Genomic DNA, 60,948 nt, shown 5'->3' on the forward strand with positions numbered 1-60,948 from the left:
TTGCAACAGGACCATATTTGGAATAAGTATCCCAATATTTGAATGCAACATGTGATTGGAGTTTATCTGTTGTCATGTTTTGAATAAATATTCAGAAAACTCATTATTTCGGATATCCCCCTCTTCTCACTTCTTCCCAAATGAGGTGGAGCTAGGCAGTTTGGACACTGCTCTAGCTGTCCTTCATGTTTTCAAAAGCCCTAGGCCCTGGAGCTGAGCTTAGCACAGCTCGTTTCTGAGCCATCCGGGAGTCCGGATCATGAAGGGCCAGCCCCGGCCAGCAGCCAGCCCTGCTCCACACACCAGCCCGGGGTGTCCCTGTCCCTGTCCCTGTCCCTGTCCCTGTCCCTGTCCCTGTCCCTGAGGTGTGGTTACTCTGCTGGGTTGCAGCTCCTCCTCTCTGAAGGCCCTCACTAGGTGGGTGACACTAGAGGGTGTCACCTCACTAGGTGACAACACAGAAGATTTCCAGTGGCACTAACAAGGGACCATGGCATGCTCCGTCCCAAAGGAGAGGGAGGCAGAGCATCCTGCCTCTGCCTGCCTGTGGTTCACAGACAGATTTTCTCTGCAAAGGGTCAGTGCCAGTCCTACGAGCTCTCAGGGACAAGAGGAAACACTGGCATCCTTTTATCCTTTGAGTTCTAATAACGTCAAGTGCAAGAGGCCGCTAGCACCACCAGCCTTGATCAGGTGAAGCATAAAAACTTGTCAAAAATCCTTTGAGAAGGACGTAACAAAACCAGAGGATCAAGTCAACTACAAAGATCTCTTTACACCCAAAGCAGTGTTGTTAAATGATTGCACTCCTAAGAAATTCAATCCTGTTACTGTCTGGAGGATGCACAGGCTGGTCTGCACCAGAACTGTGGATTATGTTATTATGGCAAAAACCTGCTTAAAGGCAGTCTCTGGGTAACAGAGCTTGCACACCCTGTGGTGCATCCCCAAGAGCCAGGTAATGTGTTAATGTAAAGCTTTATTGGTGCTGCAGCCAGTGAAGTGGTCTGGGGCTCTGCAGAGCAAGTGAGTCGGTGACAGGGTTCTGGGTGACAGTGCTGCTCCAGGAGTGCTTTACCCAGGTCTGCTGCTGAGGTTTGTTCTAGCCCATACAAACAGCTGATTAATGCACTGGTACCTCATTAGGACAATGTGGATTTGATCAGAGTTTATACCCAAGGTTATCTTTGCTGGGAAATGCAGTGTTGCAAAGTAGCGTTTCCAGTAACATTCTCTTTATTTTCCCTTTCACTCTTACTCTTACTAGATCAGATTTTGGCAGAGAACATTTTGCTTAATTCCATTTACTTCTAAAAACATGAGCTCTGCAATTAATTTCATCTTTCTATTGTCTCAGAAATGTTGGTCAACAGGGAGAATAATTCTGGACTGGATTTCTGATGTGCGGATTTCTGGGTACGGCACCAAACCGTGCTGCCAGCTGACTCCCAGGCATGGGATGCATTAGGGAGGAAATGAAATCTCGGGGCATGGCACGTGGAAATGCAGGATGTCTGCCTTGCACGTTTGCACAAGCAGCAGCACACATGTGCAGTGCTCAGTGCCAAGGCTGTCACACAAACATTCACACCCTGGACACGGGGTGTGCTCAGGGAGCCCTGGGGCTCCGGGTACTGTGGCACCACCAGCCCCTGGCTCACACCCAGCTCACACCAGCACGGCCCTGCTGACCTGTTTCTTCCTGCATGTTCTGGGCTTCACACAGATGGGCCCCAGGGTGCTCTGAGTTCTTGGGGCTGATGGAAATGCCATGTCTCCAAATCCAAATTAATTAGGAAGCACAAGCTATGGATGAATAAGCATTTCATAACCTTCTGTCATGCAGGGAGCCTGCAGGAGCATGGAGGGGGACAGGACAAGGGGGAATGGCTTCACACTGTCTGAAAGTAGATTTAGATTAGGTATTAGGAGGAAAGTTCTGACTGTGGAGCTGGTGAAATCCTGGCACAGAGAAGTTGTGGCTGCCTCTGGATCCCTGGAAGTGCTCAAGGCCAGGTTGGACAGGCTCGGAACAACCTCATCTAGCAGGAGATGGAAGTGGATGATCGTTAAAGCCCCTTTCAAACCAAGCCTTTCTGTGATGCTGTGATTCCGTGATTCTCCATCCTCCTTTCTGCTGGCTGCATGGCTACACCTCCACTTGCTTTGTGACTGAGAACACTGGGCTGCAGAAATCTGTCACTCCCTTCTCCCAAATGCCACTGGTCTTGTTCCAGATTCCCACTTCCTCCCATGCAGAGGACACAGCAGACAGGACACAGGTCCCCACTTGCCAGAGAGCACTCAGTCTGTGCTTGGTCTCTTGATTGCTCTGTGTGCGGGGGGGGGTCATATGGAGCATTCATCCTTCATGGGTTATAGACCCATTCAAATGCTCCATTTACACAATTTCTTAACACTTAACTGCCCTTTTCTGAAACTTCACATCTCAGAAGCAGCACTATGAAGAGGGAAGAAGCCAGGGTGGACAGAAAGAATTGTGTCCCTGCTCTGTTCCTTTGCAATCTCCACTGAAAAGGTGCTCTGGTACATCTCCTTCATTCGTGAGGTCCTGCACGGTGACTCAGCCCCTGCAGGTTCAAGCTGCTCCTAAACACGGTGCTCATTTACTCGGAGCAGCTAACGCAGAACAGCGGGTTGAATTTGTTGACACATTTCAGAGAGATCTCACTGATTAATGTGCTGAATCTCAAACACAGGCTAAGACCATGAAATCCCTAACAGGGGTTTAGATCAGAGATAGCATAATAATACACAGAACTCTTGGAAACATTTTCAAACCATGTAATGTCTATATTCTTAGTGTTCCTGACAGTGCTAATGGAACCAGAAAGTTGACAAGATCTCCTCTGTATTCAATTCCCTGATTGCTTTTAAACCCCTTTTCGTGTAGACACGGTTCTTCCAGCATCACTTAAATCTTTCAGGCCTATAGGATCTGGGATCTCAAACTTGGCGAGCCAGAGTCACTTCTTCCCTTTCCGTGACCAGGGATGAGAGGCTGCAAAGGCTGCCCACGAGGAGATGCCCTTCCAAAAGTCAGGGAGGGATCAGCTTTACTGGTGGAAAGGAAGATGAAACAGGCCAAAAGGAGGATGTGGGCTTCGTTTCTCATCTTCTGTGTCTCTGTCCTGCTTGTCTGCAGCGTGGGGAGAGGAATGATGAAACGCTGTTTGAGTGTTCAAGGCAGGTCAGGGAATGCTTATCACTGTGCCTCATCCCACAAGGAAAGGCATATGAGAGCAGACCATGCAGTGATTCATTAAAAAGCTCTGCTTCCCCCTGTCAGAGCCTTACATGGTATATGGCTCACTCCTGCTGCCTTAATCCTTTGAAGATGCTGGGTCAGTTTTTCCTGTTCATCTGGCTTTAGCTGCACGTGCTCTCTGCGCATGGAACCGCCAAAGTTTCCTGGGCTCTCCAAAGGGGCAAAAGCAAGGCTTTAATTTATCTGATATGCGTTTCATTCTTTATTTGCAAATGGAGTAACAAAGGTGGAAACGGGGTCCCTGCCTTTTCCCATCAAGCCCCACATGTGCCCGTGCCATGGTGTTTACTCCCTTGAGGACTCACGGCAGGCAGCTCTGGGATTTCATGCTGCAACAGTCAGGAATATTTTCTCTGGGTTTTGAGGCAGTGAGGGGGAAGGTTCCCGAACCCCCCTCCGAGTTCTGGCGCCGGTGCAGTTGAATGAACTGAAAAAGGGCCCTTCCCAGCAAGGGCTGTGCGTGCACTCACAATGGCATGTGTTCTCTGGAAGGGAGAAGCCCCTATCCAAACCCCACACGCAGCTGGCTCCAGACCGTACTTCACCTTCACCTGAGTCGACGTTAGGTCTCCACTCTCACTGATGTTATCTGCTTTACTTCGCTCCTTCCTGCCCTCGGGCGGTGCTCGCCTTTGCCGGTACGGGGCGGAGAGCCGCGGGCAGGGAAGCAGAGCGCGATGGCTCCGGCGGCGCAGACACTCGGGAGCAGCCTCCAGAGGGAGATGCCAGCCTGGCTCCGGCCGGAGCAGCTTCCCTGAGCGGAGCTCCTCTCCCCAGCTGTGCCCTGGCTCGCTGTTGCCACCACGGAGCGCGGTGAGGCGTCCCCAGCACCAGAGCCAGGCACGGAGCTTGGGGCAGCCGTGCCCGAGTCCCGGAGGGAGCGGGGACCAAGGCTGGATCCAGCTGCTCCCGGAGCCAGCCCAGCAGCTCCCGGCGAGGGCAGGCTGCCCACAACAGGGGCACTGAGGAGAGCTCACTGCCCCAGCACACCGCGCCTGGCAGAGCCCGGAGGGTCCTTGCAGCTCACTGGGTACCGAGGCGGAGCTCTCTCGGTGGTGCTGGGGTCAGGGAGGCTCTGGCACCGACTGTACCTGCGTTTGCCTCGCTCACCTTCCCAGCCTTCCCCCAGCCCCACCGGCACCTGCAGGCTGGCGGGGAGCGGGCTGGAAACCTGCTCGCAGCTCCAGGGAACCTGACCCTGCCAGCAGCGCTCTGTGTGTCGTGTCCCATCATGTGTGGGACAGCCAGCGGGTCCAGCCCCACGGCCTGCCCCAGGACAGGCTCAGCCCCACCACCTCTGAGAGCCTCAGCACCTCATCTCCACCCCAGAAGCACTCATGGAAAGTGGAAGGGGTGAAATAGAGCAGCAGGTGTGGTCAGCATGTTCAGGGATACCTTAGAAGCAGTTTGCATCAACCCGAAGCAGATAAATAACAGATCGTCTGGAGCCAAAGGAGGAAAACCAGTCCACGAGCTCTGAGGTTGCACTGCCTGTAGCCCTCCAGGAGCAGCAATTGGTCTTTTGCAGGCTTCTGGCTCCCTTTCCCTGCCTAGTTTTCCCACAAGTTCTCTGCCACTTTCCTGCTAAAGCCTCTGGTTTATGCCAAACCTCATGTCTGCTGCAGTGTATTAACAGCCAGTGATTGGGGCTTTGACTCCTCAGGTGGTGAGTTCTCTGCATTATTGTCAGAGAACATTGTGGTTTCAATTTTTTCCAGTCTTAGGAAATTTTGGGGCCTGCAGAGAATGGAAACTAAATTTGCTAGACCAAATCATTCTGGTTTTTTTTCCTAGCAGAATAAGCACCACACAAAATACACCAGTGACAGTCTCCAAGCTATGTGCATGGGTTCAGCAGCACATCACATTGGGGAACAGACTTAGAGCAGGACTTGGACCTCAGCTTCTTCCTGAAGCTCTGAATGCCCTGTAAGACATTGCCCCATGCATTCAACACAGCAATAATTAATACAATTTACAAAACATTGGGTCCTGGGAGCACTACTGGTGCTGCTGTGGTGATGGTGTCAGCCACAACAGGAGAGACCTTGGCAGAAATAACACTTCTGATTAGATGAATGGGATTGCATCTTAGTTTTAGCTGTTTTGGAGTGCCGGGAATTGGCTGTGACATCCCAGCATGAATCATGCCCTCAGGAAGTGCGTTCTGCTCCAGACTGGGAGTTCAGCAGCTGGGAACCACAGGGAAGACTGAAGAGAAAGTCTGACCCAAGTCGCAGTGAAAGGGGCAAATGCAATGCCAGGATGTCTCAGGATGGCTCCTGCATGACAGGGAGAAACTGATGGCAGGAGCTCTGGAGAGACCATGCCTGGAAAAGTTCATGGTTGCCTGCTTCAAGAGAGACACATTCATTGCTCTCTGGACATAACTCTGGGGTAAATTCCAGGGATTAAGAAGATCTGTTCTTGACTCTTTAAGCTAAAGATCTTTGCTGGCAGAAGAACAAATGGGAATAAACTGGTTGTTATGAATTCAATCTGAAAATGAGGAAATACAGTCTGAAGGTCAGGAGTGAGATACAGGAATAGCCTTACCTACAAACAGTGGAGGTAAATCAAATCCCTTCACAATGGAGACAACTGCCCAGAGAATAAGAGCGCATTGCTGTGTGTAGGGGCAGGTCCAGATTGGTGATCCCTTATTTGCAGAAGCAGACCCGTGTCTGGCTCATCTGAGCACAGAGGATTACCAGGCCCACAGAACTGAGGGCAGCTGAAGCAAAGGCTCTGGTTATCAGCCCTTCCTCTGAAATGGTGTGTTTATTTTGCTCAGTTTTTCGTCTCCCAGCACACACTGAAGTCCAGTTTTTTCCAAACCAGGAGTTCCTGGGTGCAGAGAAGAGGCAGCATGCAGACAGAGGGACAGACTTTGCTAAATCCTCGCATTTAAGCTCTCTGTGCCTCAAAAACACCAAATGGTCTCTCAGACGTTATCCCAAACCAATTTCTGTATCACAGAGTCACACAAGGGTCCTTCTCAGGGCAGACATGCATGTGTGCCACATGCAGCTCCTGCAGCTGGTCATCCTGGGCATCCCCTGGGCAGCCCAGCTATGCACAGCCCCAGGGAATCTGAGCTTCACTTCCAGGTGAGGAGAAGCTGTGCAGAGGGCTCAGTAACAGGCTCAGTAATGGGTAGAGACAAGCACGAGCCACATGGGAACTCAATAAATGCTCCTTATCACACATCTGGAGCAGAGAAGAGGCAGGAGCATGCAGAGATGTGAGGGGAGGGGAAGAAGGATGTGCTTGCGACACATCAGTGCAGGGTAGTGACAGCTTCTCATGCTGAGGAGCTTTTAACCCCCCTCTCCTGGTGAGACCCAGCAAATCTCTTCACACAAGCACTTGGCAAGGGAGAGCTCAGAGACCCCACAGCCAGGAATCAAGCTGCTCCCCCAGAGCTCTGCCAATGTGCCCTTGTTCACAAGCAAAGAGTTGAAACCACGATCCCTCGACTTGGCTGTTTGCTCGTGTTCACATCGTGTGGCTGATAGCTTAAATCATCTGCCATTGTTTCTGCTCCCTGACTGGATGGCTTTTAAACAGGACACCCAAAAATACACTCTGGTTAGGCTTTTCAGATGAATATTCACTTGGGATGGAATTTGCATGTTTCTGCCTCGCAAACACTTGCCCCAGCAAGGAACAGCCATGCACGTGCTCACCAGGAACCTCAGCACTCCCAGAAATCCCAGCTAGCTGGACACCAAGCCATGCTGAGCACACATCTTGGCAAAGCTCCTCTCTTTACTGTGTGACTGGCTCCGGGGGGTGCTGAACAACTGCTCTGAGCACCAGGGGGGTGAAGCACTCTCCAAAATCTGACCTGGTTTATTTATGAGCTTTGTGATGTCTTCTGCACATCTCCCCATGGGTGAAGTGTGGCTGTGAGCTCTGTGCTGGAGCTGCTGCCATGACAACTCATGTCACTGTACTGTCACAGACTGCCCAAGTCCCCTGCCACTGCCTCCACACCTCTTTCCTCTGGGCTGCCAAGCACAGGTGGAAATCATGGATTTAGTCGAGCATTCACAGTCATGACTGTCATATTTCTGCATGTCCAGCCCTTGGCTGGGCCCAGGGTGCAGAGCACACAGGAGGAGCACAATGCTGGCTGCACCAGCACCTGCAGTGAGCAGTGCCCCACCTCATCCTCCTCAAGGGCTGGAGGGAGCCAAAAGGCCATGGGTGGAAGGTGAAGTCTTGGGGCAGTGACACAGCAAAGCATGTGCCGGGGGCCCTGCTCTTCTTACCACCCATCATCTTCATTTGGGAACATACCAGTCTGTCTTTCCAGAGGCCTTCAGGGAGCAGGAGTTTGTCCTTGCTGCAGCCCTCTGGGTCCTTGCAGGGAGAACAGGGCAGACACCTTTACATAAGCTCAAATTGGTGATAACTCCTGCTTGCCTGGCAGGTGGTCAGTGGTGTGCTGATGGACCAGGCATGGCACAGAGGTCCTCTCCATGAAGGACAAGGAAGCAGAGCAGTGTCAACCTCAGGCATGCTGACTTTCCAGGGAAGTGCTGTATGAGTTCCTGGGAATGGCTGTGGAACATCCTCCAGACAGGCTCTGCTCAAAGGGTGGAGTGGCTGCCAGGAAACACAGAGACAGAGTAGACATGGCTGGAAAGGAAGCCACAAACACCTCCAACAGCGTACCTGATGCCTGGAAAGGCTGACCTGGAACAGAGACTAGACAGAGCAAAAGGGATAAAATAGATATTTATTGAGAGGATCCACCTTGGGCAGTGCCAGAGCCTGGCCAGAGCTACAGACAAATCAAATCCAAGGTGGATCCTGGTCACGAGTCTTTACACTTTTATAAGTTTTAAAAGTGTACATCTAAATCTTGGAGTCAATTATCCAACCACAGCCCCAGGCTGTGGGGTCTCAGCCCCCTGGCTTGCCCCCCTTTCCCTTGCCCTTGTTTCTGCTTTTTGGGTACCAGTTGTCCTTGTTTCTCCAGCTGGGAAGGGATTGCTTTGTCACTGCCCTATGAAGAGAACTTGCTAACACCTAATATGAAGTTTGAGAGTTACACACTAAGCAGCAGAGATTCTGAAAAATATAAAAACTAAAACCCAAGGCATCTAACCTAGGGACAAGAAACCCATCTCAGCATCTTCCTAGAGCACGATGGAGAGCCTGACCACCAACCTTCACTGGTGGATGTCTCCAAATTCAGAATTTGACCTTGAGATGGGTTTGAGTGGTGAGTGAGGAGGGCAGGTAAGCACAGAGCCCTTGGCTGCCTGAGCCCCACCATGGGTGCAGCTGTGTGAGGGTCACTGCACTTGACAGCTGCTTGTCCATTCTCTCCTGATGGCCTGGCAGCAGCAGGCACTCACACATCTGGGGATCAGGACTGTGGGCTGAGGCAGCTGCTGGGGTTTACCCCAGCCCACCCCGCTGCCTGTGCGTGAAGCTGCCTGCACACAGGGACAGTATGTGCAAACCCGTGCCAGCTGAACCTCCCAGGGCTCTAGGGATAGAGGGAAGCTGCCCTTTAGCAGGAGCTACAGGAGCAGGTGTGTCTGGGCTGCCTCTGCCAGCATGGGATGTCCCAGGCAGCTGCTGCACAGAGAGGCTGAAAGAGGGGCTGTGGGTCCCCACTTGAGTCACTGTGTCATTTCACTTGACACTCTGGGCTGACTCTGGGCACTGCCCACTTCCACAGCCCAAACACTGCTCAGGGGATCAGCAAACCCTGCCTGTGTTTGAAATCTGCTGAGGCAGGTTTCACTTGCCAGAAGATTCAGGGCAGACTTTGTATCCTCAGTAATACTGTGGGGGCATTCAGGCAGGAGATTCCATATCCCTGACACATCCACCTGATGAGGTGGATCCCTTGACAGAGCTGGCTGAGCACCAAATCTTGGAAACTCGAGGGAAGAGTTTGTAGCAGAGCAGTGCCAGGTCACAGTGGTTGGATTTTTACTGGAGCTAGAAGACAGATCCAGTTCTGCTGTCAAATCACTTCTGAAGGGGATTCAATCATCTCTTTCTTAAAAGATGATCTTCCCTGATAAGAGGGAAGGTCCCAAGGACTTTTGATTCCCCACAAGAGGAGCTGACCCATCTCAGTGCAGGAGAGGGCTCACAGCCAAGAGCCTGGAGCAGGGCTAACTTTGAAGGACAGGGTCAAGGCCCCGTCCCTTGCCACAGCCTTTCCTGCTGCTGCTGTGTGTCAGTGAGAGAAGGAGATCCAAATGGATGGGCTGAAGATGAGCCCTACATCATGGGACTCCCAGTATGGTGTCAATCCTTCAAGAGCTTCTGGTTCTCCACCTAGAAAACTCCCTGAGATGGCATCATGAGCAGATGGCAGCTGAGAATGTGACGTGAATCCCAGAAAATCAGGGCAACATAAATATTTGTGATATTAGAAATAACTACAAAAACACAGACCAGTAGAAGACATGATCAGAATTGTAATAAGAAATGTGTTCCAGAGCTGCCAGGGTGCCTTAGCTTGCTTGGGCAGTTGGCATCTTGGCCTCTTTCAGAGATGGAGGAGGGACAATGGGAAATGAAGATGTCTGAGTAACTGTGCCCATCCCTTTCTGAACATCCCTTCCTTATTTCTTGTCTCATATAAAGGGTTTCCTTTGAAGAGAAAATCTGAGGGAGAGACCTCCCAGCAGGTCTCAGTGGGCCAAGGGCACCTTGTTTGCAATGTCTGCTGATTTCCACTCTGTCTCACATTGAACTTCCTGGCTTTATTTGAAATAATTTTGTTTTGAAAGGTCCCTTTCCTTCATGGGCTCCTTATGAAGAAAAGGGCAGCTTGGCACCTCTGTTTCAAAGCTCTGAAAGAGCCCCATCACAGAGGCTGCAGACTGAAACTTTCTTGAAATACAGCATACAATGGCATCTATACACTGAGAATGACATAACTAGTGGTGAAACAAGAAAACTGATCTGTAATTTCACCTGGACAGGCTCGAGAAATGCCAGTGGGAATCTCAGGTGGTTTAACAAGACCAAGTGCAAGGTGCTATATGTAGATGGAGGCAACCCAGGTTTGGGATGAGCAGAGGGAGCAGCTCTGGGAGAAGGATTTGGGGGTAGTCTAGGTGAGAGCTGGGACCCAGAAACTCTCCCTGCCCTGGGCTGAGCCCCAGCATGGGCAGCAGGGGAGGGGAGGGGTATTCTACCCCTGTGCTAGGTGAGACCCCACCTGTAGAGCTGCCCCAGCCCTGGGCCAGCAGAGGAGGGACCTGGAGCTGATGGAGAGATCCAGAGAAAGCTCCAGGATGAGCAAAGGATGGAGCAGCTCTGCTAGGAAGAAAGGCTGGGACAGCTGCGATTTGCTGGGGGGAAAGAAAATTAAGTTTCAGGATAACCTAACTGAGGCTTTCCAGTCTCTGAAGGGAGCTACAAGAAAAACAGAGAAACTTTACAAGGGCCTGCAGCAACAAGACATGGGTGGAATGGCCTTAAGCTGAAACAAAGGAGATTTAGATTGGATATCAGGAAGAAATATTTTTCTGTGAGGGTGGTGAGGCCCTGGCACAGGTGCCCAGAGAAGCTGTGGCTACTCCATCACTAGAAATGTCCAAGGCCAGTTTGGACAGGGCTTGGAGCAACCTGAGCTAGTGGAAGGTGTCCTTGCCATGGCATGGGGCTTGCAATGAGATGATCTTTGAGGTCCCTTCTAACCCAAACCATTCCATGACTATATGACATTCACCCCTTCAGGCTGCCACCACACACTGTTTATGTGGCCTGGGCAGGTGTGTGCTCCAGGTTTTGGAATGGATTGTCACTTTGTCCCTATGCTGGTATCAGGAGTTGCTCACAGCACTGTTGGGAAGCTGACCTACAGAGGTGCAGGTGCTCTGCAAACACATTCCCAGCCTTTTCACAGCAGCAAAAGGACCACAGGAAGATCTACAAGAACCATTAACACTAGTCCTGGTTTTAGCTAAAATCTCCTGTCTCTGTTTTTTCCTTGGACTTCTAAACATTGTTCCATGTCTCTCTCATTTCTGAACTATTTGCATTGCATTACGCTTTATTTAATTGCTCCATGTACAATTTGTCATCAAAATACTTTTAATCAATTGGTTTGGGAGGGGTGAGTTCCTTGGATTCCTCTCCACTCCAGCTCATATCAAGATGCAGACACTGTCACAATCCTACAAAACCAAACCTCTCTCTTTTCTCCCAGGCTTTAACCCTGATTTTTTCTTGGTCATTTGGTGTGCAGCCAAGAAGGGGTGGGAACTGTCCACCACTGCAACCCAGAGTGGCAATACAGTTTTGAGCTTGTTGAAGGCAGTCATATTCAGCAGCAAGCTGAGAATCAGAGTTCTGGGTATTGTTCAGGTGGTTTAAAGAACTTTTCATCAAGCCTCACTGCTGCCTTCCCACTGCCGCAGAACTGCCTGCTGCTGGACAACATCAGTCTGCACAGACTCTGCAGTGTATTCCAGCCCTGGCATGCAGGATGGGAGCCTGCAGGTACTGGAGGTAGAATCGTGTGGATGTATGCAGGATCTGGAGACAGGACAGCCAAAGGGATTGGCTGTCCAGGACACGGAGGTGGGACTGAGGCAGCAGCCAGCAAGGGGAGGGGTGGTGGGACATGCCTGACATCTTGTGTTCCCAGAGTTTGCTGCCTCCAGGAATGAACGAGTGGCTGGTCCCAGCACATCTGATGCTTGTCCCTTGGGTCAGTATGGCAGTGGAGAAAACACCCAGTAAATCTGCTGAGTGACCCCAATGCTGACTGACCCCTCTTCTGACTGACCCCACTGCTGACTGACCCCTCTTCTGACTGACCCCTCTTCTGACTGACCCCATTGCTGACTGACCCCACTGCTGATTGACCCCACTGCTGACTGACCCCATTGCTGACTGACCCAATGCTGACTGACCCCTCTTCTGACTGACCCCACTGCTGACTGACCCCTCTTCTGACTGACCCCACTGCTGACTGACCCCACTACTGACTGACCCAATGCTGACTGACCCCACTGCTGATTGACCCCACTGCTGACTGACCCCTCTTCTGACTGACCCCACTGCTGACTGACCCCACTGCTGATTGACCCCATTGCTGACTGACCCCTTTTCTGACTGACCCCATTGCTGACTGACCCCATTGCTGACTCTCTCCAAGTTGAAATGTCTTGTCCCCCCAGCCAGCCATCCTCCCCGCACAGCTCAGATGTCACTTCAGAGATGTTAGTGAGTGTAATTGAGGGTATCTCCACCTCTTTAGCCAGTGGTTTTCCTCTGGACAAAACCAGTTCCTTTCTGTAGGACCCATGGTGTTGCAGTGAGGTGACATCAGGTTCCCCTGCGAGCACAGCTCTGTTTGCTCACAGAACACACCAGGACTGGGACCCTGCCATTTCCACTGCCCCTTCTCCTTGGCCCCATACACCATCCAGGAGGAGCATATTTGCTCCTGTTGAGTTTTTCAGCATCCAGTTTAAAGACTCTTTCATTTTTCCTCATCATTCTCCCTAGAGATTCACTTAGCACATTCTTTAGGTGGCATTTTTGTCACTTGCTTACACCTTTGAATACACACACACAAACATACTCAAATCAGAGTTAGTAATAAATAAAACTATTCCTTTCAAAACAGAAACTCGTTCTTGTCAAGATTCCCATCTATAAATACCTCTGAGAAGGACAAGAAAGTTTAGTTTGGCATGAAAATGTGGGTACCATGAGGAATGCCATTTTTCAGTGCTACCAGAAGGGGCCCTGCAGTAGATGCATGCCGCGGATACAAACGTCCTGCCCGGAATACGTGCCTCTCTTGTGCCTGGCTGTGCACTCTGACCTATAGGTTGGGCATGCCTGGGAAGCAAAAGTCTGCAGAAAGCTGCAGGGAGCTCCAGGCAGTCTGACTGGACAGGCAGAAGTTCACGAATTCCAAAAAAATTACTTCTACAATGAGGTAACAAGAATAGGAGTCAGACCATGACAAGGGACACCCCCACCCAGAGGAATTTAACATCTCAGTAAAGCCCATGTGGGAGAGGAAGCAGGCCAAGAAGTGACTTGCTGGAGAGGGACTTCCCTGAGCTGCCGGGTGACAAAGGCAGGTTCCCTGAGCATCTGTGCCAGCCACTGCTCTTTCTCCTCGAGTATTCTCCAACCTGAGGTGCCCCCACGGCTCCCAGAAGCCCCCTACACATCTGCAATGACACATGTTGCTCTTGGCTGCTTTTTGATCTGCCCTCCAGCAGCCCTTGCCTTCTCCACGGGACCTTGCACCACTGCTGGAAGAACCAACTCTGCAGGCACTGATCCATCCCTTCCCACAGCACATCCCACCCCTCAGACCCCACTGCTCACCAGCCCTGCTCCCACACTCTGCAGGCGTGTAGGACCGGGCTGGAGGGCTCAGGACACGGCTGGCTGCTATGGCTGTGTTTGTGAAGTGCAAGTGCCTGTCTGACTGGCTGATAGAACTTCCACAGGCACCTGGATACCCCCAAATGAGTGTGTTCTCAGTAACACGGCAGGAGTTCACCGGCTGCCCTGATGCCGGTGTGTCTCTGGCACACCTCAGGGGGCAGAAAGCAGAGTGCAAAGGACTCGCTCATCCCCTGCACCCCAGACACTTAACTGGGGTCTGTGGTAGTAGAGCAGCCCCTCCTCCCCCTTATCACCTCTTGGGAAGAACCCCATCCGTGGTGGCAGCTGGGGCTGCTGATAGTGAGGTCCTTAGGTCAGGCAGTTTCTGAATAAAGCCCCCTATCTTAACTCAAAATCCTTTCCCATTCTGGGTTGTGAAGCCATGTCTGGAGAGTCTGAGCACTCTGGGCGGGAGACACATTTGGCTAATCTCTGGCTGTGGCTGGCTGCTCAGAGCACAGCTGACACCTGTCAAAGTGATAGGAGAGGTGGCTTCCCAAAGAGCCCTGTCCTCCAAATCCTGCGAGGATCACGGCAAGTAGGAGCCAGCACCCCTTAGCCCTTATCTCCCAGCTCTGCTGAGAGGAACCTGAGGTGTGTGAAGGCAGCTTTATCTCCCTAAGTGACAAAGTTACTCCAATAAATAAGCTACCGGGCTGGGGAAGGTCCCAGCCGTGTTTCTGGGACATGTTTTGAATGACCCCAGCTCACCGCTGAGCTGGGAGGAGCTGATGGAGGAGTGGTGTGTGCTGCCAGTGCACTCCTTCCTCACACCCACAGAGCACACCAGGAGCAGGGCACAGAGCCAAAGAACCCGTTGGAGGGAAGGATGACACAGGCTCATCCAGAAGCTGTCACAAAGATGTTTGTCAGGAAGATGAGCCTGGAGATGTCACCAAGAAAACTCTCACATATTTCCTTTTGGGTCAAATCCTGCCTGGTCCTCCTGTGCCGAGCATGAGAAGCAGCCAGGTGTCCCATCAGAGGGAATGGCTCTACCACACACCTCTGGACAGAGGTGTGGGTGTTGCTGACCTGCTCACCAGGCCCTGCACCCTGAGGGTGATGAACGTCAGCCCACAGAGGAATCCAACCACAGAGGACGGGCAGTACCGTACCACAGCAGTCATCTCCCTCTTTTAGCTCTCTCCCAGCTGCTTCCCTCCTTCTCTCGTACAAGGGAAACTGGTGACCAGAGCCCCAGGGTCAGGGCCATGCTCAGAGGAGCAGGCAGTCCTGCCATGTCCCGATTATGTCATTGGAAGCCAGAAAGAAAACCAGGTTTTTCACATTTTTTCCCCAAATGTCATTTCCATTAGGTCGTCTGTTTCAGCCAATTTAAGCTCTCAGCAGAATTCCCACCAAATTTTGTATCAACTATTTTAGGGTAGGGTTTAAAAAAGTGAAAGAGTTTGACTAATTTTAAACCCAGTGTACCCGAGGGACACTTAACAAAACACACAATGTCTAAAAACCTTTGGCGTTTCAAGGAGTTCAAAATAACATTCCAGAAGGGATCTTTAGAAAAATGTTCCTGCACCGGTCCTGTTCCCGCCGCTGGGCTGGGCCGCCTCCCTTTAATATCCCACATTTGTTTTCCATTTAGTTATCAAACCTACATTAAAATAAAATCTCAGAATAAATGAAATCAAGCTAACCTGCCTCCTTTCATTTCCAAAATATTTAAGGCATATTAAAGAAGCAAAGCCTGTCTGTTTTCATTTCCAGGGGGTCAGGTAGCTCATGAGCTTCCTCTCTGAGCCCGTGGGATGGGGCCAGGGCTGAGCACACCTTTGCTTTCCCTCATCCCACACCCTCATACTCTGCACCAACAGCCCCAAAACCACCCCAGGAGAGAAGTTCTGGGGCTGTGCCTGCCACCCCCACTGTGATATGGAGGCAGCCCAGCTGTCACTCACAGGGAATCCATAAATCTCATTTTACACTAATCCAAGGACTCTGTGAAGCTCCCTCTGTAGCTTTTGTCTGGAGAAACTGGATGTGTTTAGAGATGGTTTTATTAAAAGAGGCTTGGAAGGAGTTATTTAAATCACCCTGCTTGACAACCTGACAAAATTACCTGTGCTGAGCCCAAAATAAAAGCACCCTGTCACTTGCAGAATCCCACACCTTATATAAAAATAAAAAAAAAAAAAAAAAACTTCCCTCACTTCCCAAAAAAAAAAAAAAAAAAAAAAACAAAAAAAACCACCAACAACACATGTTTCCTTATCACTGCTCCCCTCACTCACTACTGGCCCTTCCTCTTCACCCCTTTGCCCAGGTTACTCAGTGTCAGGGCTGCTCCCCAGCTCAGTGGCAGATGATGGTTTGGGGGTTAACACCTGAAATTCCATGTGGGAATGAGCCTCATTTTTGTACAACATCACCAACACCCTTCTGGTGACGGCAGCCCTTTGAAAGTCATTTTACATCATCTTGATCTGTGTGGTGGGAAGGGATAGTGACAATGTGAGGTCTTTGGGAAGGAAGATTTTTTTGTCTAGTTTATTTCTAGTATTCATAGTATGGATGCCCTTTGATTCAAACATTTAATTTTTAGCTTCCTTTTCTTTTCATAAAAGAACTAAAAATTAACAATTTGTATGAGTCAACATCTGCCCAGAGAGCATTTGCTAAAATATTAACTGTACAAGTAGCTCAATACAAAGATTTCCCTCTTTCCATGAACAGCAGATGACATTTCTTTTTGTCAGCAAAGATATTTCAGATTTATTGAAGCATAGTAGGATAGTCTGTGTCCCAAACATACAAACAAAACTATAAATAGTTCAGGAAGATAAGAAAAGTATCTTACGTAAATACTAATCCCAAAATGAATACAGAATCCAGGAATCCTTCCTTGCTCCCCACTATATTTAATATTTCCAGATGTGTCTGGATGACCAGTTTGGGATTAGGGGTCTGAAGCTGCATGGCCTGGGGCCCACTCCTCAGAGACAATAAACTGGAATAAATGTCCTACAGCACATCTACTTTTCCACAGTTGTCCCTGTCCTGAACAGTAGTTTGCTATTTCATAGCAGAGATGGTTTCCACTGGATTTTGCCTGTCCTGTACATCATCCCCTGGAAGTTTCTTTTTTTTACTGTGGCTTCAAACTCTTTCATCCCTTTGGACCACCTGGTCCTGTGATCTTCGCACTGAACAGACTCAGATTTTGCAGTGGACCAAGGGCCTCAGTGATCTCCATATTATCTTGTCTGATCTGGGTCAGGAAAAAAGTCACACCTAGCAGTCTGTGAGACTGAACTGAGATGAATTCCATGTCTAATTTTTAGGCAGTCCAGTTGGGAAGGATGAATGCAGCTCTCAGAGCAGAGCAGGAGCTGAAGGAATCCCCTGCTTGTCCCATGACTGTCATTGCCACCTGCACATCCCACAGCCAGCACAGGTCAGGTGTGGACCTCTCAGAGTCTCTTCCTTCTCAGCCAGAGATGTGAGGCTCTGAAAAATCCCTCAGTACTTTTGAGGAAAAGAAAAAGGGAAAATATTAGTTAATTTCTAAAAAGAAATTTGTAAGAAATAAGAGATCATAAAACAGGCACTTTTGGCTCATTCTCCCTTCAGAACTGAAAGGCTTTTTAGAGTAGTGTGCAGAATGATTTTATTTCCAGGAGTTTCCCCTTCATCTGCTTCAGAGTGGCAGGTCTGTGTTTACACAGCATTTCAGAGACCTCCAAAGCACTTCCCTGAGTGTTCCCAAGCCAGCAGCAGGCAGCTCCTATCCCCAGTGCTGTGATCTTTTCTGGTTGCAGAGCTCTAGCCACAGGCACACGCTGCCCGTGTTTGCACTGCTCAGGCTCTAGCAGCACCTCTATTTCTCATCAGTCAGAAAAAAAAACAAACATAAACATTGCAAGGTTATATACAGCACTGATTTCTATTTTTGTCATCTTTAAAATAGTAGGTAAGTCCTGTAGTTCTATCCAAGTTGGCCCAATTCCTCTTTTTGTTTGTTTGGGGTCTAATTATCTTGGAAGAAATTTGCTGGTGATTTTGGGTCTCTGCTGCAGTGCTATGACCAAGTCTGTGCTTGAGTTATTCATTTCCAAGTCTGTGTTTTGCAAAGTTTGGCACCTCCATGCCCCTCCCCATCAGGGAGAATTTCAAAATCTCTGCTTTCTCTCCTCCTTGAGTAGCACAGACAGAGGGAAGGCTTAGGGAGGCTGCTGAAATGGGATAAAGCACCAGCTCTCCCGGCTTCACAGCAGCACCGCTCCCATTTCTGAGCAGACAGGGACTGCTGGAGGAAGACAGGGAAAAAAAAAAAAGTGTGAGAGGGATTTTGGCAGAAAAAAATCCAGTGCTCTGTGGAGAGCTGTGGGGGAATGGGGTCCTGGGGAAGCTGGCAGCTCCTGGGCTGGAAAGGCAGATGCTGAACAGAGCCGTGCGTGAGCAGGCGCTGCCAAACAGCGAGCCAAGGTGCAGGACAGTAGCAGCCTGAAATTTTATAAATAAACAGCACGTGCAGATGGCAACAAGCAGATTCCTGTTCCTGCCCCAGGTCTGCGTGGCTGTGCAGGATGAGATGGTCCCCAAGGCTGCTGTGTGCTGTAAGCTCTGCTGGGTGCCCTCACCACAGCTCACCATCCTCCTGGGCAGGCAGAGCCCTGCAGAAGTGCAGATTGTCTGTTTTGCAGCATTGTCTAACGTCAGGGGCAGAGGTGAGAGAACTGGGCTGGGGCATGTCCATGTGTGAGAGGGAGCTGGCTCCTGCTCTGCCCCAAAGCACCGTGGCCGTGCTCATGTACTCCTGCCAGAGCTGGGCTGAGGGGATGCTCAGGAAAGTGAAAGCTCTGAGCTCAGGTATAACAGTTAAACAGGGGAAGGGCAGGGCACTCAAAGTGTCAGAGATGGGGCCAACATCTCCATGAGAACAGGGCCCAGGAAGACCAGAAGAAAGTTCTGTCCTAAGAGCACCAGGTGGGATCAGTGTCTGTGCATCCCTGTGCCTGAGGCACTCAGCTGAGCTCAGAGGTCACCTGGGTGGGGAGGGCTGGCTGTGCTGCACGCACAGTCCTCCAGGAATCTGACAATTTGAGTGAAATTTGGGATCCATCTGCACCCTCTTCCATGGCCAAGGCAGGCAAGCAATGGCATAAGATTCAGCGAAATAATGCATCTAATCCGCCTGAGTAATGCTAATGCAAGCCTCTTGATTAGTGTTTAGAAACCAGGCAAACAATTGATTTAAAATAATTGGTAAATTATGATTAAATAAAAACATTTATACAAAAGAGTTTGTCATTGATATGGTTAAATAAATATTTGTAGAAGTAACTTATACTTGGCCCGGTGCCTGGGCGATGAGCTCTCTTGGGCTGGCTGTGGTTTCATTTTAATAAAGACCAGAAGGCATTCCAGGAATACATAATGCTCCCAGCCCATCCGATGTATATCTGGGGCTTTAGCTCTGCTCACCACTAACCCAGGCCCAGCTTAGCGTTGTATCCCTTGCTAGTGCTTGTCACACCCCTCCCAAAACACACTCCTGGTTTAGGGCTGAGCCACCAAACAAGTGGCTGTGCTGAGGTGGCTCCTTGGGCAGGAGGGAGGATGCAGATGGGAGCATCAATGTGTCCATGGTGGGAGCAGAGATGGGGCAGTGCAGGCTGCTCTGTGGGGAACACTCAAGCTCTGGAGCTGCTGCAGGGCTTAGAGAAACACAGCTCGTATCTGGCCCTGCTCCGTGAGAGATTTCCAAGAGCTTTGCAGAGGGGTTAGCCTCATTATGGCCAGTTAGAGATAAGGAAACCAAACAGAGACGTGACTTGCCCAAGTCCTGCTGCAGAGGGAAAAGAAGCCAGGTCACCCCTGGCCCGGCCCTGCGGAGCCTCCTCAGCCCTCGGGGTGCTGCAGACTCATCCCCCTCTGCTCCCCTGCCTGGCAGTGTCTGCACTGCCCGGGCATCCAGCTGCTCCATGGACCAAAGGGACTCGTGCAGCCCCTCCGGCAACTGTGCTGCCAAGGGGCTCTGAAAATACCCTCAGAGTGAAGGGTGAAGGGGGACACAGGTCAGCAAACGGATTATCTGGGGGCCTGGGGGTGATGTTGGCACTGCCATTGCTTCTCTCCCTCATTTCTAGCCAGCCACCAGTGCTTGGAGAAGCCAAACCAGGCACAAAATCCATCCTGCCTGCACTGGCCACCCAGAAAGCAGCCAAGGGCTCATCACTGCTACAAAACACACCAGCTTGGCTTCGTGTGTTCCTCATCGCCCTCAGCACTGGTCATGCAGCTGCTCTCACCAGTCCAACTGGTTGGGAAGTCCTGCTCATAGGGACATTGCCCTGGCCCCTGCCTCACCCTCCCCATGCTCTGGCAGAGGTTCCTGAGCCTGGAGGGTGAGGGCTGCCCAGAGGGGGCTGCCATTTGGCTGGCAGTAAAGGCAGGACAGCACCCAGAGGTACACAGCAGCACAGCCTGGGGGTGGGAAGGCATGCTTGGACCCTTGCTGGGATGAGCAGTGGGGGCTACAGGAGGAAGGACACAGGCAGCCAGCTCTAGCATGGTTTCCACCATGCACTAGGCAGTGGCAAGGTGGAGGGAGGAAGACCCTGCTTTGCTGGGCTTCTGCACTTGAGGCTTACCCCAGGCACCACTTCAAGGGGAGCTCAGCACCTGGGAGCATCCTGCTTGTGGCCTGAGATATCAGAACAGCCATGGCTGTGAGAAAAGTACCTTGAAGGGAGCAAGTCACCAGCTCCTTTGGGAAACCATCCCCAGAATGTCATCTCCAGTGGATTAAAATAGAAATATGCCTGCCCCAGCTGTGAAACACAGAAATTCACAGTCCCATTCACTGTACACCCCCTCATTTGTGCCCGCAGGGAATTCTCAGAGTTTTTCTCCAGTTGTCCTCCCACAGGGACAGGGGAACCAGAGCCTCCACTGCCTGTGAGTCCACTCCAGGGCCATGCTCAGGGCGTGTGGTGCTGCCGTGCTGGACCTCCCACCGAGGCCAGAGCCCTGACCTTGGTGTCCCACCACAGTCATGAGTCAGGAGGCAGCTACTGGTATCTCCCATCCCACACCCCATGCCTCTGGACAGCATGGGCTATGTCTAGCCTGGTCCTTCCCCCTGCTCTGCATGGGACAGAGGAGGTCCCTGAGAGCCTTGAGCTCCTGCCAGCACATCCCACTTGACCTGAGCCCTGTGCTCCAGCCAGCGACCTCATGGAGAGCATCATCCCTCCCGCTGACCTCCCTCAAACCAGACTCAGACCCTGAGCCTCAACTCTTCCTTCATCTGCTCTGATCCCCTCTGCCCTCTGTCCTGAGGCTGGTGGAGTGGCTGCAGTCACTGCTGCTGAAGGACCAGTCTGTGTGTCAGGAGTGACAATCTCCCCAGAGCCAGCAGTCAGGGATGAGTGCCAGTGCATCCAGGGTTGCTGCAGCCTGGATCACACAGAGAGGGACAAGCAGGACATGGCACATGGCACATGGCACATGGCACATGGCACATGGCACATGGCACATGGGACAGCCTCCAGCACAGTGCCTGGCTGTGGCAGCTCTCTGTACTCACTGCACATCCCTGCTCAGTAAACACAACAGGCAGAGTTTTACAATCAAATATTTATGCTAGTAAAAAACATTTTACATAATCTTTAAACAGCTATGTCATCTCCCTATTTTCATTCTCTGATCTTTCTGTTTTGAGTCGAGATTGGAGAATTTAGTGTATTTCCAAAGAAATAAATATTATGATGAAAACATCAGGCAGCTTAATAGTAGCTTTAGCAAAGTGCAGAAGTATTTTTGTGTTCACGTTGTAAATTGCATAATATCTTCTGAACCTTCATAAATTGAGGAACCTTTCTTGGATGCTTGATAAATAGTTCACAGCTCCAATTCAAGCAAGGCTGTCTGCTGTCGGAATGGGAAGAGCTCATGACATCTCTGCCATAAATTCCAGCCCTCAAGCTCTGTGGGGAGATAGAGAGGGGACAGACCACTTAAAAGCCTGACAGACAGTGGCAAATTCAGGATAGTGGAATGCTGCTGTGATGGTGCTTACCAGGCGCTATCAGAAGTGAAGGATTGGACCATCCCTACTCCCAGCTCCCTGACCAAAGAAAATACCATGCTCTGGGCATGTCCTGAGCTAGACATAGCCAGGATCTTTCTGAGTTAGTCCCTAGAGACCACTTCTGCTTCACAGTGGCAGAGGCACTGCTGCTTCACTGGCTCCAGCTCAGAAAGCCTCTGTTTATCCCAGGTCATGGAGAGAAATATCCTGACTGTTTGCCATGTGAAAGCCACAGGAGATCTTCTCTGTGCAATTCACCCCTGGGTAAGTCTCAGGCATGAATAGAGATGATTTCTCCTCAGGTTCCTAAAGGCCATGACGATCAGCTTGGTTGGAGCTTTGCTGGTGCAGCCTCAGAGCAAGAGGTTCATATCTGCCCTGAATTCAGATCCACTCAGGGGCAGTTCAGTGAAACTCTTTCTCAGGGAAAGATTTCTTCTTCTATTTTCTATTACAGTGATGGCATCCTGGCAGTAGGCATTTTCAAAGGATGTCCAGAGTTCCTTGTGAACCTTGGCTAGTGATTTCCCTGTGATACCTGCCCTGGGCTACTGCTCTATACTGTGTATTGGATATGAATGGAATAATGCACTCCTCCTGAGCAACACATTTGTAAAGGCAACTCTTCTTCCAGCTTTCCCACTCCTTCAGGATTCAGAGTTATGCCAGCCTGGGGATATTCAGCACAGAGCTGTGTGCCAGTGCAGCTGTCCCTCCCCGTGGGACCTTGCACACCACAGCTGCACAAGCAAGCAGCAAATTATCACTACGCTACACACAGGATGGGGGAGCCAGGGCTGGGAGCTCATACCATCACATCTGTCTTTCCAGAGCATGCTGTGAAGATTCAAGAAATAAGGCCATGGCAGGAGGAGTCTTTTCCAGATGTAGTTGCCAGGTTCTAGAGCAAAGAAATCAAAGACAAACCAGCCCCATTGTCACAGGAGAGGACAATCTGAGCAGACATGACTGGCAGAACACCAGGTTTGGGGAAACCCCCCTTCTTTGCACAGACTGACCCCTCCAAGTCCCCATAGGAGTTTCACTAGAACTTCAGCTCAATTTGGTTCTTTTTCCCATAGTTGCTAATCTACATACAAACAAACAATCAGCTTTAAAATAAAACAGTCCTATAAACAGTAGGGTGTGTTGGAAGATTAGAAGGGATGGCTTCCTGGGATCTGGTGAGCAGCAAAGAGCTGATATCCTTATGGCTCTGGGATGTGACTTCTCAAAGGAATTCAAAGGAATTCCCTGCCATGATTAATTTATTCTGGCATTTAAGGCTCACCCTTTCACTCACTGAAGTCAAGATGACCTCCTTTGCCACAGAGGTGCTTATAGTAGAGCTGGGAACAGGGAATGGGAAGCAATTGTGGTCTCCACAGGGACATTTGTGCCTGTGTCATCTTCCAGAGAAATGGTGATGCAGCTGCTGGTGAGGCCCTTCTCAGAGCTGACCATAGTGCAGACATGGCCAAGACACAAGGGCTGGGCAATGGCAACTCTGGAAACTCATAAAGACCTTGTGGGGGGATAAATATTTCTGGGCTACCTAAAGCAGGCAGCAGCCAGGCAAATGGTTCAGTATCTGTGGTGGGATCTCAGTCCTGTTCTCAGTTCTGAGGTTTATGAGAGAAAACTTTCCTCTGTTTCCTGAGGACATCTAGAGTACACATGGTCAGGGCTGACTCTCACGTAAAGACCATCACAGGGAAACACCAGCTCTGGACTGTGAGTTTAGCAATTTGCTGAGATGAGTCAAATTATAGGTTGTGTTACCTCCTAAGAAAGATGTATCTCCATCCCCCCTGGAGGAGAGGAGGGAAGGGAAGGGAAGGGAAGGGAAGGGAAGGGAAGGGAAGGGAAGGGAAGGGAAGGGAAGGGAAGGGAAGGGAAGGGAAGGGAAGGGAAGGGAAGGGAAGGGAAGGGAAGGGAAGGGAAGGGAAGGGAAGGGAAGGGAAGGGGCAGTAAATCAAACAGGAGTTTGCAAAGCAAAAAAGGACAAAACCCTGCGGTTTGAGACACAGCGTGTCAGTGAGTTCTGCCTTGTCCTTGAGCTGTTCATGGCATGGTTCTGCTGAGTGGTGGAGTTCGTTGTTGTGATTGTGATGTTAACTCCATTAGAGAGGATATTTCAAGTACAGTGGACTAAACATAAGAAAAAATTAGTAAGATTAATTAGTTAATTAGTATCTCCCCACCTCACTAGACAATACAGTAGAACTCTGTTTATGAACTCAGCTCAGTGCTTGAAGATCAATTTATTTAAATCATCTCTCCCTTGCCAGTCATTAAGGAAAATCCACTTCATCAAGTGTAGCAGGAGCAGGAAATTCCATCCAGCCCATGGTAAGCAGGGAGATCAGCTCAGGACAGCCTCATTAGCCTCATCTGTCAGGTAACAAGCAACAGGCCAAGAGGAAAAGGTCTGAAGTTGTGCCAGGATTTAGGAAAAATTTCTTCACTGAAAGAGTGTTCAGGCATTGGAACAGGCTGCCCAGGGGAGTGGTGGAATGGCCATCCCTGGAAATATTCAATAAATGTGTAGATTAGCTGCTTAGAGACATGGGCAGTGGTGGGCTTGACAGTGCTGGGCTGGCAGCTGGACTTGATGATCTTAGAGGACTTTTCCAACCTAAATGATTCTGTGCTTCTGTAGTTCTGACACATGGGGGTGAGGGACCTCAGGAGTTCTTTGCTGTACTGGGGCACTGATGAATCAGAGCCTCTGGGACCATGAGTATAGAAGCCCTGAAATTCCCTTCCCCAACCCAAACTGTTTAGGAGTACTTCCTGACAAAACTACAAACCAGTCCTGAAGAATTTTTATAACCTAGAGGGAATTTAGGCAGCTTCCTAGGTGAGAACCACATGTTAGGGAAGCTGAGATCTCTCCTTGTCTTAGCTTGGCTTGAACTACTTACGTTGCACAGTGAAAAGTGCCAGCAGATCATCCCCTCAAGTAAACCAGCTGTGGGCTCAGGGAAGGGGAGCCTCAAAGGATCTGTTTCTATTTTGTGTATTTGCAATCAGCTTCTCTTCTCTGAGAGCGTGCTTGGTAGGTGGGGAGGGATCTTCCATCACAACACTGTCCTCAGCCTCCTTGGGATCTGTGGCGCAGGAAACTTTGAGCCAAGGTTTAGCCCTACCTCACAAATCCTGTGTCCATGTGCCACGGCACGAGCGGTGCCACGCCCGAGCAGGTGCCACGCCCGAGCAGGTGTCACGCCCGAGCAGTGCCACACCTGAGCAGGTGTCATACCCGAGCAGGTGTCATACCCGAGCAGTGTCACACCTGAGCAGGTGTCATACCCGAGCAGGTGTCATACCCGAGCAGTGTCACACCTGAGCAGTGCCACACCCGAGCAGGTGCCACACCCGAGCAGGTGTCACACCCGAGCAGGTATCACACCCGAGCAGTGTCACACCTGAGCAGGTGTCACGCCCGAGCAGTGCCACACCTGAGCAGTGCCACGCCCGAGCAGGTGCCACGCCCGAGCAGTGCCACACCCGAGCAGTGCCACGCCCGAGCAGGTGCCACACCCGAGCAGGTGCCACACCTGAGCAGGTGTCACGCCCGAGCAGTGTCACATCTGAGCAGGTGTCACGCCCGAGCAGTGCCACACCTGAGCAGTGCCACGCCCGAGCAGGTGCCACGCCCGAGCAGTGCCACACCCGAGCAGTGCCACGCCCGAGCAGGTGCCACACCCGAGCAGGTGCCACACCTGAGCAGGTGTCACGCCCGAGCAGTGTCACATCTGAGCAGGTGTCACGCCCGAGCAGTGCCACACCCGAGCAGTGCCACGCCCGAGCAGCCCCGTGCTCACTCCCCGATCCGTGCCAGCAGCAGCCACCTCCTGTGCCCCCCCTGACGGGGATGGCACCCAAGGCAGCGCTCAGGTGCAACCTTCCCAAAGCCATCCTGTCGCCAGGACACTTGTCCCGACCCCAGCCCTTCCCTCCCATTTGCGAGCTGAGCCCCCCAGCCCCGCTGAGGTGCGGGGCCCGTGTCCCACCACGCTGCAAAGAGTTAAGCCCTGGCTCTGTTGGTATTTCCAGCGGCTCCCAAAGTCGGCTGAGACGGGGAGCGCCCGGATTGGCTGCGTACGGCCGGTAGTAATTAGGATCAGATATCAAACTTCTGTCTTTGCTAAGACCCTTTCCGATAGTCGCTGCTCCCCGCTAGACGATGACATCAGCCAGGACACCCAGCTGCTGGTAGTAAACTCCGGGCGGGAGGAGGCTCCCGCTGGCTTCACGTTAATTAGTTCAACACAGCACAGGGGGAGCAGTTGGTGTCTGTGCGGGGTCAGTGCTGGATGGGACCAAATCTTACAAAGCCACTTGCTGCTCCTTGCCAGCCGGCTGTAAAAGCACCCAGAGAGTCCAGGAGAGCTGGATGAATCCTGAGCACCAGCCACGGTTCGGTCGGCTTTTCCCCGTGGAGGAAGTTAATGGTTTAAGTAAGGGGCGTCTGGATCTGGTCCCTGAGTCACCATGACACTCCTGGGGTCTGAGCACTCCTTGCTGATTCGGAGCAAGTTCAGATCAGGTAGGGAAAACCTTGAGATTTCTCTTAAAACTTCTCTCTCTGTCAAGCTGTAGCCACAGACTGTTTTGCATTAAATATTTTCGGAAGCAGAATGTGAGCAAAAGGCTCGAGGGGTTGTAGAGCTGTCACGACTTTGCTCTTACAGAGGTTGTTCCACAAGTGGAGAGACGCATCTTCCTTCCTCTCTCTTGCTTTTTTCCCTCCTGGTTTTTCGCTGTCTTTGATTTATGTCTGTGCTTTATTTTGGTAAAAGTGCAGTTCGGGGCTCTCCTGCTCTGGCCCTGCTGCGAAGGATTTGGGCAGGAAGCCAAAAGGGCATCTGGGATAAACAAGGTGCCTAATGCCGTCCGTATATTCCAGGTGCTCTTGCGGGTCTGTGTGGGATAACCACGGAGAGAACGGGCCTGACACGCTCTCTGACAGGCAGGCAGCCGAGCTTGTTCCATTAAGTTGTGACTAATTGGTGAAAAATGAATTTGAAGAAATGCGTCATTTTTAGAAGTAAAAATAACAAATGGAACATGAAAAGTATTTAAAGTGACATCATCAGAGAAATAAAACCAGAGGCACACAATTGATTGCCACTCGCGGAGGGTTTGCGAGTTAAACATGCCTGCAGCTCGTAAGTCAGGGGAAGCACCAGGCAGGGGCTTCTCCAAGGACATTCAGTGAGTGAAGGTGAGTGAAGGTGAACTATGGGACAGTGGCTTCTAGATCAGCCCCTCTGCTGGATGTTCATGCCTTTAGTCACTGGCTGCATCTATAGTAAGTATGCTCTCTTTGGGAGTGGGTATCCTAACTTGTAGTTTTTTTAATGATCACAACATACCGAAAATTTTAAAAGCAATGACGAAAAAAATGTTTTCAAGGTGCCTTCTCTTACCTTCCCAGAGGTGAAGGGAATATTATCTGTGAGGATGTGCTGATAAATCAGTTGCATGTGCTCTACGGGATGCTTTAAATCCAGACAGGGCAGTCACGCTGGAACATGCACCCGATCTGGCATGTCACCCACTCTGTGTGTGTTTTTGCCTCCTTACTCATTGTAGATAATGAAATGGGAGATTTATGGTACTGATGGGAGACATGAGTGGTGTTATCAGGATCTCTTAGATAGCTGGGTGGTCAACTCAAACTTTGTTTTCTCAGCAAATACAAAGTTGGCAATTGGTTGAAAACCCCAGAGTGTGTGTGCAAACACAAGTGTCCTAGTCTGGCTCAATTATACAAAGCCTGGGTCCAGGTCTTTGGTGTGGTTTCCATATCGCTCTGATCTTACATTTCATTAGATTAAGTCATTCCTTAAATTTTGTTGGTATATTATGGTACACTGCTGTTCATTTGAAAAAAAATCTCAGTCTAACAATTCTTCCAGCATGTACAAAGCAACACTGCCACCTCCCTGAGGAGTGGAGGACGGGCTGTGCATTGTCCCTGCATTCTTTTCAAATGAAACAGGATTGTTTTTAAGGCTCATTTCTGGTTTATTTGTAAGCTGCTTTTATTATGGAACCAACAGTGGGCTCCCTAAACATATTTTTCAAGTGATTCTCCAGGAAAAGTAAACTTTGTGGGTCTTTGCGTCCATAAATTCTCATGCCTTTCAGCATTTCTAGGACAGTCAATTTGTGGGGCATTCTTTGCTTCATGATTTATTCCCACAACTGCTATCCCTTGCTATGGCCTGGTGAAAGGCAGGCTTCCCATTTGACAAGATTTCTCTGCCTGTTGATTTTGTTGGATCTGGGCTCACCAATATCCCAAATGTATGTTCTGCACACCGCTGTCCCCATGGCTGTGACCACTGGTGTCATGGGACATGGCCACAGCACAACCCTGGTTGTCACAGTGTGTGAAGTGGGAGGAGACCAGGATGCTGAGAAACCTAAATAAGTCAGTAAAGCTGCTTTCAGTTTGTGCTGGATTTTTAGTAACATGGGCAACGGAGAAGATAAACCTAACATTTAACGGAATCTCTTTTATTTGAAAAGTCTCTATGGCACAGTTTCCTGTGGCATCCTTGCTCTGTGTGCAGGCCTTGTCACCTGTAAAGCCCCACAAGGATGGCAGGAGGTGCAGAGCTCTGATTTACCATCCTCCATTCGCTTGGAAGAGGGTTGAAAGTCTCAAACATCCCATGGCTGTGCCCCACACCATCCTGCACGGCTCAGGGGCTGTGACACAGGACAGCAGCAGTTCCAGAGCTATGTAGCTTGCACAGAAGCAGGAGGGATCAGCCCCCAAAATGCCAAGCCCCAGGGAACCACGCTGAGCCATGCACCATGGCTTTCGGAACACTCTTGAGCCGCAGGTGTGAGGCTCCATTTGCTCCCCAGGTTTGGGAAGGATTAGCCGTGCTCCATGACTCATGAGTCTGAATCCCTTTTGAAGGATTCCAGGCCAATATTAAAGAAGGCTAAAGTAAATCTTAATAACTAAACTTTTGCTGTCTCTCCCTGGCCTGCACACACTGAGCAGCTGAAGGAGTTATGTGTGTTAAGGGGAGCTGTAGATACATTACTTGTTGTTTCCTCCTCCCAGAATCCCTTTAATCTCTGTGTTATGCACTGGGCAGAAAGTGGAGTAAGGAGGTGGCAGCTAGAAGTTGGTGGCACTGGTGTGGCTCCATGGCCAGCTCTCCTGTCCCTCATTTCCATCTGACAGGATCAGTAGCAAGCAAAAGTGTGTTTATCCAGGAAAGGCTGCTGTGGTGGTGGCAGTGGCTTTTCTCAGTGCGCCCTGCAATCATCCCTTGAGTGTCACAGTGGTTTCTCCTGTTCTTGTCTCTCCAGTGGTCCCAGTGAAGGGCCAGCACAGCTCTGCCATGAGCAGGGACAGTGGCTATCCCAGAGCTAGGCACCAGGAACTGCTCCAGAGGAAAGAGAGAAAATCACCACCATGCTGCAGTCCTGCAGGGTCCCTCTTTCCTTTCTCAAGGGTCTGTGTGCCTCTTTATTTTGTCTGTTCGGCCAAGCATAAATATTCTGATCTGAGGTCATCCTGACAAATTTTGCAGGAATGACGATTCTTCAGGTCTGCCATGATGTCCCACACGATCCAACTATCAATGGGATTGCACTAAATCAACAGGACATCTAAGTGCTGTTCCAGAAACAGATTTAATTCTTCCTAGAGATGATCATTTATGTGATCTCTTGCTCTGAGTACAAACCAATTTTTCCCCAGCAGTGGAGAAGCATTGGCATCGGACAAAGCAAACAAATCTGACAAACGCAGATCCAACCTTAGTCCTGACCTTTTTTTTGCAGCTATATGGAAAGAGCTTGCAAGGCCAACATCTGCCTAACTTCAGTGGTAATTCAGATAATTGGTGAGAAGTGAAAGTTTAACACTATGGATAAGGCTCTGCATGGCTTGGCATGGGGTACCAAGACCTAATTGTGGACATCTGGGTGTGGGTTTGCAGAGAACACTTGCCTGGCTCCATGGAGGAAACTATTCATGCTTACACATAGGGCTTGAATGAAACTGAGATGGGAGAGGAATTTATTCTGTCTGCCTCTTGTGGTGAGAGTGATTTGGACCAAAATCAGCAGGTCAATAAAGGCAGAAGAGAATAGGTCTTGGTAGGGTGTTTGGCCAGGCGTTTTGGCAGAGCCTTTATTTTGATTTTCCTGGTATCCAAAGATAAAGCATGCGCCTGTGTTTCCTCTCAGATCATGAACTCATACAGGTCACAGTCAGTGTGTGAGCATTCAAAGCAAGGCCTTGCTGTAACTGATGAGACTTCTCTGAAGTTTTCATAAAACACTGACTTGGTGTAGATCAGTTTGTGCTTTCATTTTTCTGGCATTTTATCCCTCTGTGTTTTAATGGGCAGTCAGATGTTCCTTTGTCAGTCAAGCATGTGTTGTAGCACAGATTGAAACATACCCCACTGTGCTTCAGGGACATCTGTCTGGGCTGTTCATGAGGGCTGAAGGGGTGGCTCCACGAGGAGAGCCTGCTCTCAGGACCATTGAGAGGTAGGGGTTGCGCATTATGATGGATTCACAGGGATTTCACAGCTGGTTGTGCCCATTTGGTGGTCTGGGCTCCTTGCTAGCCAGCTGTGCTAGCCTAGTGTCTCTTCCAAGGTATTCTGAAGATCTGGACTTGGGGTTAGAAATGTAGTTCTCACCCATGCAGAGATTTTTTCAGTGGTAACACACACATTTGTAGCACATGTGTCTGTTAGAAGTAAAATGCTCCCAGCTCTGAAGTGACATTACAGGCAGAGATAAAGCAGTGCCCACCTGGGAAAGGACTGACCAGAGCTGTCCATGGCTGTCCTGGCTGAGCAGTGCCATTTCCAGCTTCATCTCTGAGCTTCATCTCTGCTTGCACAGGTCCCACAGAGGTCATGTTGTCAGAGGTTAACATGGGCCTTGGAGACACGATGTTACAGAGAAATCACTTTGTGGCTCAAGGCTGTGGGCAGAGCAGATGGGCTGAGATCCATGGTGGGGCTCAAGACAAAGTCTGACCAAGGTGTTTTCACAAAACAGCAGCTCCAGAAGAGTCCTATGAGAATGCTGTGGCAGCACCAAGGAGGCTGGCTGGCTTGTCACCCAGCTCAGAATCACTCCACAGTGGAGTTTGATGCCAGCCTCCTGCTCGGCTGGGAAGGAGCCCCACGGTCCTGCTCTCATCCTGCTTTGAGAACTGACTCCTGCTCCTGGTGCAGCTGCAAGGAAAAGATACAGTCCTGAGAGGGCTATGAACAACATGATTGAACCTGCCAGGGTGCCAGCCCTGATCCTACCCTGCTGGCACTTTGGGACAGTCAGAGGATCCACGGGGCAGCTCCTCTTCCCAATCAGGCTCACACAATACCTGGACATTGAATGGAAAGCCAGTCTCACAGCCAGCAGCAGTCCTGCCGTTCAAAGGTGGCTGGGTCCAAAACAAGGCCAGGGTGATCCTCGTGGGTCCCTTCCAACTCTGGATATTCTCTGATTCCAGGGCCACTTTCTGCAGTCAGTGTGTGAGCAGGGACAGGTCACCATGTTCTTCTGGTACACACCGTGGCCATGGACACCTTTGCTCAGCTGCTGTTTGTGGGCAACTAAACTGCTGCTGTTGCCAGCAGGAGCCCCCCTCCCCAGTCCCAATTTGTTGCCAACTCCCCCCACCTCAGCAGAGCTGTCCCTGTCTTGTGTACCACTGAGGTGCACTCACACTCCCCAAACCCCAGCTCTGAGCCACAAGGGCAGGAATGAGCTGCTGGTGGCAGAAGGGACAGTGACTTGCTGCTGCTGTTTTGGCAGTGACAGACCAGCCCCAACACTAGGTCAGGTCAGCTGTGTCTATCCTGCCTGTCCTAGTCCTGAGCCCCATGAGGAGGGCACTTCCCCCACTCCATGGGACACGTGCTTCATGCTGCTCAGCCCCCTGTGCTGCTCATGCCAATTCCCCAAGGAAAGGATGGTGCTGGGAGTGCTCTGATGCAGGTGATAGAAGCCCCATCCCATCCTGACTATCTGCTGAACACCAGACTCAAAGTGTCCTCACAGGCTGAAGCAGATGGTTGGATCTGCCTGTTCCTGGGCCAGAGAGAAGATCTGAACGTGTCTTTTCTGTGCATCACCAGGCCAGGCAATGCCCAAGCTGCGCTCTGAGCTTTCTACAGCTCTGAGATCAGGTCCTAGAGAGGAGGATGACTCATGACTGCAAGTTACAGGCAGTGCTCAAAGCTTGGGCCACCAGAGGAAGCTGTGACTGATGCCAGGAGGTCTTGTTTGCACCACTGTCACAGCCCTGCTGCACAGGACATTTCTGGAAGTCAGTATCAGTGAATGGGACTTCGTGCTGGCATAGAAGTGGAGAGTATTTCTAACAGAAAAAGTTCATGAGCAAATTCACTGGGATAGGTCTGCCATGTCTCTCATCATCCCAGGAGGATTTCTCATTGTGGGGCACCCCAGGAAGGAGCAGGATTGCTGAAAGAAAGGCTGTCTCTCAGCTAGGTGTGGCACAGGATGACCAATGTTCATGGCTGTTCCCTGGCTGGCACTTCTTACCATCCAAACTGTTGCAGGCAGGCAACAAGGATGCTGGGAGTGGGAGCAAGATTGTCTCTTCAGTGCTCCAGCCACCACTTTTCATATGATAAATGTTCCTCTGAAGTGTTAGCACAGCAGTTCCCTTGAAAAATAAAAATGTTCATGAAAATTTAATTCCCATACAGCACTCAGAGCTCCTGCCTCCAGACAAGAAGCAAAAGAAGAGGAAAGGAATGCAGCCAGGGTCAGACACAGCTTCAAGGAGAGAAGCAGCTAAATGGTGGTTTGGATGGTACCAGGGGCTCCTCCAGCCCTGTTTTTAAGCACTGTTGGTTGTAAGGGAAAGGTGCAACCCTAAGCTGGCATCTGCCAAGCTGCAAACTGCACCACTGCCTCAGAGGCTGCTTCCCTCTTGTGCAGAGATGTTCAGCATTTCTGACATTGTCCACTACGTTTCTTCAGATGGTTTGAAATAGGTTTTGGAAGTTCACAGAAATATTTGAGTCAAGTCATGCATCCTACTGCAGGAGGAGGTCCAGATTGGGATGAATATTTGGTGGATGAAATAACTGTTTCAACTACTGAGTGTGTGCTGCTCCTGGAAGTGGCTGGTACTTGCACTGGCCTGTCCTCACATTTTTTGACAGCATGCCCTGAGCAGACAAGGCTGGATAAATTTTTCCTCCTTGTCCTGTAGCTTAAGGATGGGCCAGACTTACGAATGTGTGTAAGCTCAGCATGGCCCATGATGAACTCCCTGTCTAGAGGAAGTGACCTGCCCATGCTGCCTCACAGCCTTTCTACCCATCAGCACAAAAAACAAATTGGAAAATTGGAGACCTTTTCTCCTTGCACAAAATGATCATTGCATAGTCCCAGATGCCCTCTGTGACAGTCTGTCTACAGGGTGGGAAGCAAAGGAGAGGCTGTGAGGTGTAGCATAGACCAACTGCAGTAGGGGGGGATCCCCCAGACTGTGCCCTGCTCACTGGAAGGCAGTGGGATCTGGGGAATCTGGGTTCCCAAGAGCTGCTCCTGCAGCCAAGCAGTGGGAGAGCTATGACAGTGAAACCCACACATTTTTATCACTTCTTGCAGCAGGGCGGGTGATGAATCTTACACCAACCACACGGGAAATCATCATCACCTTCTGAGCTGTGCTCCAAGGGGATTTGTACCCTGTACTTTTCCTCCTCACCAGCCTGGCTGACAGCTGGCTGCTCCAAGGGGCTGGTGAATTGTTTGTTTGCTAGAAAGGGCTATGAAGTAAGCAGAAGCAGCAGGGAATGTGGGCCCTGAATGCACAGACTGTTAGAATCCCCCTTTCCTATGTGGATGTGGTACACCTCTTGGTCTGGCTGCGTCGGAAGTTGGAGTGAAATGGTGCAAATAATTTGGCACACGTGGGAGCTGTGAAGGGAAGTGATGGAGGATCCTCACTTGGAATATTTTACAGCCTGGTGGGGCACTGCTGTGTCCTTGGCAGAATGGTGTATGTGACTCGAGAAAGCTTTGCTGTCTCTGATTCCTGTTAATAATGTGATGTTGTGTGTAAACTGCCTCAGTGGAAGGCAGGATGCTCTAATGCCTGGGGTACTGGACCAGGACTAGATGAGTAGAGAACCATTCTTGGGTAATTGACATTGTTTTTATTCTTAGACAGTTTCTCACCTCCCTTAGGTCACCTGTTCCATAAAGATCCATCTCTTCCTCAGGGAAAGTGCCAAGCTCTGCACAGTTCTTCAGTACTGTGAGCAGTCACAGAGAAGGTTCTACACGGAGAAACTGGGGTACAGCTCACCCTGTGTGAGATCCCAGCCAAGAGCTGGTTACCTTTAACCTGCCTGCATGGCCCAGGAGGAAACACAGGCATTCCCAGAGCATGGACTGTCTCATTTGGTTTTGAGGGTCCCTGAGGGGGATGACTTCTGCAAAGGGGATGCAGATAACTGGGTGCAGTGTAGGTACCCAGAGAGTGAGGGTCTAAATCTGTGTCCACAGGCAGAACCAGCACCAACTGAGAGTGGTGCCATGGGGCAGAAGAGGGCTACAAACTCCCCTGGCAGCAAGGTTTGCAGTGATTTCAGTCATCAGCTTCACCCTGGGTTAAGAAGAACAGCACACACACAGGCTTTACTGCATACTGAAGGCTACATTTTGACCTCACAGCAAGAATCTATCTTTGGTGTCCAAAGAACTGCTGGAATTTGGCAGGAGATCATTGTCCCATATGAAGCCTTCACTAAACATTTGCTCTGAATGTGAAACATGGTTTGTACAAAGGACATGGAAAAGTCACAAGCAATGGCATCTCAGGGAGATGCTTTTGGGGACTGCTCTGGAAGAGATTATTTTTCAGCTCTGTCCCACATCCCAGGAGAGCTGTGTTGTAGACATGAGCTGTTGGCAGAGCTCAGCAGGTTACTACCAAGGATAAAAATGCTGTTCTTGCCTTTCTTTTCCTTCTAACCCCAGCTCATTCCAGGCAGCTGAGGAGAAGCAGCCTGGGGCTGAGCTGGTGGGCAGGGAAGTGTGTGGTTATGTTGTGACTGAGGTGTCTGTATTCATGGCAAACTGTTCTGAGCTTCCAGCAGAAAAGCATGGAATTGAGTTCTGTATTTCACTTTGTGATACAGGTGTCCTCTCGAGGACAAATTTGCAAAACTAGAGGTGTAGAATATGACACTAACTCAAAGTACAGGCACGGTTACCTGGGTGATGGCATGAGCTAAATTGTTCATGAGGCTGGTCCAGCAGCAGCAGGGATCAGTGCCAGGCCTCTGTGCCACATACAGACCCTACACACTTTGTCCCTGTACTTACACCTCACCACAACCCTGCCCCTATCCCTGACACTCTCTCTCTCACAGTTTTACAGCTACGGCTCCAGCAGAGAAGGACCCGTGAGCAGCTGGCAGACCAAGGCATCATGCCACGTGAGTATCTTCTTCTGCCTTTTTCATCCTGGCTCAGGGGTCTGTGTTCATCCTGGGCACTGCTGGGGCACTGTGTGGCACCAGCTGCCTGCTCAGACCCCCACAGCTCAGAACAAAGTGCTACCAGGGGGACTCTGCTTCCAGCCCTGCAGAAATGTGATGATCACTGGTGCTGTACAGTGCATTTATCACACAGACTATAATGCCCTTGCTCAAACTGAAGTCAGGAGAGATGCTAACTTTACACCATCCAAAATTTCAGCTGCAGAGCTCCCTGTCCCAGAGGTCCCTGTAGCAGACAAGCATATCCAGCTGAAGCAGAGGACTCACAAAGCTGTTCATTTAGGCAAAGGGCAGAGATTCTCCTGTCCTCCTGTAACAGCCAGGAACCTCTGTGCCAGGACAAGGAAGAGGATGAGAGGGCTCATCCCAGGAGACTGGGGAGGAAGGCAGCTCTGGGGCACTGCCTTGGCCCTGGTGCAGACAGGCAATCCCTGGAGGATTGAGCCATACCCAGGTCTGTGCCCACAGGGCAGAGCTGTCAGTGCACACCTGAGGCCAGTGAACCCCCACTGGGGCTGCTTGCTGTGTGACAGAGTGACAAATGTGTTCCCCCTCTGACCCCATCCATCCCTGCTCATCTGGCATTCAAGCCTGAAGGACAAGCTCCAGGACAGCATTATCATGAAATCATTCTGCACCAGAAAGTCAGTTGCTAGAGCCCAAAAAATCAGTGAATGAAAACCATCCCCTTCTGCACCTGCAGGTGCATCATGAAAGCTGTAGCACCACTGGAGAAAGGATGTTGGGAGCTCAGCCCTGCTCAGTGGAATACTCCATCCTGACCTAGCTCAGGCTCCATGTGCAAATCTGTGGTTACCTGGGACCCAGGTAGAGGATTCTCCTTTCTGTCTCATCAAGGACCCCTTGGGTTCACTGCTAAGATCACAGTTTTCCAGAGGCTGTGTCACTTCTGTCTCTTCTGGTTGCCATTGAAGACTGTGATGGAGCTCTTGCCTAAGCAGCAGAATACCACCTCTCTAAGAGCATGGCTCTAGCACTGCTTGCTGCACCCTGTCCCTCCCCTGTCCCTCCTGGAGGATTGTGCTGAACAACAGAAGCCTTCCCAGGACATTCTTGTCAGCACCAAGCACTAGGAAAGCTTGAGCAGGATGACAAAAATCATGACTGCCAAAATGAACAGTGGTATTTAAGACTGATAAATGCATACTCTTTCCATTTTTCACCTGTTTATTTCTTAAAGCATTCAGATTTTATGCTGCCTGCCATGAAAGGGCAGGCACTTTAATCACAAGACTCCAGGAGCTGGAGCTTTAGACAACGTACTGTGATATTTGTTAGAGTAATGCTAGAAGATGGGGCAGCAGTGTCCCCCAAGAGGTTTGTACACCTGGGGCTGCCCTGTCACACGTGGCACACGACAGCTCAAACCTTACGCACTGCAAAGTATTCAGCCAAATATATTTGATGGCAGCTGAAGAGTATTTTCCTGTTACTTAGAGCTTCTTTGCAATTCCAACTTCTAGGATGACATTTTGCAGTCTGGTTTCTGTCCAAGAAGACCATTTTGGGAAACTTGAGCATGGTTCACTCACTGAAAGTAATAGAAGAAAAGGCACTTATGCCATTATAAAAACAAACACGCAGAATTTAACTGCTGAATTTGACATCAGGAGGAAGTGTCAGATGTTAGCATTTAATACATGGGAGCCCCAGCCAGCTTCCCCATGGCTTGGGTATGTGCAGACATTCCTTACGAAAAACAAGTTCTTTGTTAACCATATCTTCCCATCCCATGTTGGTTCTGAGGAGCAGCAGGTGAGTCACCCTGGTTGTGATGGACGGCAAAAATACCTGTGCTTGAAGGTGCAAAAATGCCTCCTGCTATACACAGCTACCACCTCATCCTCACTGAAGCCTTAAAACAACTGTCCAAGGTGATCAACACCACACACAGCACCTCTGCCCTGGTGTCCCCAGGCCCTCACCCATTTCATGCTGAAATGTCATCCCCTGACAAATTCTCTGAACTAGCAGTGCTAGCAATGTCTTTATTTGTTCTGCAGACTGAGACAAGTTGCAGTACCCACATAATTCCTCCAAAAATCTTGGTAAATTACTAAACTCTGCAGCACTTTCCTCTTGAATAGCACAGCACTTGGTCAGTGCCTATAGCACACTGCCAACATCAGTATTTCACATGAGCAGGGCTGGGAAAGTCATCTCTCTTGCTAACTTCATTTTCTCATATGCACTGCTTAATTTTGCTTCTGATTAAACCAGCATTGAACATTGCTGGTGGTTGCTCACTGGAGCATGGCACAGCAACACCAGCTTGTCTGTCTGTCTGCTTTCCAAATGGCAGGAGTAGGAATGTGCCTTCTGTGTTCTGTGATTCACTGGATGTTCCAGGGGTTGCCTGGGTGTTGACTACCAAAACACAATTCAGAGGGCCACCAAACCTTTCCTGTTTCTCCCTGGTCTTCTTTTCATCCTCCCCTAAACTGATGGACGATAACAAGGCCTGCATGAAAATAGTTTCTGTCTTTATTGGATCCTATTCAGAAGATGGAAAGAGAATTTCTGTTGCCAGACAAAGAATTGTAGCAGACTGTTTTTTGTGGGTCAGGACACCTTCCCCTTCCTTGTCCCAATGGGAACAGTTAGTTTTGTCTGCTTACACAGACAGAAAAGAATTTTTGTAGGATGTGAGAAGTATTAACCCCTTCACCATGCAAATGCTGCCTTGATTTCTACTGCACCCCAGCAAACAAGGAAATGTGCAAGATTCTCCATGACTCCAACACAGGCTGCTCCATGGGACCAGTGTTCACCGGTCCAAGAGCCAGGGAATATTGATCTATTTTTGGGAGTGCCCCTGGGTTAATTCTCCTTGAAGTCAGGAGATGCTGAGGACATGATCTGCTGCTTGCCTGCCCAGGGAGGTCCTATGTGACACAGCTGCTTCTGAGCTGGGGTCAGGACGCATGTCAGTGGTCAGTGACAGAAGAGGGATACAGGACCACCTGGCAATGCCCTTGCTGGAGGCTGCACCACAGACCCCAAGAGCTGAGGCAGGTATTCATTTTCCTGCTAACCTCAAGCCTTAGTCACCTACAGGTTTTACTTTGAGGTGAGGTCCCTCACAGGTCACAGGTGTTTGCTCTCCCCAAATCTGTCTTCTGAAGCTGTGGTGCCTTCCACGACCTGCAGGAAACAAGACAGGGAAAAGATTTATTCGCTCTCTGATGTGTCCCACAGAGCACTGTGTTTCAAAGCCTGCACCCCTCCCTGCCCACGTGCCTCCTGCTCTCCCCATGCTCTCCGTCCCCTCTGCTCTCTTGCCATGGACTGGCTGAGAGCATGGGATTTCCCAGAGCTTTCCTCAGTTATTTTTAGTCATCACAATAAAGAGAACAGCTAGTTTGTGTTGCTATTTTTATAGCACTCATTAAAATGCTGTTGCTGAATATCCTGGTAGCTGCTTGCTTCCGCTCCTGTGCTGACTGCTCCTCTTTCTTTCCTGTTGCAGCACTGAAAAGCCCATCAGCATTCCATGAACAGCGAAAAAGTCTGGAGCGAGCCAAGGTAACTCCTGCAGTCGTCCCAATGAGGGAACACATGGGCTTGCTTTGCATGAGTCACGGGGTTTCAAAGCACCTTCCACCACTGTCCCTTCCTCTGGCACCCTCCACGCTGGCCCGGTGGCCAAGGATGAGGGGCAGGGCACCTGCCCTGCTTGCAGAAATGCTTCCAGGCTCACAAACACTCTGGAGCACCCTTCTCCCGGCAGGGAGAAGGGTTAGGGTTAGGAAGGTTTTAAAAAAGGGCAAAGGGGGCATCCGTGCCATGAGGTTTTACAGCAGCCCCAGGTTTTATGAAAGGCAGGGCAGGGTTCAGCACGGCTTTGTCAGTCCTTGCAGTAAATGTCCCACCAGTGGAACTGCTGCTTCCCTTCCTTCACATCCACAGCCTGCTCCTCTTGTGCTGGCTGCTCTGCACTCCTGGCAGCGTGGTCAGAGCAGGGCCAGCAGTGGCCAGACCTGAGGGAACACAGTCACCAAGTGGGCAGGGGGAATGCAGGTGCCAGCTGCAGCCAGCCCCCAGGGAACTCACACTTGTCACCAGACAGCAGCTCTGGCTTTTAGCTCTGCAGTGCAGCTTGGCCATTAGGACACAAGATCCAAGGGGGAAATGGGCCAGGTTCCCACTCATCCCATTACCAGGCTTCCCTAAACACTGCCAAAGGCAGTAGCCATTTCCAGAACACACTGAAACTCTGTGATCTGATCACTTTTTGGGAAATCACACTGGTGTTCCAATCGCCAACAATCCAGCCTTGATCAAGCTGGAAGGATCATAGCAGAAAGGGAAGCAATTAATCATGCAGGTTTTGCTTGAACACAAGAATTTGTTCCATTAGTCTGCAAAATGTGCTTGCAGTCACATGGGAAAGGACTTTTGCAAGGAAGAATGATTGTGAAATACAGGGAAGTGCTCTTCTGAACTTAAACACACTCCAAATCACTTGCCCCAAGTCTCCCGTGGTAATAAATGGCAGGCATAAGAAACACAGTATGACTCTGAAAGATTACTATGCTTAAAAAATTTCAAGCAATCCAAAGTATCCTTGAAGTGTCATATATTTTACAGTTAAAGTATACATTTGTGTCTCTTTCTCTTCAAAAACTTTCACTGGCTAGTTGCCTGGGGAAAGGGGAAGGATGGTCTAGTCTATCCCAAACCACAGGCATGTTTAGAAAGTGCTAATGAAGACACTGAGCACAGCCCATAACAAACATTATTCCCTTGCAAAGCTGCCCTGCTTAGACCTGGGACCGGGAAGATCAGCAGCTGTTTCCAGACAGTTGCTCAAAGGCATTTGTTGTTTAGCTGATACTCCCCCAAGCTGATGTTGTGCAAACAGAAAGCAGATAGCTGTTCATGTGTTGTGAAAGCTCCTCTGCTTCAGCTGATGTTAAAAAAGCTCACATCTGAAGTCTTCATCGTTTGCACCCTAGAGACACAAATGCAGCTTATTAACAGCCAGAGTCCAAAGGAACTGAAGTCACAGCAGAAGCACAGCTGTGGGACAGCAGCTGGAGCTGAGCCCAAGTCAGGACCTGATCTAAGGATTAGTTGGAAATGCGTTATGTGAGTTTAAATGCACGCAGGTGCAGACACCAGCTTGCTCTGACCTGGCACAGGAACCAGGCAAACCTATGCACGGGCCAAGCACGGGACTGTGTTGGTGGAAATAAGCTGGGAAAAATAAGGGGGAAGGGCAAGGCGTTGTAAGGACTTTAGTAAATAAAATGTCTATTATTTGTTTAAACATGTCACTGGCAATGTTAGAGGCTGGCAGTGGGCCAGCACAGCAGACTTTGAAGTTGATTTCCTGTAACATATTGCTGGAGTGGAGGACAGAGAGCAGGCTGGCTTTCCTGGGGCTGTCTGGCTCAGCCGGGCTTGAGCACTCACCCAGCAGCCCAGCACAGAAGGGCTGTGGGGTGGCTGTCATGGCTCTGCCCCGAGCAGGACAGCCCCACTGGGCAGGTCCTGGCTAATGTGTGAGCACTGACAGACACCCAGTGCCCTGCTCTGGGGTGTGAGCTCTGACAGACATCCAGTGACCTGCTCTGGGGTGTGAGCACTGACAGACACCCAGTGCCTGTGCCCTGCTCTGGGGTGTGAGCACTGACAGACACCCTGTGCCTGTGCCCTGCTCTGGGGTGTGAGCTCTGACAGACATCCAGTGACCTGCTCTGGGGTGTGAGCACTGACAGACACCCTGTGCCTGTGCCCTGCTCTGGGGTGTGAGCTCTGACAGACACCCTGTGCCTGTGCCCTGCTCTGGGGTGTGAGCACTGACAGACACCCAGTGACCTGCTCTGGGGTGTGAGCACTGACAGACACCCAGTGACCTGCTCTGGGGTGTGAGCACTGACAGACACCCTGTGCCTGTGCCCTGCTCTGGGGTGTGAGCTCTGACAGACACCCAGTGCCTGTGCCCTGCTCTGGGGTGTGAGCTCTGACAGACACCCTGTGCCTGTGCCCTGCTCTGGGGTGTGAGCTCTGACAGACACCCAGTGCCTGTGTCCTGCTCTGGGGTGTGAGCACTGACAGACACCCTGTGCCTGTGCCCTGCTCTGGGGTGTGAGCACTGATGGACACCCAGTGCCTGTGCCCTGCTCTGGGGTGTGAGCTCTGACAGACACCCAGTGACCTGCTCTGGGGTGTGAGCACTGACAGACACCCAGTGCCTGTGCCCTGCTCTGGGGTGTGAGCACTGACAGACACCCTGTGCCTGTGCCCTGCTCTGGGGTGTGAGCACTGACAGACACCCTGTGCCTGTGCCCTGCTCTGGGGTGTGAGCACTGACAGACACCCTGTGCCTGTGCCCTGCTCTGGGGTGTGAGCACTGACAGACACCCAGTGCCTGTGTCCTGCTCTGGGGTGTGAGCACTGACAGACACCCTGTGCCTGTGCCCTGCTCTGGGGTGTGAGCACTGATGGACACCCAGTGCCTGTGCCCTGCTCTGATGCTCTCTGAACTGTACTGTGAGCACTTGGCCCTTGATTCCCAGCCCAAGCTGTTCTGCTGAAGTTTGAGCACACTAGTGTGTGTATATTCAGAACTCTTTTTTTCCTGCAGCACTTTTAAAAGCTGTTTTGACTCCTGTGTCCCAATAGCCATCTCACCTCTGGACTGACCAACCTCCCCTCCCATTTACCCCCATCACTGATCTCATCTCTGACTCAGTGGTGATGTCTGTAGCTGTCTGCCCAGACATGGACTTTCCATGGACCCTTTCAGATGCAGGGCACAGAACAGGGCTGAGCTGACACCCAGTGCTGTGTCTCCCTTGCTGCTTTGGGGTTGTGGGTCAGCTGCTGATCACTGGACTCTCCAGAACCTTTTATGCTTTTTCAGTACATGGAGTAATTTCTGCCTAAGGCCCTGTCCAGTGACTACTGCAGGAGTATTTCTGGTGCATTAAGTCTTCATCCACTGCAGTGCTTAATCAGCTGGCTTAGCTGTGGCTGTGACCTGAACACAGCCCTTCCCAAATTTCCTTCTTTAAACTTTAGCACATGTATTTCAGATCATCTATTGTGCCAAATCATGGTGCACTGTAATCAGTTAGCCTTGAATGATTTAGAATGAAGGAGTATGTCTTCTATCATTTAAGGCAATAATTAATATATTGACTAGCAGGAAAAATTGCCTTGTAACAGGATTTGATTTATTCTTCTGTTTAGACTCTGAGCCATTTCCAATTCCTCTGGTGATCCATAGCTATGCTTCTTTTTTATATTATTCTTATCCAGACAAAATTTCTCTGGCTTGCATGTGAGAAAGCCATGGGAGATAATGTCAAAACATGCCTCGAGTCAAGCTGCATGATATTCATGTTTATTCCTGTAACAGAAAACTGTCATTTCTCCATAGAAGGAATTTTGGTTGGTGTGATATGATTTGTTCTTGATAAATCCATCCTGGCTGTTGCTCACCTCATTGCTATGTTCAAAATTCATTTATATAGATTGTTTGATTACTTGGTCCAGTATCTTGCTGTCTGCTTTATAATTTCCTAGTTTCTTCTTCCCATCTCTTTTAAAGCTAGCAATTACTCTCCTTTGCCCAGTTTCCTGGAAAACCATAGATAGTTGCTATTACTCCAGCCTCATGTGTCTTAAAATTGTTTGGGAACATTTAACTCCTCTGAGTACCCTCCACCCTGTTCTCCAACTTGACAACTGGGGTTTCTTCTCTTTTGTTGCTGAAGGTTCTTGGCTGAGCCACCTGTTTGATAAAGAGCCATTTATCTTTCTAGTGAGGATGGTTTTTTAAAGGCATTAAGTCCTGTAGCCATCTCAGCAGTATGCACAATTATTTTTCCTGTTTATGGAACAGAGACAACACTTTCCATTGCCTGATCCTGGCTGCAGAAGTCCTTATAAGATCTTTTTCTCATGATCCTGTACATTTCCAATTTTGCTCCAGCTGCTTGTACTATTCTTTTATATTTCTCTTTAAGATTTTAACCTCTTTGAACTGTGTACAATTTTTGTACTACTTCTTCTTGAAGCTCAGCTTAGCTAAGAGCTTGTCTAAACGGAGCTCTAGCTTTTCTTCACCAGGGGATAAGCTTATATTTGTATTCTTGAGGTCATCTGCCCTCAAGGCTGACTTTCTTGGCTCTTATGGATGGTGTTCCTGTACCTCTGTGTGCCTCTCTGTTCCTAAAGCCAAGAGCGAGTTGGCACAAGGCTCCAGGACCGTGTCCATCACAAGCCCAGCTGCAGTGACTGCAAAGCAGATCTTCCCAACCCCATATCACAGCTTGGGTGAGGAACCACAGAGCACAGGGGCTGCAAGGCTGCAGGAAGGTTAAGCCTCGTGGCTGACCTGGCTAGAGAGCCTGAGTGGCTTCATAACTGGTTCTGCCTGATTGCTCACCTGGGAGTGCTGGGCTTCCCACAGAAGCCACTGCTACCAGGCCATTCTGCAGCATCTCTCAGAGGTGATGTGGTGTTCAGGCCCACCACTCGCAGGAAATGTCTCACCCTTCCTATGAGTTCTCATAACATTTCAGGCATCATAGTGGTGGCAAAGGGCACAGCAGTGGGTGCAGAGAACAGTCAGCAGCTACGTGCACATTGTTCTCTTTCTGAAGAACTTCTGCCCAAGTGTTTCAGTGATCAAAAGTATAATTTGGGAGCTCACTCAACACAGCTTGTAATAAAGCCAAAAGAGCCTTGGCATGGCACAGGGGCAGGTGCTCTCAGTACCTTATTGCTGCTCTAGCCAGGTAACTTTGCATTTGTGTTCTGCAGACTGAAGATTATCTCAAGCACAAGATCAGAAGCAGACCTGAGAGGTCAGACCTGGTGAATATGCACATTCTGCAAGGTAAGACTGCCTGAGCTTCTCCCACATACTCCTTGTGTCTCCTGCCTTGGGACTCGTGTTTCTCCTGCCCTTCTTGTGTTCATTCAGGAATCTCATTGCCATTACTTTGTTCCAGCTGCTCATGGGGGGCAGACTCAAACGGGACACGTCAAATGGAATTCTGTCCAGACCTGGTGTTCAGGAAACAGGACACGCTTTTATTCACTGACAGATGCAGTACCAAGGCCACCCAGTCTTTCTCCCATCTCTGGCAGGAAGCACTGTAAGATGCTGTAGGGAACAGTGGAGTACAGCTATGAGAGAGAACTCTGTTATTAGACACCAGTGTCAATGTCTGATCACGAAGAGTAAACCCAGGGAATTTGTTGTCCAGGGCACTAAAATTCCTATAGCAGCTCATTGTAACACCTTCCCAAAGCTGGACATATTTTGTGCTGCTATAATTCTGGATATTCTATGTGACAGCCTGTGCAGTCAATGACCCAAGCAGAGCTGTATGAAAAGCCTTGCTGTTATCAGTCCATGAGCCACAGCAGCTCTCTCCTCTCCCATCCTGGTGTTCCCTCTCAGACAGAGAGCTGGCAGGGCTGTATCCCATCACAGACAGCAGAACACCACAGTGTCCCTCGTTATCTCCAGAGATAACAAGATCCTTAGAGACAGAGAGGATGTGCAGCCTCCCTCCCTCCTTGAGTCCTGTCTCTTGCCTGGAAGAAGCAGATCACTCTCTGGCAGCTGTGAATTCTGCCCTCTGCTCTTAGCATGGATGCAATCCGTATTTCTTTTTCCCTCTGGCAGGCAGGAGGGCTGAGCCTGGGTCCCATGCTGGATCAGTGTTGCTGCCTTGCTTTTCCCTTGGGTTTCCATCCCTAAAATAAGCTAACACCATTGCTTGTTTAGGAGATGGAGAGTGTCTTTGTCTTAGGTTAAATAACAGAAGCAATGTGAACTGGAGATGAGGGAGCTGTTACCAGCCATGGAGGCAGCTTCAGTCCCTGGACATGGACAGGGACAGAGCCAGCGAGGAGAAAGAGACTGCAGAGAGCAGAGAATGCCTGGCTGTGCATTCAGCAAGATGCATGTGCTGCCCCACATCCCCCTTACCTACAGCCTCTGCTCACACCTCTGTCCATCCTGCTCTGCATTTCAGAGCTGTGTCTTGGCATATCCTTTTTGTGGATTTGACTTACAAATCCATTTTGTACACAACTGGACCTAGAGGTGATTGGAACTGGCCAGGTGACACAGTTTGCATCATCCAAGTGCTTTACAGACACCCCTTCTGTTACAGTTCACCTCAAGGAGCTCATTTGTATTCACTGGTCTGTATAATCTGAGGCCAGGAATGGCCCTAGACCAGCTCTCCTGACCTCCTGTAGAGAATTTCCATGGTATTAAGCCCTGTAGCTTGTATTCCCTACAGTATCTCTTCCAGAGAGTGTCCAGGCTTTGAAGATAGATCAACCTACATGTGGATGTTCTTACTTTAGACCCTCAAGGGCTTAGAAATGGTCTGGTTTAGAAATGGTCTGGACTCCCTCACTACTCACTCCTGGTCCAAGAGAGAAGCCAGATAGCTTTGTTCAGGAAACCTGTCTTAGTTGCTATTCTGTCATCCTTCAATAACTGGGGTCTTCTCAGCTGGCTTTGGTAGAGCTGTAGCTTCCAGATCTACCTGCTTTTGCTCTGCTCCTCCCCAGCTTGTTTTTCCCCTGAAAAACTGGAGCACTGAGCACTGGAGCACTGTAGTCATGGCACCTCCAAAAGTCCACAGCCCAAGACTCAGCATTTTTTATTTCAGTGTAAGCCATTTACTCCAGTTGTCAAGCACTGCCAGTGGTTCTATTCTCCAGCTGTTTCCCATCTGCACTAGCCCATAAGGTGCCAATGTGCTCCTGGCAGGCAGGAGCAGGAGACCCCTTTGGCCCTTGTAAGTGGTAGCTTGCTCATGAAGTTTCCATCACAGATCACTCCTAGGCCTTGCAGAGGATGGTCCGGCTGTAGGCTGGGTTTACAAGCCCAAGATGGTAGACAGAGGCTTTTGTTTGGGAATGGACAAGCTGGGCCTTAGGCTCAGAGAAGGACCCATGTCCCAAACCCCAGCAGCCCCACTCAGTCTAGCAGAGCAGGTCCTGCAGTGCTGAGCCACACTCAGGTACTGGCCACAGTCCCCAGAGGCTGTGCTGAAGGGCACCACGTTCTCACTGAGTGCTGTGCCCACAGGCACCCCTGGTCCTGATGCTTCTGTTTGGTCTTTTAGACTCGGCTGCAGAAGGGTCCATTCAGTCCACTCAAATGAAGCTGAAAAGAGCCCGACTGGCAGATGACCTCAATGAAAAGATTGCGCTCAGGCCGGGTCCTTTGGAGCTGGTGGAAAAGAATATTATTCCCGTGGACTCGGCTGTGAAAGAGGCCATAAAAGGTAGTGCCAGTGAACGTGTGTGTTGTGTGTGCACATGGAGTGGGGCAGGGGCTGCTGAATGCAGCACAGTGAATGCAGGAATTCACCGACCTGGATGTAAGAGCTGCATTTATTGCTTAAATGTCATTATTTTCACAGTAACCAGCCCAGCCCAGCACAGCCTGTGAGCACAGAGCTCTCAGAGCAGTGACACTGAAACATGCACCATGGCTCAGCTACATTCCCCCAGAAAGAACCTCCCTTCTTACACCCCCTTCCCTCCCCAACGCTTTGAGCACAGAAGTGATACTGTTGGAGAGAGGACACTCCTTCCTTCAGCATGGGAGAGAACCTGAGTACACAGGTGTTGGTTGTGAGACCAGCCCAGATTCTCCCACTTGTGCCCTGCCAAGCTCTCATCCCAGTAAATGGGGTAGAGTGGCCCCAGTTCAGTAAGGCTGTGGGTTCTCTTTTATTTTATTTTTTTTTAACCACTGGTGCTAGTGGTATGCAGGACCCAGCAGAGCAGGATGCTGCATCCCTAGAGTGTGGAGCATCCTAGGGGTGCTAAATTTCTGGAGAATAGGAGCAGGGGCCTGCACCCCCAAAGAGGGTACACTCTACCAACCAGAAGGCTAGGCTAGGTTTTCCTCTATCACCTCTTCCCACCAGAGGAGGGAGGAAGAATCATCCACAGTTACTTCCCCCACACTGCTGTAGGGAAACTGGTGTGGGAGCCAACACAGAGCAGAAAGGTGACTCAAATTTCACCAGGGCCCAGTGCCAGAACAGGGAGGTCCAAGAGCAGAGAAAGGAGCAGGAAAGCCCACAGCGTCCTGCAGTGACAGGACAGCAATCCTTATTTTTGAAGTCTGGGGCTGTCTCCACATGTCCAAACTGGCACTCAGGTCTCCAATGAGGCACTGAGAGCTGCTCTGCCCTTAGAAGCTGCTTGTTCTGTTGCTCACAGTTCCTCATTTCCACTGGCATAATCCCATTTAAAGGGTCTGTTCTGGAGCTCAGAGAAAGCTGGGGACAATGGCAGGGCTTTGGGACAGAAAGGGTCTTGGAGTGGCGGGAAAGATGCCAAAAATGAGAGTTGAAACAGGAAGCACTTTGATTTTCATTTCATCTCAGAAACCATCTTAAAAGATATTAAATATTCCAGGCTCAGACACTGCTCTGTCCTGTCCAACTATTCCTGCTCTTGGTTTGGGGGCTGTGAAATGCAGGCTGTGTATGCAGCTTCTCCAGCCTGGCCCTGGAGCTGCTCTGTTCCCAGCGTGTCGCAGCTCTCCTCTTTGAAGGTGAAATGTTCCAGGACTCTGCCTGAAGAGGAATTTTTAAGGAGAGTTCAAGTAAAATCTCCCAGGCTACTTACTAAAGGAGAGAACAGTGGGGGGGAAAAAAAGTTTCAAAAAATCCGCCCCCCTCCTTATAAACATTTGAGGCAGTGTGAGAATGACTTTATCCCCTGGTGCTGAGGTTTGGAGACTGGGCAAATGAGCTTGAATCTTGAATAGAGTGTCTCTCCAGCTGCCTTGTCAAGAGCTCATGGCAAACAGAGATTTACTGGACCAAACTGTTAAAAACAAAAAGTCTAGCTTAGAAATGATTTGTTCAGTTTTAAATTGCTCCCTTTCACAATGCTCTTTATCACATTGCTAGGGAAAAAATGTGTCCTTGTAAGCCAGGATGAAACACTCAGCACATTAGGGTCCAGCATGAAGTTGCTTGGTACCATAGGGTGCCATGAGAAGAAGGTGGTGCAGCCTCACCAGGAACAGCATCCCAGCCCTCAGGTTTCTGCAGAAGAAAGCCTCAAGTTGAAGGATCCTCAAGCTCATTTTTGGAGTCGGAGGCACCTTGTAGTACTTATAGTTTGGGGCAAAGGGCTGAACACAGAGCAGAGAAGAGTACTGACACTTCTGAACGTTAAGCCTTTTGTTTTTGCAATACCAGAAAGATGACAGGGTTTAAAATCATTTTACTTTAACCTTGGAATCTCAACTGTTTATACAGTGGAAAGTTCAGCTGACGTGTTCCTCTAATCACCTCCGGCAGGGTGAGCAGAAAGTGCCAGACCCCAACCGAAAGCCCAAACGTCCCAGTGACAGGAGGCCGCCAGTGTCCTGCATAGCTGAACAGTGATACAAGAAACTTTTTTTACCAGGTCCTTGTCATCACTTTGTCCAATGCGCTCAAGAGGACAATACCCAGTGCATTAGAAACAGCCTGGAGCAAACACCATCCTGCCTGAGATTACAGCAGGAACACGGGATCAAGAAACAATATGCTCAGGCCGAGCTGGGTGAGAGCAGGACAGATAAGGGAAGCATTCCCCATTGGCACAGCCCTGCAGTATCAAGCAGCAGGATGCAGCACATTGCTGTCATGTTCTGGGCTGTCACTGTGTCCTGAAGGTCCCTTGTGCTCCCAGCTTTGGCACCACTTCCCAGTACACACTTCCCTGCAAGCGCAGCAGGAGCAGTGCAGATCCAAAAGCCCCCCTTGCTTGGAGGCATTTTTTCCCAAGAGGGGATGTCCACGCTGGCCTGCAGGCATGGGAAGCAGCTCCCATGCAGCCCAGGTGGCCCACGCAATGCTGCAGCTCCTCAGGGACTTGTTTGGGTGCTGCCTCTGATGGAGAGGATGGTGAGGACACAGGCCCTCTTTCCAGGGACTTATGAAGGGAGCAAGTTGAACACATCTGATCTCATTTCCCCAGCCCATGTCTGGGCAGCAGCTCAGGCAGGGAGCCAGGGCTCTGTCCTCGCCCACCCTGGCACCAGCAGCTGCAGGGAGTGGAGATAACCCTTATCTCTCAGATAGGGGCAGGGGTCAGAGCAGGAGGTGCGTGTCATTGAGAAGGTGCACATTGCTAGACCAGCAGCAGGGACAGGTGGAAGCTTGTCCCCAGGCCCTTCCTATTTCCTCATTTGTCACCTCACTATCGGCGTGCCAAGCTGCCTGACAAATGCCAGACATGAGCACGAGGAGATTACGAGTGTGGCCACGCTGCTCCTTCCTCTACCCCAACCTGCAGCTCTCCTGAGGCTCACATGAGATCTTTTTTCTCAGCACTTTATTTATCATCAAACCTTGGGGTCAAACCTTTTCCCATCTGACTAGCAGATAACAGTGCGGGAGCTGAGGAGGCAGAGCAGCCTGGGGCTGTCAGGCAGGCAGTAGCAGTGGTTTGAAGCACGTCTGGTGGGTGAAACCTGTGGACAGAGAGAGGATGTGGGAGCCTCTGTGCACCTGCAGCCACATCCACTCTTGTTGGGTCTTGTGCTGTGAGCACATGGATCACTCTGAGCTCATTTCAACCTCAGTCCTTCTGCTGAGGACAGAGTCCCATGAGTGGTGTGGATGTTCAGTTGGGGTGCTCAGCTGAGGGAGGGCGACTCGTGCCCCTCTCCCATCCCAGCCCAGTGGAGGGGCAGAATGGCAGAGCCCCTCCTGCACCAGTCCCACCTGTCTGCACCAGCCCTGCTGTGCTGGCCGGCCGGGCTCCCCAGACCCCTCCTCTCTCCCTGTCCCAAGGAACATGAGCCACGGTCCTGGCTCCTCCGACCCCTCCTCTCTCCCTGTCCCAGGCTCCCCAGTCCACGGTTCTGCCCCAGCCGCGGGGCCGAGTCCCCGGGCACCCCGTGTGCCCCCACCCATGGCCGGGGAGGGGGCGGTGGGCGCGGCCGAGGCCCACACGAGGCTCATCCCGTCCCCGCAGGCTCTGACCTCGCCCCTCTGTCCCCGCAGGCACCCAGGGCGGCTTTCCCCGGCAGACCGACGCCTTCGCCTTCGAGGAGGACAGCAGCAATGACGGGCTGTCCCCGGAGCGGCCCCGCAGCCGCTGCTCCCCGGGCCCCGCCGAGCCGTCCCCCGGCTCCAAGGCCCCGGAGCCGCCCCCCTCCGCCCCAGCCGGGGCTCCACAGGTAGGGTGAGCCGTCCTGGAGCCGGGGGAGATCCGGGGGGACAGGGGAGACTCGTGGGGCGGGGATGGCACAGGGAGGGAGCACACGAAGGACACGCGGGGTCCCGGGCCCAGGGCAGTGATTCCTCCTCTGTACCAGCGCTGGTGAGGCCACACCTGGAGTGCCGTGTCCTGTTCTGGGCCCCTCGGTTTAGGAGCGATGTGGAGATGCTGCAGGGTGCCCAGAGAAGGGGGTGAGGGGTCTGGAACACAATTCCTGTGAGGAGAGGCTGAGGGAGCTGGGGATGTTTATCCTGGAGAAGAGGAGGCTCAGGGCAGACCTCATCACTCCACAACTCCCTGACAGGAGGGAGCAGCCAGGGTGGGGTCGGGCTCTGCTCCCAGGGAACAGCGACAGGACAGGAGGACACAGCCTTGAGCTGAACCGGGGGGGTTCAGCTTGGACATCAGGAAGAAATTGTTCACAGAAAGGAACATTGGAATGGGCTGCCCAGGGAGCTGGGGGAGTCACCATCCCTGGAGGTGTTTGACAAAGCCTGGATGTGGCACTCGGGGCCATGCTTTAGTTGACAGGGTGGTGTTGGGCCACAGGCTGGACTCGATGATCTCAAAAGTTGTCTCCAGCTGGGTTAATTCTGGGATTCTGTGGGATTCTGTGATTCTGTGTTTCTCTGATATTCTCTGTTATTCTGTGATTCTCTGTTATTTTCTGTTACTCTCTGTGATTCTGTCATTCTGTTATTCTGTTGTTATTCTGTTATTCTCTGTTACTCTCTGTTATTCTCTGTTATTATATGTTACTCTCCGTTACTCTCTGTTACTCTCAGTTACTCTCTGTGATTCTGTTACTCTCTGTTACTCTCCGTTACTCTCTGTGATTCTGTTACTCTCTGTTACTCTCCATTACTCTCTGTCATTCTGTTATTCTCCCTTACTCTCTGTGATTCTGTTACTCTCTGTTACTCTCCGTTACTATCTGTTACTCTCTGTCATTCTGTTACTCTCCATTACGCTCTGTGATTCTGTTACTCTCGGTTACTCTCGGTTACTCTCCGTTACTCTCTGTTACTCTCCGTTACTCTCTGTGATTCTGTTACTCTCTGTTACTCTCCGTTACTCTCTGTCATTCTGTTATTCTCCCTTACGCTCTGTGATTCTGTTACTCTCGGTTACTCTCCGTTACTCTCTGTTACTCTCTGTGACCAGCAGGGTGACCGCGCGGCGCGGTGCGGTGCCAGCGCGCCCACTGCTGGCCGGCGCGGGCACTGCAGCCCCAGGGAGTGCTGGGGGTGGAGCGAGAGACTGGGGGGACTGGGGGGGAATTGGGGAAACCGGGGGAGGGGGGGGGAAGCAGGGGAAACAGGGGAACTGGGGGGAAATTAGGGAAATGTGGAGGCTGGGGAAACAGTAGGACTGGGCTGAACTGGGGGAATGTGGAGGCTGGGGGAACGGTGGGCTGGGGGATATAGAACTGGAGTGGACTGAGGCAGACTGGAGGGGCTGGGATGGAGGGGGGAAAGGGGAGGAACTGGGGCAGACTGGGGTGGGGGAGGACCAAAGGGGCTGTGACCATCCACGGGTGAGCTGGGAAGACTGGGCTCGTCTGGGGGACACTGAGGGGCCAGCAGTGAGCAAAGATACAGGGCCCAGGTGAAACTGGGAGGGCTGGAAAACCAAGGAGGACTGTGGAGGCAGAGGACTAGGAAAGGACTGGGATAGCCTGAGCGTGTGGCTGGGACAGACATGAGGGGACTGGAGTGCACTGATGCACGTGGGGATTGGGAACAACACGGGTTGAGGAAATGGGGTTCCAGGAGCCCCTGTCCAGGCTGGACAGCTCCTGGGTCCGGCCCCACAGCCCCTCTCACCTCTCCCTTGCAGGATCGTCCCCCCAGTGCCGATGGCCACACTCCAGACACTGCCCCGGGGCAGGGCAGCCAGTGTGACAGCCCCAAGCAGCCAGCAGGGCAGGAGAGCCCGACGCTGCCGGTGCCCTCTGCCGTGAAGGTAACGCCAGTGCCTCTAGGCTGCCTAGGAGAGAAACCAGCCCAGGCCATCCAAGCCAGAAGTGCCCACGTGTTGCGCCCCAAATGTGTGGGAGCTCTGGGTGTCTGCTCTTAAAGGCTTTGAATAACTCAGGCAGGCAACCTCATGTCAAAAACTAATTTAATTCATTGTGTAATTATACAAAATACAGCAATACACCTTGCTAGAGGCAATTGCTTGAGTCCTGCACTGAAAACATCCTCTGGGGCTGGGAGCAGGACGAGATACAAGGCAATATTGCAATACCTTCCAGGCAGGGAGGGTCATTCTCCATCTCATGTGCTCTCCAGCATGGCTGAGATGGGATGCAGTGCCAAGGGAGTCCCCCACATCCAGGCTCAGCAGGTCTTGGAGTTGGAGTGTCAAAATGCCAGCAGGAGCTGCCTTTGTTCTGTCCCAGGCCTCTGAGGTCCCATGGGATGACAGGAGCTCTTCTCACACCTAATTCCTTTCCTTCTTGGCCCAACAGTCCAGATCATCCAGTGATAGCAAGAACCGTCACAAAAAGCCCAAAGATACCAAACCCAAAGTAAAGAAGCTCAAGTACCACCAGTACATCCCTCCAGACCAGAAAGCAGAGAAGTCCCCTCCACCCATGGATTCTGCATATGCCAGATTGCTCCAGCAGCAGCAACTCTTCCTGCAGCTCCAGATCCTCAGCCAGCAGCAGCAGCAGCAACAGCAGCAGCAGCAGCACTTCAACTACCCTGGGATGCACCAAGGACAGCTGAAGTGAGTGGTACTGTGCCAGCAGCAGGACTTAGTCCTGTCTCTCTCCACACCTTCCCCTCTGTGTGCGAGAGTAGGGGGATAGAGGCACGCTGCTGAAACAAAAAGAGTGGCAACAGCACAGACTCCTTCTAAACTATTCTGGCTTTGCATAATGGCTGGGGCACCTGTGACCTGCTGGTGGGACACCAGCAATCTACAGCCCAGCCTGGTTTTCCTTGGCCATCCTGAAGTCTCATATAGGAGACAGCAGACCTAAGGGAGCTGAGGGGTGGGATGCTGGGCACAAAGACCCTGGGGGAACAGACAAGTTACCCAAATCTCCTTTGTTATTTCAGGCAATCAAATGAGCAAATGGTCAAAAGTTCAAATTCTTCATCAACTTCTGGCAACAACACCCCTCTTTCTCCAGTGAAAACCACCTTTTCAGGCCAGACTTGTGTCTCATCTATCAAGCCAGGCCCTCTGCCGTCCAACCTGGATGATCTCAAAGTGAGTGCAAACTTTGTAACTACAGGAGCAGAATGTCAGGGCCTGAGTGTGCTGTGCTGCCTCTGAGCATATTATGGGAGTATCATAGGCTGGGAGGGGCCATGTTTCAGATCAGCACACCTCAACCCCCGTGCTCTGAGCCACCCAGGAGTACAGCACAGCACTGTGGGGCAGAGCTTGGTCACTGGGGATGTTTTGAACATGAGGGCTTGCTGATCTGCAGGTGGTGAGGGGTGCACTGCTGTAGCCTGTGTATCAGCAAACCAAAGGTGTAGCCTGGGGAGGCTGCAGGTCAGGCTAAAGGATGATCTGAGCTGCTGCTCCTGCAGCTCCTGGCTCCATCCCTATGTGGTTTTATGGTGAATGTTGTGGATGCTCAGACAGACCAGCCAGAGGCCAGTAGGGCGTCGTGCCCTGCCCCTTAGTGACTCAGCTCCTCAGCCAGGCCAGCTCAGCTCTCTGCATGAGCAGGTACCTCCTGCTACATGCACTGTTTTGAGCACCTATCATGTAGGCAAGAAAGGGCATGGGGAGAGTTCCCCATATCAGCTGTTCTTTCATACTTTGCTAGTGGACCCTCAGTCATGGGGAAGACCAAATCCTTCTAGGAGCAGAGACCTGGGGGCAGCCCAGAAGTAGAAACAGCATGAGTTTGCCCTAGTTCAGGTGACTGAATCATATGCCTGAGCACAGAATATGTGGCTCCAAGATGTCACAGTTTCTGAGCCATCAGCTGCCTCCTGGTCTGTGTTAGACTCCTCTGCTCATGGAGAAATCTATTGTAGGAAGGGATTCTTGAGCTGCTTCCGAGGACTTCTGCTGGTTCATGGAGAGGAGTCACAGCTCTTGGAGGAAGGAGGAAGGTTTTCCTGTTAGGAAAGGTTGAGATTCTGCAGGATGTGCAGTGGTCAGGCCTGTGCATGATGACTCTAGTGACTGCAGGTGAGACAGGGAGCACCTGGGAGGTCAGAGCTTTAGAGCTGGAAGCTGTGAGCCTGTGATCTGAGACTCCTTGTCAGAAGCACTGAGTTTCTAAAGGGCTTATGTGCCCCTGAGACTGATCATGAGTGACTTTGCTTTTAGGTGTCAGAGCTGAGGCAGCAGCTCCGAATACGAGGCCTGCCTGTGTCGGGTACCAAAACAGCGCTGATGGAGCGGCTGCGGCCCTTCCAGGAGTGCAGCAGCAGCACGGTGCCAAACTTCAGTGAGATCACCACCGTCACCTTCCCAGTCACTCCAACAAGCACCCTGTCCAGTTACCAGTCACAGTCCTCCACCAGCATGTTATCAAATGGCTTCTACCACTTTGGCAGCACCAGCTCTACCCCACCCATCTCGCCTGCCTCCTCTGACCTCTCTGTGAGTGGCTCTTTGCCCGACACCTTCAACGACGGGCCCATGTCCTCTCCACAGTTCGGTCTCCAGCCATCGCCGGTTCACGGCAGTGCTGAGGAAAGCCTTATGAGCAGCATGAATGGAGGGAGCATCCAGCTGGAACTGGAAGGAATAGACACAGAAAAAGACAAGATGCTGGTAGAGAAGCAGAAGGTCATCAATGAACTGACGTGGAAGCTGCAGCAGGAACAGAGGCAGGTGGAAGAGCTGCGGATGCAGCTCCAGAAGCGAAAGAGAAGCAATGGCCTTGAGGAGAAGCAGCAGCCTGCTCAGCATTTCTTTGGTGTTCCCATCAAACAAGAAAACACCGTGTCCAGCTGTCCATTTGCATCCAAACAAATGGCCCTGAAAGGCCAGGCCGGCAGCTCGGATAAGCTGAGTAACTGTGGGGTACCGCAGGTGCCCCACATTGTAAATAGCCACTGCTTGGAGCCCACGGGGCAGAGCACCATCACCTCCTCGACATTCCTGAGCCCGCAGTGCTCGCCCCAGCACTCTCCCCTGGGGGCTGCAAAGAGCCCCCAGCACATCAGCCTGCCACCGTCCCCCAACAGCCACTACCTGCTCCCGGTGTCCCCCGAGGGCCGCAGCGGGTCCCCGCCGGGCAGCAGCTGCCTCCGCACAGCGCCGGTGAGTGCCCGCCCACACCCCCACGGGTCACACCCACACGGGAGAGGCCTTTCGGGCTGCTGGCGGCAGCTGGGGCTGCCTGCAAGGGCAGAGAGTATCGCGGATGGACAACGGGTTGGAAGCTGATAGCGCTGCACGGTCCTTTGCAGGGTTTCTTCTGGGGAGCCCTACCACCGCAGTCAGTTGCCCTGGAGGGGCCACAGCACAGCTCTCATGCCCCATGGAGCCCTGGCACAGCTCCTGCTGCAGCTCCACTCTTCCCCAGGGGACCCCAGCACAACTCTCTTTGCTCCTAGGTGAGCGCTGGCAAAGATGCCCATGTCCTGGGAGAGTCCTGGCAGAGCATCCTCTGTCCTGTGGAGCCCTGGCACAGTTTCCTCTGTCCTGTGGAGCCTTGGCACAGTTCTCTCTGCCCTGGGGAGCCCTGGCAATGCTCTCTTTGCCCCTGGAGGAGTCCTGGCAAGCTCCCTGTTCCCTGGGGGAGCACTGGCACAGCTTCATCTACCCTAAAAGAGTCCAAACCCAGCTGCCTTTCCCCTCAGGGGGAATCCTGGCATAGCTTGCTCTGTCCTTGGGGGAGTCCTGGCACAGCTGCCCATGCCCCATGGAGCCCTGGCACAGCTCTGTACACAGCAGAGAGGCACCAGCATGGATCCCTCAGCTCCTGGGAGAACCCTGGCACAGTTCCTACACCCCTGGGAGACCCCACTGCAGGGCTGCAGGGCTTTCCAGCATCTTGCCAAGCTATTGTGGCTCCCAGCAGTGCATGAAGGATTTTCATCACTGGGTTAGAGGAGAGCAGTTGCCCTGGGGAAGCCTTTTCTCAGCAAACTGGAGCAGGGCTGGCAGTTGAGGTCTGCAGTCAGAGAGAGCTTGTGCCTCCCCATCCGGCCATCCGGCCACCAGCCCAGCAGAGAGTTGTCCTCAGCAGCCACCTCTCATGGCTGCTTGGGGAGGAGGACAAGCTGCCAGCACAAAACAGCACAGGGTTCTGCTGATCACAACCCCAGTTCATCCAGTGCCCTCCCAGGGCTCCCCAGGCAGCAGCACCTTTCAGTGGCCTGTGCCATGCACAGGAGTGTAAGATATGCACAAAGGTGTATAGCAGGGGCAGGCTGGGTGTGCAAGACAGTCCACACCAGAGCAGGGCCTCTCCCAGCCCACTGAGCAGGGACTGGGGTGCAGCCCTGCACAGTGGCACAAAGTGGGGCTCAGGGCTGTGTCCAGAGGATAGCGAGGTAGGTGCCATGGGCAGTTGGCAAATAGCATGGCCAGTGAGATGGGAAAGGGTAGCAGTTTAGGGTGAGGAGGGGCAGAGATAGAGCTGCCAGTGGAATGGGGTTGGGGTGAGGCAGGTACTGGGGCTGTGGAGGTGAACTGAGCACTGCAGCAGAGATGTGGGGCCAGTGGGACATAGTGCTGTGAGATGATACCCAAGAGAGGCAGCAGGGCTGCTTTGGGCAGTGGTCAGTGAGGCTCAGGAGGGAGAAGTGGCACCACTGGGGCATCTCCAGCTGATCCCTCACTGCCCAAGGGCAGGGGGTGCACAGAGGGGATGGTCCTGTTGTGTCCTGCAGCTCATCCCAACTCCAACAGCTCCCATCCTGGACATTCCTCTGCTGCCTGCAAGGGACTCCCAGGAGTGAGGGTCCTTCTTTAGCAAGAACTCTTCCTTTATGCCCAGTGCTGCAGTGCTGTTTCCCATGACCCAAGGGTAGTGTTCCTTCCAACTACCCTTCACAGAAAGGTGGCCAGGATGTGCATGGCCAGGCAGAGTGACCTCACTGCTGCCCTGAATCCACTCTTGGATCCAACCCACCTGGAGAGACAATCCCCTGGTGCTGGTTTTTGTGGGACAAGCACATGGCCAGGCAGTGAGGAAGGACACGCAAGGGCCCAGAGGTGATGGGGACAGCAGCTGACAGGCACTGTGCTTCAAATGCCATCCACCCTGGAAGGGGAACCTGGCAACAAGTTGGCAAAGATATGCAGGTGTTTGGCACAGGCAGAGACTTCCCTCTTTTGAGTGACCTTCCCTGCCTGAGCTCTGTGAGATTCCCCCAGTCAGGTGGTGATGGGGGTGGCTGGGGAAGTGCCTCATTACTGGCCAAACACAGCTGACCACCAGCAGCATCTCTGTCTTCCCTTTGTCCTGCATGTCCACAGCTGGCTGAGCACCAGGCTGTCCTGTGACACTGTATCTGTGCCCTGGCAGTGGCGAGAGGCCAGCCTGGCCCTGGGTCTCAGAGCTAGGTCAGGGAGCTGGTTTACTGCCTCTGTCCTGCTCAAAGACAGGCATTTTGTCCGAGTTCATCTGACCCACAAAATTGTCATTTTCCCTGGCATCACAGCAACCTCAGCAGGGAGGATGGAGCTGGGCCTCCTGCTGTACGTTGACTCCATTTCCCTGTATTTCCCCATGCAGATGGCTGCGCAGTCAGGCCAAAAGTTTTCTATTTCATCCCCAAGTTTTTGTAAGTCATACCCAGCCCTGTCAGAGGTAAAGCAGCCTCCACCCTATGAGGATGCAGTGAAGCAGGTAACTGCATGGTTTTTCTTTTCTGCAGGGCTAGAGCTGCCCATGATGTCTGTTTGCAGTCAGTGGGACTCAGCTGCAGGAGTTCCAACCCGTGCTGAGGTCTCTGGGTAGGACAGGCCTGTTTCCATGAGGAACGGGCTTTTTTGAAGGGTCAGTTGCTGACTAGCTGCCACAAAAGAGTCGGACACGCTGCTGGGCAGGATAGTGTCCCCTGTGCACCCAGGAGTGCTGACAACCCCCAAGTCCCCTGGGGTGCCAGTGTGCTCTCTTTGAGTGCTCAGTGCTGTGTGAGAGACAGACCCTTGAGCATTCCCAGGTCACCAGGAAACCTCACCCTGCTCCGTGCCATCTGCCCCCCAGAGCCATACCCTGGAGTGCTGCTCCTGCAGGGAGGACTGGGCACAGCCCAGGAACACCTTCCTTCCCATCAGAGTCTGGGAGCAGCCTCCATGCTGGGTCTGGTGGTGCCTTTAGGAAAGTGGAGCAATGCTGTTGGCAGGGTGAAAATGGGCTTATGACAGTGTGCAGGTCTTCCAGGTTCTCATCTGGGAGAGGAGGGAGTACTGGGCAGTGCAGGGAGCAGGGAGGGCAGGCAGGCACATGCCAGTGTGAGGTGCTGGTGCCAAAACGTTGGTGTGTCCTGGGATAGGGCAGGCTGTGGTGGCCACTGAGCAGAGGGTTGGCAGCAGAGAAGGGTGCTTTGCTCCCTGGATCCACCGTGACTGTGCCACGTCCCTGCAGTGCCCTGAACACTGCTGCCAGCCCTGTGTTGGTATGGCTTCTCTTCTGTGTGGGAGGAAGCCATTTGTGGGGTCTAGAGCCATCCTTTTTGGGGTCTAGAGCCATCCACCTGGCTTGTGGCTGGAGGGACTGTCCTCCTAATGCCCTCTACTCTCCTCTTTGTCGTTTGCTGCAGCAGATGACACGAAGTCAGCAGATGGACGAGCTCCTGGACGTGCTGATTGAGAGTGGAGGTATGCTCTGCTTCCCTCTTCCCCTCTGGGGCTTCCCCTGCAGGCCAGCATCGGTCCATGGGGCTCATTGCATTCTGTGCACCCCAGCAGAGCTGCCTGAGTCAAGTACAGCTTTCCCCTGCTCTCCCTGTGCCAGCAGCCACTGAGATTGAGCCCAAAAGCATATTGGCCCTCCCAGAAGCTGTTCCTGCATGTGCCGACCCCACGGGGTGGTCTGGGCTCGGCTGTCACTGTGCAGAGAAAAGGGACAGGAAGGCAGGGGCCCTGTGCACAGTACTGCCAGTCCCGTCCCCACACAGCCCCCAGTATCCCCCCCATTCCCAGGGCTGCCAGTGCCATCTCCCACACAGAGCCCTTCTGGTGCCCTCTCCTGTGCAAAGTGCTGCCTGTGCCCTTCCCCAGCCCCTTGGGGACAGCTGCCAGTGCTTGTGCCCTAGGGACTGCGTCCAAACCAGGGGGATCAAGGTCAGAAAACAAGAATGTGCGAGGCTTCCCGCAGGGAGGGTGGGCAAGCAGTGCCAGTGGGATTGAGTGGGCAGCAAGTCTCCATATGGATGCCCAAGAGTCAGCTGGAGAGCTGTGGTGGTGCCCCTGTGCCCAGCGGTGGTGGGCACTGCCAGAGCACCTCAAATCCCTCTCATTTGTTGACAGAAATTCCTGCCAATGCCAAGGAAGATCGGTCCTGCCTCCAGAAAGTACCTCAGATCATGGTGTCTACAGGGAGCTCGGGTGCCTCTGTCGCCAAGGGCTCCGCCCCATTCGAGCCGGTGTCCTCGGCGCCGCTGCCGTTCGAGCACTGCCCGGGCAGCAGCGACGCGCACCTGGAGGTGCTGCTCAATGCCCACAGCCCCCTGGGCAGGGTCAGCGAGATGGCCCTGCTGAAGATGGGGGGAGAGGAGCCCCACTTCGAAGGGATGATGGAAGGGTTCTCCGGCAAAGCCGCGGATGAACTGCTCAACTCCCAGGAGATTTTACAGACTCCCCTGTCGCCCATGGAAACCCAGCTGTCCCCTTCCCCTGCCGAAGGCTCCGGTTTACAAATGAGTTTCACTGAGTCTCCGTGGGAAACGATGGAGTGGCTGGACCTCACCCCCCCCAGCTCGGCCACCGGCTTCAGCTCGCTCACCCCCGCGGGACCCAGCATCTTCAACATCGATTTCCTGGATGTTGCCGACCTCAACCTGAACACCAGCATGGACCTGCACCTGCAGCAGTGGTGAAGGGATGTGCTGTGAGCCTGCAGCAGGCAGCACAGTGTTCCTGTCATGCCAGGGAACATGCAGGGCTAACATGCCTCATCCAGGGGAAACTGGAGTCATTTTCCCAGCATATGAACTTATTTGAATTTCCAGTCACTGAAAATTGACAACACAGCTCTGGTACTTTGGTTTTCCTCCATTGACACAACCCTACAGAGGACACCAGTGCCTGAAAAAACACTTCCTTTGATTGACAAGAACTTCCATTTTTTTCTTTAATCTTTGCCCCTCCCCCTTAGTTTTACCAGTCTCTCATGAGAACTGGAGCAGCTCATGACAAGACTGTGTGGTGAGGTGACCTCACCTGGGTGGCAACAGGAAATCATGGAGAGGGAAGCTCTCTCCTCTCCTCTCCTCTCCTCT

At 51.6% G+C, this 60,948-nt stretch overlaps 1 protein-coding gene across 2 annotated transcripts; it reads left to right on the plus strand.

Moving 5' to 3' along the window:
* The first annotated feature begins 44,110 nt into the window (after positions 1-44,110).
* Positions 44,111-60,566, plus strand: MYOCD (myocardin). Of its 2 annotated transcripts, XM_062506059.1 has the most exons (11): positions 44,111-44,186; positions 46,447-46,608; positions 50,347-50,522; positions 52,403-52,528; positions 52,910-52,912; positions 53,037-53,299; positions 53,635-53,788; positions 54,872-55,813; positions 58,239-58,352; positions 59,269-59,326; positions 59,978-60,566. In XM_062506059.1, the coding sequence occupies exons 1-11, from the start codon at positions 44,171-44,173 to the stop codon at positions 60,544-60,546; spliced, it is 2,583 nt and encodes an 860-aa protein (XP_062362043.1). In that variant the 5' UTR covers positions 44,111-44,170; the 3' UTR covers positions 60,547-60,566. The 2 variants fall into 2 exon arrangements, with proteins under 2 accessions (XP_062362043.1, XP_062362044.1); XM_062506060.1 differs by lacking the exon at positions 52,910-52,912.
* The last annotated feature ends 382 nt before the right edge of the window (positions 60,567-60,948 follow it).

The sequence above is a fragment of the Cinclus cinclus genome, chromosome 20 (genome assembly GCF_963662255.1).
Source record: "Cinclus cinclus chromosome 20, bCinCin1.1, whole genome shotgun sequence".
Classification (NCBI taxonomy): domain Eukaryota; kingdom Metazoa; phylum Chordata; class Aves; order Passeriformes; family Cinclidae; genus Cinclus; species Cinclus cinclus.

What these genes read in the sequence shown, in the direction of transcription:
- MYOCD (XM_062506059.1), top strand. An exon ending in ATGCACCAAGGACAGCTGAA is followed by an intron (nt 53,300 to 53,634) that starts GTGAGTGGTACT and finishes TTGTTATTTCAG; the next exon opens with GCAATCAAATGAGCAAATGG. An exon ending in GCTGCCTCCGCACAGCGCCG is followed by an intron (nt 55,814 to 58,238) that starts GTGAGTGCCCGC and finishes TTCCCCATGCAG; the next exon opens with ATGGCTGCGCAGTCAGGCCA.